The sequence below is a fragment of the Canis aureus genome, chromosome 3 (genome assembly GCF_053574225.1).
Source record: "Canis aureus isolate CA01 chromosome 3, VMU_Caureus_v.1.0, whole genome shotgun sequence".
NCBI lineage: Eukaryota > Metazoa > Chordata > Mammalia > Carnivora > Canidae > Canis > Canis aureus.
The window spans coordinates 57,830,890-57,900,786 of record NC_135613.1 but is presented as its reverse complement, the minus strand read 5'-3'; the positions used below and the strand labels follow the sequence as shown (position 1 = coordinate 57,900,786).

The 69,897-nt window shown below is 54.9% G+C and overlaps 1 protein-coding gene across 9 annotated transcripts; it reads left to right on the top strand.

Annotated features, from left to right (window-relative positions):
• The first annotated feature begins 30,419 nt into the window (after positions 1 to 30,419).
• NLRP1 (NLR family pyrin domain containing 1) lies at positions 30,420 to 68,335 on the top strand. 9 transcript variants are annotated; one of them, XR_013376658.1, is made up of 18 exons: positions 30,427 to 32,176; positions 32,482 to 32,808; positions 33,394 to 33,558; positions 35,809 to 36,018; positions 45,424 to 47,056; positions 48,066 to 48,236; positions 52,102 to 52,272; positions 52,810 to 52,980; positions 54,373 to 54,462; positions 55,758 to 55,846; positions 56,404 to 56,566; positions 57,850 to 58,073; positions 61,121 to 61,398; positions 61,496 to 61,621; positions 63,178 to 63,319; positions 64,308 to 64,352; positions 64,796 to 65,277; positions 67,895 to 68,335. XR_013376658.1 is itself a non-coding variant. In XM_077893123.1 (17 exons), the coding sequence occupies exons 2-17, from the start codon at positions 32,526 to 32,528 to the stop codon at positions 65,146 to 65,148; spliced, it is 4,311 nt and encodes a 1,436-aa protein (XP_077749249.1). In that variant the 5' UTR covers positions 30,426 to 32,176; positions 32,482 to 32,525; the 3' UTR covers positions 65,149 to 65,510. The 9 variants fall into 9 exon arrangements, 8 of the variants coding, with proteins under 8 accessions (XP_077749253.1, XP_077749254.1, XP_077749252.1 ...); XM_077893123.1 differs by lacking the exon at positions 67,895 to 68,335 and having other exon boundaries at positions 30,426 to 32,176; positions 35,812 to 36,018; positions 64,796 to 65,510; XM_077893122.1 differs by lacking the exon at positions 67,895 to 68,335 and having other exon boundaries at positions 45,427 to 47,056; positions 64,796 to 65,510.
• The last annotated feature ends 1,562 nt before the right edge of the window (positions 68,336 to 69,897 follow it).

Here is a 69,897-nt window from a genome sequence, read left to right as displayed (position 1 = left end):
AAAAAAAAAAAAAAAAAAAGACTGTCCTCAGCCAGCAAAGCCAAGCAGGCCTGGGGGGAGGGGGGGAGGGGCTGGTGGCAACCCAGAAGCGCCCCCTGCAGGTCTGTGCGCAGAGCACACACCAGACACCAAGCCCGGCAGTCCCCAGGGAAGGAGATATTGCCAGAAGCCCAAAGCAGGGACCAGACCAAGGGAATCACACAGGTCGGAAGCCAGATGGAGCAGGGCTGCAGGCCTGGCAGGTGCGGATGGAGGCAGCACCCCCATCGGCACCTCCAGCAGCCCTGCTCGGCCCAATGGGCTCACGTGGTCATGTCAGCCACAGGGCAAGGACCCGCAGTCCAGCAGTGCTTGGCGCATGATGGTCTCAGGAAGCACCAGGGGAGTTTCCAGCGCACTCTCCATGAGAGGGAATGGGAGACACATCCAGGGCACGATGCTGCTGGCCGGCGGAACCCAACCCATCCTGTCCCCTTCTGTCCTGTGCAGGGCCCATTTCCCAAGAACTGCCTCACCCGTGCCCCCGCTTGGCCGGCTCAGACACCAGCAAGGGGACCAGCAGCCAAGGTCATGCCTGATGGCAGCCCCTCAGCTCAGCTCTCGACTCACTCCCATGCGGCCCATCAGCCAAGCCAGGGAAGACCTGGACATGACAGCTCAGAACCAGCAACCTTCCCACTTGGCGGGGGCCACAGAAACCTTGGCAGGTGCCAGCACACAACCCAACAGGGAGTCCATCGGGAGGACTCGGGGAACCTGCTCACTGGGCCGGAGTGTCAGCAAACTTCCAAGTGTCTACTCCATCTCCCTTGACGGACAGCACCCAACTGGCCCATCACAGGGACCCACAACGGCCCACCCCAGAGCGCTCCACTGGACAGAATTCTTCATGGTCTCTCCCGTAGCCACTTCATCGCTTCCGCTCAGACACCCTGTCAGAGTGACCATGGTAATGAACACGCGGTGTCCACAGAAAGACAAGTTAGGTGCCCTTTAAGACGAGTCATCCCATCTGTCCCTATGGAAGAGCCGTCTCTGGGCCCGGATTGATGGCGAAGGCAGATTGTCGGTGAACTGCTCTGCTCCACACAGCCCTGATCCTGGCCTTGGAGGCAAGCATGCACCCACCTGAGTACTGGCGACAGCCAGCATGGGAGCTCACCAGGCCCCCGGAACAGCTGTGACTCCCCAGGAAGCTCACACCGCAGCTTCACGCAGGGCCCTAGGGTCAGGGAGGATGTGGGGCAGCAAGGGGAGCTGTGGCAGCTTAGCTCCAGGTTTCAGAATCCCCTTTTTTTTTTTTTAAGGAAGGAAGGATTTCTTTTTTAAGATTTTACTTATTCATGAGAGACACACAGAGAGGCAGAGACACAGGCAAAGGGAGAACCAGGCTCCCTGAGGGGAGTCCGATGCGGGACTCGATCCCAGGACCCTAGGATCACTCCCTGAGTTGAAAGCAGATGCTCAGCTGCTGAGCCACCCAGGTGCCCCCAGAATTCCCTATTCTGCAAAGGTTCCAAATTTAAGGTGGATCCAGGAGGAATAGGCAGGAGAGTCAGGAAGCTGAATAAAACACCAGTCGTTATTCCCCAAAAGTCCATGAAGGAACTCCACACACAATGTTGCAACAGCCAGCTCATCCTGTGGGCGCAGGTGGTGGCCGGAGCGGGGAGATGGGGGGAGCATCTGGCCTGCCTCCTCCAGCTCCTGCAAGAAAAGGGTGCCGGCTGGCCTCTTCTCCCGACTGGACGCCATGAGCAGCACACACAGTCAACAGCATGCTGGCAATTGTTGCTTGGCAGGCGCCGCTTGGACCTGAGTACTGGTCAATGTTCTTGTTGATGGCAGCAAGTAAGACACAGTGAAATCCTTGCTAAGTTGGAAGATAATTTTGAATCCTGGGAGCGTTATTGCCTTTGTTTGTGACATAACCAGTTTTCTGACAGCAACCTTGAGCCATGAAGAAGCAGTGAGTTTAATTTTCTGAATGTCTTTCTCCTACACGAGCCTAGACAATCAGCCATAATATGAATCAAAGCCTGATTTTAGCATCTGCCAATGTCTGTGGCATAAATACTCCCACCAGGGTGCTCATTTAAAGCAACCAACGTGATATTCCTGAACATGCGGTTGGGAAGAGATGCGATTGGTGGCACGTTGTTCGTTGTATGGTATTTCCACCATATGCATTCAATAGACATTAAAAAAAAAAAGCGTATGTGATAATAAGACATAACAAAATCATCAGGAAGTGATGAGTTCTCAGGACATATCACCTTTGTTATTCATGCAATTTACTTAATATGAGTTTATATAATTGAACTTTCAGTGGTGGCTGTGTTTAACAAATGGATCGCAAGATTCCTGAAAATGTCCTAATGAGCCCCACATGTGGGGACGAGCCAGCTATGGGACTTCCCTGGTTTCCGGTTGTCTTCATGGCTTGAGGCTCTCCCCAGTCGGAGGTCCCGGCTCCCCAGTGGCCGTGAATCCCAGTCACAGCCAATCTGTCCTTTGTTAGCATTTACTTGCTCATTCATTCGTTTGCATACTGAGCATTCTGTGCTGAGCCTCAGGTAGGACACTGAGGGCACAGGGATAAAAACAGATGCTTTTCCTAAACACGGTGTGGTGCCCTGGAATGGATTCTGGGACAGGAGGGGAAAAGTGGGGGGGGGGGGCAACATTAGAAAACCTGGTGAAATCTGAAAATAGTCTCTAGTAGAGTTCATGGCATTGGGCCGCAGAGGACACCTTTCCTCATTTTAACCAAAAGCACCTAGTTCTGTGACATAATAACACCAGAGGAAGTGGGTAAAGGGGGCACAGAAACTCTCTGTTTACCTCTGCAACTTTTATGTAAAAAAAGATTATTCTAAAATGAGGTGGGTTTTCTTTTTTAATGACTGATATATTTATTTGAGAGAGACAGAGAAAGCGAGCAAGTAGGGTAAGGGGCAGAGGGAGAGGGAGAGAATCTCAAGCAGACTCCTTGCTAAGCACAGAGCCCAGGTAGGGCTCCATCTCTTGACCCTGAGATCATGACCTGAGCCGAAACCAAGAGCTGGATGCTTAATCAACGGAGCCACCCAGGAGCCCCGAAAATGAGTTTTATTTTTAAAATGTGAAAAAGAAAAAAAGAGCGAACCCAGATGCTTCCCATCCCCACCAAGGCCAGGGCCAGTCAGATGAGGGACAGGCCAGAGCAAGGCAAGGCATCTCTTCTAGGAAGGAGGCTCAGGAGTGAGCAATTGCTCAGAATTCTGAGGAAAAACTAAGCCCAGAACTTGAACATACTGAGGTCCCGGGCTCAGGACCTGGTGCTTGGCTTGTCCTTGCATGCAAGGGGTGCTGCTTTGGGAGAATCCAAATGTCCCGAGGGAGTGAGATGTGCACTTTGCTGCTTTTGCTCCACGTTGGTGACTCGTCTGGGAACACTTGGCCTGGTCCCCACGGGAAACTCTAAGGAGCCACCACCCATTGCCTCTTGGGGCAGCGCAGCCACTGGACATTTGTCTGGCCATAGGGATTGGCTGCTCCTGCTCATTGATAGAGCAGCAGGAAATGAGGCTAAAAACCACCAGAAGGGACAGGAAAGAGTGGAGAGGCGGCCTAAGCTGAAGTAAGGGAGGGCTGGTCTTGGCGCCATGCTTGGCCGAGGCTGGCAGATCCCCACCTGCAGCCCAGCGGGTGATGTGTGACTGAGAACACAGATGTGGACCGGGCACATGAGAACACACATGTGGACCGGGCAGCTGTTGCCTCAAGAGTCGCTGTGGGGAGCACCTGGAGCCACAGGCTACTCACAGGAAGAGAATCCCCGTCCCTGCAAAGAAATGGATCAGTCCAGTGATCCAAACCAGCAGGTACAGCGTCTCACACACAGATGACACAACATCATGTCGTGCTGGGCCACGGGTCGTGCTTCCCAGTCCTACCAGCACAGGCACACGGAAGTCAGACAGACCGTGCTGGATGGAGTCACCCTAAGGTTGTTTTTTAATGATCCAAAAGCTCCAAGAGATTTGCTGAGCTTTTTAAAAATATGGCTAGCTGAGGGGTGCAGCAAGGGGAGTTTAACCACATATTTTTAAATTTATTTATTCCTGAGATACACAGAGAGAGGCAGAGACACAGGCAGAGGGAGAAGCAGGCTCCCTGCGGGGAGCCCGATGCGGGACTCGATCCCAGGACCCCAGGGTCATGACCTGAGCCAAAGGCAGATGCCTAACTGACTGAGCTACCTAGGTGTCCCTGAACCCAAGACTTTAAAGCGTATTTGACTTTTTCTAAACAGAGACAAGAGCCTTTCATTGGTGGCTGCAGCTTGAATCTGGAAGACAATGCTGTAAGTAGAAGAAGAAGGTGGAAAAACAGCTCAGGCTGTTTGCAGATCCTCGGGCTGGGCCCTTGCTGGGCTCTCAGAAGCATCCTTTTCCAGCACAACTGTGCTCTCTCTCTCCCTGGACAAATAAGGACTCAGATGCCTGGTCCCCTTAAGTTCTGTTGCCCAGAAGTGTTGGTGAACGTCACAAATTTTGAAGGTGATGGATGTGCAAGGGCACGGAGCAGATGGCGCCCTCCCTGAGGGAGGAACTCCAAATCCTCTTCCTCCACATGCTCTCCGGTAAGTCCAAGGTCATGCCTCCCTGACCTCAGAGTGGATCAACCAGCTCAAGGCCTGCTGTCGCCTGGGCCTGTTAGTGTGTGGGGACCACCGGGGACCCCTGGGCAGCGGGGTACTGGCCACAGCTCACCCTGCAAGTGCAAGGAAAGAGATGAGAACTTGGCGTCAAACAGCCCTGGGTTCATTTCTCAGCTGTCCCCATTGCTGGCCGAGGGCCTTGGGCAGCCCACATGGCTCTTCCTTGGGGCCTCAGAGTCCTCACCTCTTAAATGGGACAATAGTAACAACTGCCTTGTTAGGATGTTAATGCCCATAAAATGCCTAGCACAGGGTCCAGGCTCAGAAAACACTCCAATAAAGCGAGCTGTTGGAATGTGCCCAGCACTTAGTTTCTGAATCCTCTCATCCCATTCTCTGGTCGGACCTCACAAGGCCTTTATGAGGAAGCTGAGCAGATATGTGCACCCCCAGCCTCAGACGGGGACGCCCAGCAGTCCTTCACCGCCCAGCAGTCCTTCACCCGAGACCACCCAGCATCAGCTGCGGGGCCAGTACCGAAATCTGTACATGGCTGCTTTAAGTTCTGAGATCATGGCTCCCTCCCTCTTCCTGAGGGGGCCTCTGCCCCACCCCCCACCTATCAGCTGCTGAAAGGGATCAGGAGAGATGAAATCCCCAGGCCCTCCTCACTTAATTCACTTTAGGTGATATTAAAGAAAGCTTCTTTGAGGGATAACATGGCCCAGCTCTTTGCCACCATTCTCCCTGGGAAGAGTTTCCATGGAGAGAGTGCCTGTGTCTCCAGAAGGCCAGCCCCTGGCTCCCTCACCAGGGAGCTGCTATGCACCACTAGAGCAGGAGAAATAAATCCGCTTCCAATCTGCTTCCCCACAGTCCAGAGCCCAGGAAGGACCCACGGCTCCAGCCCCCCATGGAGGCTGGTTGGGCACGTATGAGGCAGGATGGGGGTTGGGGGGGAAGGCAGCAGAAAGGCAGCTGCTGTCATGCCCGAGGGGGGTCTCCTGTGCTCTGGAGAAGCTGGTCCCGTTCAGGGGAGCTCCTCAACCTGTACCAGCAGATGAAGGGTCCCTGCTGACTGGTGTTCAATGGAAACCACTACCATCCATCCTGTTCCCTGATGAGGGATGAAGGCCTGGACCGCTGTCCTCATCAGCACCACGGAGAGCTGCCTGCGGGGCCAGGGGGAGGGGTGGGTGCTCTAGGAGACGAGCTGAGCTCTGGGCCTGGCAGACAAGGGAGGGGGGAGAGAAAGGGAGAGAAGGAGGGGCAGGAGGAGGAGAGAAGGGAGAGAGAGAGGTGGGGGCTAGGAGAGAAGGAGGGGAGGGAAGGAGGAGAAGGGAGGAGGAGAGGGGAGGAGGCAGAGGAAGGGAGAGAGGAAGGGGAGGAGGAGGGGAGAAAGGAAGGAGATGGGGGAGGGGACAGGGAGAAAGAGGGAAAGGTGGGGGCCAAGATGGAGAGGGAGGGGAGGGGAGGGGGAGAGAGGGACAATGAGAGAGAGGGATGGAGGAGAGAGATGGGGAGAGTGAGGGGGGTCACGCAGGGAGAAGAGGGAGGGAAACAGTGAAGGGCAGAGAAGCAGAGACAGAGACCTGGCGACAGTAAAAGCAGAGTGAGAGAGAGACCAGACCGGGTCACCGAGACCACACAGGGAGGAGAGGGACCAGGTAGAGACCCTGCTCCCCAGGTAGCCCCGGGCAGAGCTTCTTCTGGGCCCTGGGACCTCGATGCCTCACCCCTTCCCTTTCTGAGGCAGGAGCCTATGCACATCCCATCAGGGGTCCTAGCTGTTCCGTGGAGTGAGACCCTGTCAGGGATGGCAGTCTGCGCCTCCTCGTGCATCTGACTCCGAGAGGAACGCTTCGACTAGTAGCTGTGCATGAGCCTTGAGGGATACACTGTTCTTTCTGGAACCTGTGGTCACTTGCTACCCCAGGTCCAGGAGCTTGGGAGCTCCATCCAGAACCCAGGCTGGGAGCCCCGTGGGGACGACAGGGGGTCTTCCATAGACTCTATATCCTTCTGTACCCTATGGGCCCTGGAAAGGTTATCGGAAGTCACGTGACGAGGAGGTCACAGCATCTTCATCAAGCCATCAACCCCAGCAGGTGCCATAGGACACTGTCCACATTCACATTCCAGCTCATTCTCCCAGTGCCCGGCCCCCCTGGCAGCTGACGGCTCTCAGCTTGAGCTCTTCTCCTATACAGCCCTTGTCCAAGGCCAACCCCCACCCCAGGGGATGACCGCATCCAATGCGTGAAGCCCCTCACCTAAAATCAGGATGGTGTTAATGGGCGTCCCTGCTCCAGGGCTCCCTGTGGGGTCGGGTGTGGCCAAGGAACACGGCTCATGTCCTACGTCCACCCAGCTGGGCTCCTGATGTCCAGGCCCTCATGGATTTGTGCACTCAGAACTTGTGCGTGCCATCCCCACCCCAAGCAGCAAGACGGGGCAAGTGCACTGCCCTCACATCCGCAGGGACCAGGCCTTTCCCTCCCTTGACAAGATCTCTCTGCCCCTGGATGGCCTCTCACATATTCGAAATCAGCTGTCACCATCAGGAGCAGGAGGAAAGGCAGCCTCTCTCACTGCAAACCTGTATCGAAGCCACACGACATGCACTGTAAATATCATATGAGTTTATGTATCAATCATATCTCAGGAACTATTAAATTAAAAGAGAGCGAGAAGGGAGGGGAGCCTGAGTGGCTCAGTCTGTTGAGCATCCAACTCTTGATTTCGGCTCAGGTCATGATCAACCCCTGCATCAGGCTCTGAGATCAGCGGTGGGGGGTCTGCTTGGGATTTGTCTCTCTCCCTCTCCCTCTGCTCCCTCCCCTGCAAAAAAGAGAGAGAAGGGAGACAAAATTGGCCCCGAGCTGGGATAATAGCCACACATAGCAGGGCAGGGGGCACCTCACGTCCGCCTGCGCACCTGCACGCAGCATCCCTCCAGGTGAGTTACCTCTCCTAAGGCCCCGGATTCTTTCCTTTGCAAAATGGTAAATGTGGGCAGACCACCTGCCAAGCTGTGTACAGTCACCGGTGACTTCTTTCCATCAGAGACTCGTCTTTTGTCCTAAACTCCCATTTTTGGCCACAAGGAATCTGGCCACCATGTTACCGCGACAGCGGCAGCAGCCAAGATTCTCACCAGCAGCAAAGACAAGGTTTATTTTTATTTTTATTTTTATTTTCTCCTTTCCTGACTCTGTCAGGTTGCAAATCCAATGGATGTTGCCCCAGTGCGGGGATAAGAACACACAGTAAAATAGGCTATTGTCATGGGCAGCCCTGGTGGCTCAGCGGTTTAGCCCACTCTTCAGCCCAGGGTGTGATCCTGGAGACCTGGGATCAAGTCCCACATTGGGCTCCCTGCATGGACCTTGCTTCTCCCTCTGCCTATGTCTCTGCCTCTCTCTGTGTGTCTCGTGAATAAATAAATAAAATCTTAAAAAAAAAAAAAAACAGGCTGTTGTCTTTGAGAGGGGAAAAAAATCTACTATTAACGGGCAAAACACATGTTCCTATGACTACAGTTTTCAGAAGATTACAAGCGAGCCAAATGTCTCCCATTATTCATATGGAAAAGACAATGTTTTGCCATCAGCGAGGGAGGTGCCCACATCAAGCAAGACTCACCGCCTCTCTACTGGGTTGGGTGTGTGGAGGGGAGGGGCAGTGTACGTCCCCCCCCACTGGCGCATGGAGCCCCCAGGTCCCCTGGGGAGGGTGCACTGCACCGGGGGAGGCTGGCATCCGGACACCACACACAATTTCTCCTCCCCTCGAGCGCTGGTTTTCTCGGTGCCGTGAGTCTAACCCGGGGACCTTGCAGCCCGTCAGTACCATGACCACACCATCATCGGTGATAAGCGTCCCACTTCGGCCAAGACCACAGGCTTGGACAGACACCCCATCTCTGAGTGGATGTGCATGCTGCCCAACCCGGGGGCTGCTGCAGAAGCACTCAGGCTCCCACTGAGGGCTGGGGACTGGGGGACACACAGCGTCTGAACCCTCCTTCCAGAGACACAAGAGTGATGGACTGCTCAGCCCAGGGGTCCAGGGACAGGAGCACAGGGTCAGCGCTACACTCGAGGGGTTCCTGGCACACAGGCCTCACTAGAGAAGCATGGCCACATCGTCAGCAAAGTTCCCTAGAAATGCTGGGAGGTGGTCAAGTGAAGGCTGGCAGCCCCCACCTCCAGGCTGAGGCCACGCAGGGATTACAGATCCTCAAATCAGGGGGACTCGGCGTCAACTCTCCGATGCTGGATAGCAAATGAGGCCCAGCTGCACGAAGCCCATAAGAATGACCTGGATCCAGGTAACAGCCGCCGGTTGAGGCACATTCTCTTGGCTGCTCCAGTCCGGCTTTCAAGCCGCGCGCCACAAGCACCCTCCTTGCTCTCTGGTACCTTCTCTTTCTTCTTGTAATAGGCTTGGTTCTCACAGCGTTGGCCCTTGGCTGGTAAGAAAAACACAGTCTCCTGGACGTTAGACCCCAGGTTTTGCAGCAGCATGATTCCTGGAAATGCAGCCTGAAGCCATCGTGAGCACCGGCATGACCTCTGTGTGCTCAGGGGCGTCCACGGTCTGTTGTCCAGTTGGTAGTCTGACCTCCGTCTGGCAGTTCAGCCTCACGACAAACTGAATGGTGGTGTCCCTCCCGTACACCTAGGGGGTGCTCAGGTCACAAGGGGGGGTCCCCTAGGGGGTGCTCAGGTCATGAAGGGGGCCCCTAAGGGGGTGCTCAGGTCACGAGGGGGCCCCTAGAGGTGCTCAGGTCACGAAAGGGGCCTCATGATGAGATGTGTCCACACAAGAGGGAGGAGCAATCTCACGCTCTTTCTGGGACCTGCAGTCATGGGAAGCTGGCAGTCGGGAACCCAGGAGAGGGTCATTCCCCAGAACCCACTGCACTGGCACCCAGATCTCAGACATCCAGCTTCCGGAACAGTAAGAGATAAAGTCGTGACACTTGGAAGCCACGGAATCTATGGCGCGTAGTCGTGACAGCCCAGAGGGACGGAGCCCAGCATCACAGAGTTCTTCTGGGTGGTTTCAACATCCCAATACTAGGAGCAAATTCCGCTTTGACATGCTTCTCAGCAGCTCATTTATTTGTCTAGTTATTTACATCCTCTCCAATCGGTGAGCTTGAAATAAAAAGATGATTCTGGATGCTCTGGGTGGGCCTGGCTTAATCAGATGAGGGCCTGTAAGACCAGGATGGAGGCTTCCCGGAGCATTCCACCTGAGCAGGGTCGCGGTGGCTGGGGCAGAGCTCCTGCCTGTCCACCACACCCCACCCCTGGCCTGCCCTCCTCCCCTGCCCTCCTCCTCCAGCTCCTCAAGAGCACACCTCCATGCACCCCTGTGTCTCCACACTCACACCCCTTGCATTGCCCCACTCCTGTTTGTGTGTGGGAGCCTGGCAGGCACAGGGAAAGATGGGGCTAGGTGGCTGCAGAGGTCTTGACTGGGGGCAGGAACAGGGGACACCTCCTCCCGGCTACTGGGATGCCATAAGGAGGGCACTGGCCCTTCCCAGGAGCCGGCGTGCATGGTCTAAGGTGTGGACTCCCTGAAACGGCAGGACCAGGCCCCTCTGTGGAAAACTGTGGGGTCCCCTGGCCCCCCAGGGGTCCCTTGACCCCAGGCGCCCCTCGTCTGCCCACTGGGGGACTAGATCCCAGCCCAGCCTCTAACAGGGGTCATCCTCCTCCTGCAAGTCCACCTGCTGACCTCCCGGCTGCAGCAACCTACTGTTCTGCATCCTGCAGCAGAGTGTGTAGAGTGGGCCCTGGGGCCATCAGACGGCCGCACTGGGCAAGCAAGGTCACTCGACACAGCAGAGCCCCGGTTTCCTGCGGCTGCCCCGTGGCAGTGGCCAGCCGTGGAGACAGAGGGTAAACCCGGGAGGGCAGATGCTGGGAGGTCAGGAAGGTGCTGGAAGGAGCCGGAGAAGGGGTGTTCGTTCCAGAGCACAGGGCGATGGTGCCTCGGGCCTTGCAGGCTTGGCGGGTGAGCGGGGACACCCTGCCCACCGCAGCAACTCACTTTGTAGTTTTTGGGTTTTTTTGGGGGGGGGGGAGGAACTAACTCTGCACACACTGCCCCCTGTTTTCCTAAGTACTTTACACAGCCTTTCTCCCTTCATCCGCTCAGTGGCCCTAAGTGGGACCCTGCATTGTGGTAGCTCCCTGACAGGGGAAGGAGATTCAGTCAAGGCAAATCCCTGCCCCAAACCACGCAGCTAGCCAGTGGTGGGCCTGCAGTGTAGACTAGCCCAGCCCAGTGTCACAACAGCTTCCCCAGATGGCCCCGGACAGGAAAGGGGCGCAGCCAGGGTGTCGGGCAGGCTCAGCAGAGCCTGACGCAAAACCTGCTTCCCCACAGCTGGATTCAGAGCACATCACCGAGGCCCTTGCTTCTGACAAAAGCCAAGGGAGTGAAACCATAATAAACCCAGGTTGGAGTAAAACTAAATTATTTAAACTTCAAATAACGCCATGAGTGCTAATGCACCTCCTCTTCTATTTTTCAATATTTAAGCGAAGTCTTCGAAAAAAACCACATCAAATAACACACATGAGAACATGTTTCACCTGCTGTCTCAGCACCACGCTGGCAGAGCCAGCCTCTGCATAAAATGCTGATACTTTGTTCGTTGCGAATATGGATGGTTGTTTGTTTTTTGCATTCATTTTGATTTTTTTAATATTGTTTATCTTGGCTCCTGAGTTTGGGGACACCCCCTAAATTTTGCACCTGGGCAGGGGGCTCCCTTGCCCGTGCATCTCCTAGCTCCCGGCAGAGCTAGGAGACCCCTCTGCAGGGCTGGGGTGTGGAATGGGCTGGGCAGGATCAGTAAAAAGGCATTGGAGAGGTAACTTTGGGGGCTTCCGTGCCCTCGCCGGGAGTTCAGACTTACCCTATGGAACATGGGGACCCACAGAAGGATTTCAACAAAGCAAGTGACAGAGCCAGACTTGTGTCTTAGAAACAAGGTCCTAGGGGCGCCTGGGGGCTCAGTGGGTGAGCATCTGCCTTCAGCTCAGGGCGTGACCCCAGGGTCCTGGGATTGAGTCCCACATGGGGCTCCCCACAGGAAGCCTGCTTCTCCCTCCACCTGTGTCTCTGCCTCTCTCTCTGGGTTTCTCATAAACAAATAAATAAAATTGAAAGAAAGAAAGAAAGAAAGAAAGAAAGAAAGAAAGAAAGAAAGAAAGAAAGAAAGAAAGAAAGAAAGAAAGAGAGAGAGAGAGAGAGAGAGAGAAAGAAAGAAAGAAAGAAAGAAAGAAAGAAAGAAAGAAAGAAAGAAAGAAAGAAAGAAAGAAAGAAAAGAAATGACATCATGAGGAACTTGCTGGAACCCCCAGCTCAGAAGGTAAGGAAACGGGTATGATGCTGACCCGGGAGAGAGGGGGTCAGAAGCAGCCTCCTCTGCGGTCGGGGAGAGTGCAATGGGAAGATGGGTAGGTCCTTTGACAGCTCAGGGCCAATGAGTAAGGCTGGGAGAAGGGACCCTGCCAGCTGGTGCTGCCCTGTCCTCTCCCTCTTCCTCGTCTTTCTCTCTGCCCTGAGTTTCTGTCCTCCCTGCTCCTCCAGGAGGATGGCAGAAAGTCCTCCCCCAGGCCCACACGGCAGTCGGCAGTGGGGACAGATGCCTCTGCAAGTGCCCCCGGTGCCCGCCCTCTGCCTTCCCCTGCCCCCCATGGCCCGTGGCACAGTTTTCGGACAAACTCTCAGGTGAACAAACGAACAATGGCCAGAGCAGAGTAACAACAGCCTGAGCACACCCTTTGGGGGACAATCTCCACGCAGGGAAGCGGGTGCACAGAACGGACGCGTTCTGGTCCCACCCAGAACCGTGTCTCAGAGGGGAAAGTGACCCGTAGGCCACGTGGGTGCCATACCCCGAATGATCCGGGTACCAATTGCTCCGAAATGAGCATCTAATGTGAGCAATCAGAAGTGAGGAAAAATCGATGCAGTTCTCGTGGCGTAGAAGTGGAAAACAAGCTTCGTTTTACTCCAACCCCCAGGGACAGAAGAGCAAATTAGCAGGGGGGAGGGGGAGATGGGTTGCCGAGCTGCCTGTCCTCCCAGGACCCAGCCCTGGGTGCCCACCCCCTGAGTGAATGCAGGGGGCACACGCACACTTCCGTGAACATGCACGAATCTGTCCACTCGTACGCACACGCAAAGATGCCACGTGTGTCCACCCTGCAAGCACATGCGCTGGTGAGCACCTGCTCACTCCCATGGGCAGCCCCCCACCCACCCCCCTGCAGACCCCCTGACACAGCACACTTGCAGGATTTGGCAGCAGGGCTGTGTTCACAGCGTGTGGCCAACTAACAAAGAAACTGACAGGAAGCGTGCAGAGGGTCCCCGTGCCCCAGTCTGGTCAGCCGGGGTGGGGAGGGTCCCCTCCCTGCAGGATGTTCAGACATTTGTGAAGAGTCCCACGCTGAGCACACCCATTATGCACACCCGCAGAAATCACACACCCGGAGACAGTCTCAGGACTGGTGTCCTGCTTCTGCCATAACAGGTTACCGCAAACTCCATGGCTTAAGAAGATGCAAATGGGGGCACCTGGGGGGGCTCCGTGCATGAAACATCTGCCTTGAGCTCAGGCCGTGATCCCGGGGTCCTGGGGTCGAGTTCCGCGTCAGGCTCCTGCTTCTCCCTCTGCCTATGCTCATTCTCTCTCTCTGGCTAATATATGAATTAAATCTTTAAAAAAAAAAAAAAAAAAAGACCCAAATGCATTACATCACAGTTCTGTGGGCTGGACACCACAAGGGGTTGAAATGGGCTACAACCCAAGCATCAGTGGGGCTGTGTTCCCCACCCCCACTCCCCCCACAGAGGGATCTGTTCCCTGGCTCATCCTGGCTGCTGGATGGCCCTGCTCCGGGGCATCTCCCAGGCCCTCCCAGGCAAACCCGAACCAGCTCCCACCTCTGCAGCCGCTGATTTGCAAGCCCATGGGGCAGCCTCCCACACTCCCAGGTTCTGGGGATTAGGACCCAGCAAGTCCCAGAAGCGAGCACTGTGTCTAACACACACACATGTATTCACAGCAGAGCAACAGAGCTGCACGTGGGATGAGAGGAAGGACGGTTTTCTGACAGAGACAAGGGTTTGAGACCCAGGTGCACCACTGTGTCCCAGCCCTGGCTCTGCCTCCATGGCTGCACGACCTGGGGCACATGCTAGCCTGGGTTTCATCACCTGCCGACGGCCCACATGCTGCCACATGCTGCCACCTAACTGCATTAAGCACGTGTGTCTTTGTCTTTCGGCACTTGACATCTGCGGCCTGGCTGACCCTCGAGGGACTGCCCCTTCCGCGACCAGCCAGGGATGGTCAAGCACCTGCCTCTGCGACCGAGGCTTATGTGTGTGCAAGCTGACCACCCCCGCCCTGACACCCACCCAGAGCCCGTGCACCCCACCACCTGCTCCACTGGGCTCCCACCCCCCAGGGCTAGGCCTTACCTGCCCTCGCCACCCCAGGGCCAGGTGCCCACCCACAAACACCCCAGAGCCACCCAAAATGACCTGAAATAGCCCATCTCAGACCTGACTGCACTGCCTCATCTGTTCCTTCTTCCCATGAAAAGCACAGTGAAGGATGTGGTCCACAGCTCGCCCTCGCTTCCTCTGCCTCCTGGCCAATCCGGGCACTTCCTTGCGAGGCCCCTTCTCTTCAGAACTGTGAGCAACAAACTACCTTTTCTTTGTATTTTTTATTTAAAGATTATTACTTTATTTGCTTGAAAGAGAGAGAGAGAGAGAGCACGAGCAGCAGGGAGAGCAGCAAGCAGAGGGAGAAGCAGGCTCCACGTTGAGCAGGGAGCCTGATGCGGGACCCCAGGATCACGCCCTGAGCCGAAGGCAGATACTTAACCGCTGAGCTCCCCAGGCATCCCACCGGCCACCTCCTTATTGAGTCTATGTCTTGCAAGTGCGATTAGCAGCAGCCAGCCCGCGCTGCCAACGCCTCGCCTTGAAAGCTATTCACCCAACGTGACACACACGAGAGGCACCTTTCTCTACCAAGGGGCATCTCCACCATGCGCAGGGTACTAGCAGGAGCCCCCACGCTGGCCTTCCAGTGTGCACATGGGCTCAAGGCCAACGCCACGACACCTGCACCCCGATGTTTCTAGCAGCAATGTCCACAATAGCCAAACTGTGGAAGGAGCCTCGGTGTCCTTCGAAAGATGAATGGATAAAGAAGATGTGGTCTATGTATACAATGGAATATTCCTCAGCCATTAGAAACGACAAATACCCACCATTTGCTTCGACGTGGACGGAACTGGAGGGTATTATGCTGAGTGAAGTAAGTCAATCGGAGAAGGACAAACATTGTATGGTCTCATTCATTTGGGGAATATAAATAATAGTGAAAGGGAATAGAAGGGAAGGGAGAAGAAATGTGTGGGAAATATCAGAAAGGGAGACAGAACATAAAGACTCCTAACTCTGGGAAACGAACTAGGGGTGGTGGAAGGGGAGGAAGGCGGGGGGTGGGGGAGAATGGGTGACGGGCGCTGAGGGGGACCCTTGACGGGATGAGCACTGGGTGTTATTATGTATGTTGGCAAATTGAACACCAATAAAAAATAAATTTATTATTTAAAAAAAAGAATTTTCAAATTAAACAACAACAACAAAAAAGAGCCTCGGGTTTCCGCGGCAGGAGCAGCCATCTCGGCCAGTTTCCGCATCAGCCTGCTAGCGCTACATAATGAGCAAAGAGCACCAGCCACGTAGTCTCACTGACGCCCACCTGTCTGGGCCGGAGACAGAGCAGCAAGGGAAGAGCGGTGATCTGCCATGCGACGCAGTGAGTCTTCAGTGGATGTCAGCATCCGTGGCGACCACGCCAGCTCCCACCACAGCCACGGTTACAAGTGCCTGCATGCAGACCAGGCGACAACCACGACTCCATCAGCCTCTAGCTGCAAGCCCCTCCCACCCCCAGCATCCTCTGAAGCTGGCGGGACCTGGCGGGACCAGGAGGGACATGGGGGGGGGGCACCTGCAGCAGACCCGGGAGGCAGTCCAGGCGCCGTCCTGCTGGGCCCTGTGTGAGCTCAGCATTGCTCAGGGCTCCAAGTGTGAGGCTGAGCAGCCAAGCGGGCAGGAGCTCAGACCCCGCCGCCCCCCCCCCGTTTGAATCCGGGCTGTAGCCCCATCAGCCACACAATGCAGGGCAGGGCAGGAGCCGCTTAGCCATGTGTACCTCCATTTCCCCCTCTGTAAACCAGCAGTACTAGCAGCAGGCACTTCAGAACAGCTTTGGGGATGATGTGTTTGACAAACGTGTGACTTAGAACACGTAATAGGCCTCTATAAATAATAGTCGTCGGCTATTGTTTTATTGCCTTAATATGAGGGGAAATGAAGCATTTGGAGAGCTGTGCTCGGTGCAGCCCTTGCCCCGGCCTAGTGGCCAGAACACCGTATAAACTCACTATAGGAGGTGGGAGGGACCCCAAGCACACATCCTCGGTCTGCTCTGTGAATCCCCAGGACACGACTTTTAGGAAGGATCCCCACATCCTTCGGAATCCACTTCTAGCAAGAGGAGGTCGCTGGACGTTTACATTTCCAAGGCCTTTCCGCTGGCGTGCACAGCTCTCCTAGAGCGGCGGTGATGATGGATGAGGGACGTGTGCGGAAGCCAGAGGGAAGTGGCAACTGCTCGCCTCAGGTGGCAGCGGAGACAATGCACCATTGTCTGCGGTGGTGGCCGCGGGAGGAAACGCTGCTTGCTTGCAAGTCAGTGGTAATTAACTCAACCCAGGATGAAAAATGTCACATGTATGAAAATGTTATACTCTCCGTGTAATAATAAATCGTTAGCAGATGCTGTGGGGATGGGGACCGTCATGGATGACTGCAGGGAGCAGCAGGTGTGTGTGGGAAACGTCGGGTTCGGGGAAAGCCACGCTTCTGGCTTAGCTCCCACCCGCCTGCCCACCCTGCTGGCCGCATCCTTTGGGGTGCCCTCCCTCGTGTTGCCACAAGAAGCGGGGAACTGCTGTGTGAGCATGGACCCGACCTGCTTCATCCACACTCACGGATGCCCTGTTCCCGGGATGGGTCACTCCTGCAGGGACAGCACAACCCCGGACTTGTCGCTCAGCCAAGTCCACGTGCACACAGAGGTGGGCGCCACCCCCCCACCCCGGGCTCAGTGTTCCCTCTCTGCCAAGAGCCACAGAGCACACCCATGTGCAGGCGGGAGGTGTCTTCACCCAGAGGCCCACGCTGAGGTGAGCTGATGCTGCAAACACCCACACATCAGCACCCTGTGACCCCATGACCCCATCCCCCTGCACCCCAACCCCTGCTCCTTGGCTGTGGCCCTGCCTCAGCCGAATCCTGGGCCCCTTCAGGCCAGAGAAAGCCAAGCTCGCACCCACACCTCCTTGGTGTGTGACTCTGCGCACATTCTTCACCTCTCTGAGCCTGTGTTCTCACCTGCACGTACAGCGAGATGATGCCTGCAACATGCCTGGTGCCAAGCCCGGTGCTGTGATGGGTTGTGCAGATGGGACATGCCCCTATGTGCAGCCGTCAATGCAAACCCCTTCCCCCCCCGCCTGATGGGCTCCACCAGCCATTCTCTCCGGAGGACTCAGCCCCTGCTCTATGGAGGTCAAAGCGTCCCCCAGGGCCTACCCTCTAGACACACCCTGTCCTTGCGCGCGCCCACGGTGGAAATGACCCCTCCCCACCTCCACTCTCCTCACTGTGGCCACCGGTTGCATCTATGGCTCAACATTTGCTCGCTGCTTCCTGTAGCCACCACCCGCCGAGGCACCTGCCCCGATGGACCAGCCATGGGACCAGCTCCGGGCCATGGTGATAGCAGCATGGACAAGGCCAGAAGACCCCCCACCCCTACCCCACTCTGGAAAGTGTGTGTGCACCATGGCTTGGCTTCTCCTTTTGCTGCTGGGACCCCAGGACAGCCGGGCAGGCAACCAGCGCAGCCCGCGGGAGGAGATGCCCCCACCCCAGCATCCCAGCTGCCCTGGCAAATACAGACGACATCACACGTCTAGAAGCACTGGAACTCCTGCTGGACACAGACTGCACGCTGACCCACAAAACCTATGTGAACGATGCAGAGGGCATTGTGATGATCCGTTACAACATCAACACTGTCTCCCTAAAGCACATGGGAGTTTGGGGGCAGTAGACGGTGGAGGGTTCTGGTTTGTCTGATTCCACCAGGCCTGTCCCTCGGTCTGGGAGGCAGGGGAGCCTAAGCCAGTCAGCAGAAGGGTCTTCAGGCCACAGGTGACCCAACCACAGCAGCCGGGGTAACCCAGAGCACGTTTGGCTGGGTCACCATCCTCACCGAGCACCTGCTCTTGCTTCCCCTGGAGTTTCTAACCCGCTGGTGAGAAGCCAGAAACATCAACTTCTTTTTTTTTTTTTTTTTTTTTGCCTCTGTACATGAGGCAGCCTGGAGATGAAGGCGAAGGCAGAGAAGATAGATGGGGGGCATGCAGGGAAATAGATGTTGGCTGTGCTGCTGCAGGACACGGACCCCCACACACACACTGCCCACTACCTGGACGCCTCTTTACTGGCTGAGCCCTGTCACGCCAACCTTGCAGCCACAGTCGTCCTCGCTGATGTGATAGAGAAGAAACATCCTGGGGTGGGGTGGGGGGGCAATGCATCCCAGCCAGTCTCCTCCACCGTGAGAGCACTCCCTGCCCCCCATCCCACCTGACAGCCCGTCTGGGACCCTGGTCAGAACTGAGCACCCCCATTCTGAGCCAGGGGATCTCCTCCCTGGGGATGCTTTAGTTTGAGTGGTAGAGACACAGTCCTGTTGGGGTTTAAAGCTGTGAGAACTGAGAGGCCAAGGTGTCCTGCACATTTCTGTCATGGAAACAGCCGATGATGCAGATAATGTCCAAGCGGCAAGGTGCGGACGGAGGCGAGGACAGATGCAGCAAGTCCTCTGCTCCCTGTTCTTGGGACCCAGGCTCTGCTCCGCCATCCTCCCCCCACACCCAGCGCCCAGACACAGCCTCGTATCCTGCCCTGCAGGCCCAAGGTCTTCCCACGGACCCATGTCTCGCTGCAGACTGCTGCCTCGTGCAGAGGGGCTCCCTAACCTCGCTCCATGGGTACCGACAGGGCGCCGGTCATCTAGCCCAGCTCCCACTTCTACCAAGCTCTAGATCCAGCAGGGATCCAGGCCAGGAGCCAGTAATGCCCGCAACGTACAGGTAAGGCCTGGGGGTCTGCCTTCAGGTCAAGGCGTGATCCAGGATTGAGTCCCACACCAGGCTCCCCGCAGGGAGCCTGCTTCTCCTTCTGCCTGTGTCTCTGCCTCTCTCTCTGTGTCTCTCATGAATAAATAAAATCTTAAAATAATGATAATAAAAAATAAATAAATAAAACCAGTCTGGAGGAGAAGCACCCACCTGAGAACACACTCTAGAGCTGCTGACCCCGGAGCTTGGGCTTGAAGAATTCATGAGAACGTGGACATGAAGGCTGTGCTAAGTTAGCAGAAGGTGGACGCACAGTCACTGGGGCGTCCCTCTTAACCATACAGATGCACCTCGAGAACCCACGAAGCTGCTGGAGGGCCTCATGAGCCCAGAGTTCAGCGTGAGCGAGATCCTGCGAATGGGTGTCCCTCCCAGAGTAGCCTGCGGGCTCCCCTTCCACTGGGTGGGACCTGTCCACCATCCTCATTGCCCGCCCCAGCCTCTGCGAGCCATGGATCCACCGACTCCCGCGTGGGTGACACGCTTCAAACTCACCCACGACCACTGGCACCTTGTCCACCTCAGGTCTGCCCATCGACCTCCCAAGACCTCTAGAGACCCAGCAATCTTGCCGCATGTGTGCTGTCCCCCATCGGGTGAGCACCCTCCGGTGGCCAGGCCAGGGACACACATGCCCCACCCAGCCAGAAGCACAAAGCCGCCGCCAGCGGGCAACGCAGGGAGGGAAACGCTTCTGAAGGAAGGGCCGCCGGGGCTGGCTCTCAGCGGCAGAGTAGGAGTTTGCAGGGTGCGTGGGCTGAAAAGAACACGGAAGGGCTGGGAACAGCGCTTGCAAAGTAAGACAGGCCGGGACTCGGGGCGGCTGGGTGTGGCCACAGCTTGGAGGGGGGTTGGGGCGGGCGGAGACCCCATCGGTGGTGGCCTGGGGCCCTGCTGTCAGCAGCGTCTGGAGGAGCCGCAGGGTTCTGTCGTTCAGCTGAGTGGGCGGGAGGCTCCCAGGAGCAAGGCGTCCTGATAAATAATTCAAAGCCGGGACTTCAGGATTCCACGCGTCTTCTCACACGAGGCGCGCCCAGTCGTGGACGCGTCTCTCCACCACAAAAGGCTCTGATTCTATTTTGTCTAGAAAAGAAAAAATATATCTAAGAAGCAAGCAATCAGAAGACTCAGGACTTGCTACCCAGCGGGCGCGCAGGGAGCAAGAGAGCAGGAGGGCGCCACGGGCCGGTGGCGGGAACACCCAGATGCCCACGGCCTGCGCCCCACGCCCCTTGCAGACATCTTCGCCTCTGGGCTGTTGGTCTCTCTTATTATTTGTGCAAACCGATGAGGGGAGGTTCCTACTTACCTTAATTTTGTAGAAACGTTATCAGGGCGCCCAGCGGGAGGGGAGGGGGCTCAGCGGTGGACCATCTGCCTTCCTCTGGGGGAGTGACCTCCGGGGTCCTGGGGTCAAGTCCCCTGTCAAGCTCTCTAGGGCCACAGCTCCACAACAGCAAAGAATCTGGAGGAGAAGAAGGGGGCCTTTCTCCACCTGCTTCATCCACTTCTGTGTGGTTTGGGTTTGTTACAATGAGCATGTAATTGAAAAATAAAAATTTTATAAAAGCACCCAACCGTGCGGAATCCTTGCCCAGGACAGAAGCCAAGAGGGGTGGAGGGAGCCACAGATGCTCTTCTCGGGCTGGGCTGCAACGGGAAGCTAAGTCTGCACAGATCCCCACCCCCACGCCCCAATAGGCACCTTCCTCAGTGGTGAGAGAGAGGAGGTGAGGGGCCACGTGTGGCAGAAGACATCTGAGTCCACCCCCGCTGGGTGACTTTACCAAGAATCTCAACCTCTCTGAGCCTCTGTTCCCCACCGCTGGGCACTTACGTAGGGGCAAGGGTCAGGGGCTGGGAGGAGGCCGCTCCATCCAGTGCTCCCTGCAGCTGGGGTCCTGGGGACCCGGCTCACCTAGTTACGAGCATCTCTCAGCCAACCTTGTCTGGGCAGGTCCTGCTGTCCTACAGCATCTGTATCCAGCTCTCAGGGCCCAACTCAACCCAGAAAAGGGGAGCAGGGTTCACAAGGATATTCTGGACTCAGTGAGGGTGTCGTGGAACCTCCAGGACAGTCTTGTGCAAACCCAGGGCATGAGAAGGGCAGAGCAAGGCTCTGGGCTCGGCCTCCAGACGTTCGGGGGTGCCAGGGGCTCAGCGGGTGAGTGTCTGTCTTCAGCTTAGGGTGTGACCCCAGCATCCTGGGATCGAGTCCTGCATCGGGCTCCCTGCAGGTAGCCTGCTTCTCCCTCTGCCTGTGTCTCTGCCTCTTTCTCTGTGTCTGTCATGAATAAATAAATAAAATCTTTTTTAAAAAAAGAAAGAAAGAAGCCCAGACGTTGCATCCATGAGCAGCAGACACAAGGGCTAGGGTAACTTTGGGCCTCTTTCAAGCCTCAATCTTTTTTTTTTTTTTTTTTAATTTATTTATTTACGATAGTCACACTCAGAGAGAGAGAGAGAGAGAGAGGCAGAGACACAGGCAGAGAGAGAAGCAGGCTCCATGCACCGGGAGCCCGACGTGGGATTCGATCCCGGGTCTCCAGGATCGCGCCCTGAGCCAAAGGCAGGCGCCAAACCGCTGCGCCACCCAGGGATCCCTCAAGCCTCAATCTTAATAGGACCTTCTATCAGTTCCTCAAATACGACTCATTATTACCTGCATGGATCCCATTACCCAGACAACTTCTCAAATCCCCACAGTACCTGAGCGCAGGCCGACCTCAGACCACAAGGCCTCTCCACCCAGAGGGTCCCTGAGATGTCTGCGAGATGCCCCCATGTCCCAGGCCAACTGCTTCATCTGCAGTGTGTGTTCTCCATACTCTTTAGCTTAATGACACCCCGGCGGTGGCGGCGGCGGCGGCAGCAGCAGCACGGATTGGCACTTGCGTTTCCAGGAAAGCAGCCAAACTCATTAAGTGAATAAAAGAGTTTTGCTGCCCAGATACACCTCCTTCGCACATGTCCCCAAAACCCCCACACGCCCCCAGCTCTGCGGACTCCATGGGGTCACTGTGCCTTGGCCACCTGGGCTGTGCAGGACACAGTGCTGGGACATGGCAGGGACACATCGCTCAGAGCCCACCCAGACCTCCCCACACCGTCTGCGCCCCAGGCCGGCTCATCTCTCAAGTATCTTCAGTTTCCTGGTCCCCTGGTCTCTCTCCCTCCTCTGCGTCCTTGTCCCGTGAGAGGCCTGTTGTCTTGTGCAATGAAGCTGGGACACCCTTTACTTCCGGCTACAGGGGAAGCCTCCCCACGGGCCCCCTCCCTGCCTCAGTGCACACACCTGCAACACCACCCAGGGGTTCCGAGGGGCCCCCAGGGGCCCTTCTTCCCTTGCCACCCTGCAAGGAGCATGGGAGCACCTGTAGGGTCACCCTCGGGTCCACTCAGCCCAGCTTCTGGCTCCTCAGGGTCCCCTGGGGGGTCACTGTCTCTGCCCCACAGCAGGGATGGCCACGTGACGGGCTCACATCCCTTCATAGCCCCACTCTGATCCATCTTTGGATCCCGCCAGGCCCCTCAGGAAGGGTTTTATGGGGATGCCCAGGGGGCTCAGCAGGTGAGCGTCTGCCTTCGGCTCAGGACATGACCCCAGGGTCCTGGGATTAAGTCCCTGCAAGGCTGCAGGACCCGGAGAGGTGATGCTTCATGACCAGGGCCACGCAGCCCGGGCTGGAGCCACTGCAGAGGCTGCCAGGCAGGAGGAGAGATGGGCAGGACCCAGAGCAGCAGTGCAAGGTGTCAACACCACTGCCGCCACCAGAAAGCGCCCTTGTCTGCTCAGAACAGAGGCAGGAAATGCCCCAACCTCTCCCGTCCTCCCTCCCATGCTCCCACCTCTGTCAGACTCAGAGAGAAACCAGTGACCAGGGGTCAGGGCAGAGCAAACCAGAGCGACACTGGCTAGTGCAGGGACAAAGGGACATGTCGTCTCCCAAGAGTTCATGTCCCCACTGGCTCCTCTTAGGGTTTCGTAGCCCCTGGTGTGACCTGCCTTCATCCTTCTAGCGTCTGTCCCCCTGGGGGACCATCTCCGGTCTCCGTGTCTGTCCATCCTATGGGCTCAGTTAACTCTATGATCCTCTAAGTAGTCCTTGGGCCCTGCACACATGCCAGGCACTCTGTGGGGTGGGCGGGGAGGGGACTGGGAGAAGAAATAAGAAATATAGGGATGTCTGGGTGGCTCAGTAGTTGAGCGTCTTCCTTTGGCTCAGGGTGTGACCCCGGGGTCCCAGGATCCAGTCCTGCATCCGGTTCCCCGCAGGAAGTCTGCTTCTCCCTCTGCCTGTGTCTCTGCCTCTTTCTCTGGGTCTCTCATGAATAAATAAATAAAATCTTTTAAAAGATTTCTCCCCTCCTTCCTACCTATCCTCCCCCTCCTCCCCCTGTCTCCACCTCCCTCTCCTCCCCTTGCCCCCTCCTCCCTCCTCCTCCCTCCTCCTCCCTCCTCCTCTCTCCCCCCTGCCCCTCCTCCCTCCCTCCCCTCCTCCCCCTCCTTCCCCTCCTCCCCCTCTTCCCCCTCCTCCTTGGGGAGTGTTCACAGATCTGTCCCTGAGGCTGAGAAGCGCATCTGCATGTCCCACGCCCTCTGCAACTGGAAATGATGCCCTTTGACGGCCACTTCCTCCATGCCTGGAACTGTGTGGGCCACCTCAGAGGCCAGCAAAGCTGCTGCCCGCCCCGCAGTCCACGCCCCTGGCCCCCACTTGCCAGCCAGGGCACCATCTCCACCCCACACCCTCCACTGCAGTGATTGGAACCGAGCATCCAAAACGTCACGGATGCACAAGTGCTGGGGCGTGTAGGCCATCGGATGCTGGCAGACAGAGCCAGTTCTTGGGATCCAACCAGGGGCCCCCATGGCCAGCAGGGAACGGCCAGGGCTTAAATAAGCAAACATGTGTCAGCAACAGGTGGTATGACCAAAGCATGGGGGGAAAAGCCAGGAGGAGGAAGCAGAAGTCCAACTGCCAAAGGCAGCAGGTGCTGGTGGGGAGCCCAGGCGGCTCTGACTCAGCAGCATCTCATCCTGCTGTCCATTCACCCCTTCGGTCAACAAACATAGATTGAGCTTCTAGTCAGGCGACTCCCTAGCCCCCTGCAGCACGTGCTGGGGTGCAGCTGTGCGCCAGGGAGATGCAGACTCTGCCCTCGACCAACGCGTGGCCCTGGGAAGCAGGCAGCAGGCAGGAAGGGCTCCACAGGTCCTTCAGGGAGAAACTGGGCCTGACCATTGGGGGCCACGGCTCCTGGAGAAGGCGGACACACCTCTGCCGCCCCCACAGTCCGCCGGGTGACAGACACTGTCCAGTGACATCAGTGACAGTGACCAGCGTGGGAGCCCCGGGGGCGCTGGAGAAGTGACACCCGCTTCCTCGGCTCTCTGGGACCCACCCAGGGATCACCTCCCAGCCCGCACCCTGGGTCGGCTCCAAGAGCACAGAAAGGCCCCCTCATGGACCCGACAGCCTCTGGTGTCTTCCCCCAGGGGCAGGGGTGGCTCAGGGAAGCCCAGCGGCTTATTTCTGTTCATGTGTCCCCACCCGGTGGCCAGAGAAAATGTCGTCAAGAGAAGGGAGCCCAAGCAAGGGAGTTTAATGACCAGTTGACACACGAATTTGCCGTGTTTTGAGGAGGTTTAGCGGGGCAGCCACAAGGGGCCTCATTAATTCCGCACACTGAGCCCCAGACAGCTGAGGATTTGGCCGGTTCTCTCAGGCTCCTTACCTCCCAGAATTAGTCCTGCGCTCGGCAGCTCCGACCAGGTAGAGGTCCAGCAGCAGAGCTAATCCCGGATCCTTCTGCTCCTGTTAGAGCTCCTTTGGGCTGATGGACCTCAGCAGGGCTAAATATGCTCACAGTCACTGTCCAATCTCTGTATTTTGCAGCTCAGAGCTCCGCTTTGGCCCAGGGTGGAGGGGGCTGGGGACAATTCATTTTAGTGCAAGGGACACAAGTGCGTCTCTGGAAGAGTCTCCCACCACGTGAGGCCCAGAGCAAGCCGCAGGTGCATCCAAGCTCAGGAGCAACCAGAGGACAGGCCGGTTGGAGGTGGACACTGCCCGCCACCCTCAGGCACACCTCACAGCACCCTGGCGGCGACGCGACGCACCACAACAGACACACGGGGCTTTGGAGTCTCTGGTCTCAGCCACAAACCAAGGACAAGGATCTCCTGGCTTAGAAAATTGTCGGAAAGATGAAATGAGCTCTGCCGGAAGCAGATGCCCTTCGACCAGCGCCACCACCTGCCTGTCCCTCCCACAGGACCGTCGCCGCTGCCGCCAGAAATGCCACCAGCATCTCACGTCGTCACGGCCAGTCTTGCTCTGGAAGGACGTGGCCACATGGGCACCCACCCACAGGAAGACATAAAATAAGATTACAGTTGTATTACACTGTCACAGGTGTCAAGCATGGTCACAATGAGGGTGGAGGAAAGACATGAATGTCAGGTGGTGCATGAAGGGCATCCTGGGCTAGCTTTTTTTTTTTTTTTTTAAGATTTTATTTATTTATTCATGAGAGACACAGAGAGAGGCAGAGACACAGGCCGAGGGAGAAGCAGGCTCCCTGCGGGGAGCCTGATGTGGGACTCGATCCCATGACTCCAGGATCACGCCCTGAGCCCGAAGGCAGAGGCTCCACCCGCTGAGCTCCTCAGGTGTCCCTGTAGCCTGGTTTTAAAACTTCCCAGAGGCCAAACAAAGAGACACAAATTTCCAGGGTGAGCTTCTTGAAAGAGAAACATAAGCAGCGGGTTTCTGAACCAGAATCTGAAACGCATGTTCTCTTGGTTCCACAAGTTTCTCTCCTGGGGCTCTACCCCGTGGAGGTGCTCACGGGCATGCTTGGGGACACCCATATGGACAACGGTGTTCGCAGTGGCGTGGTTGCTAAAAGCAAGATGCAAAGCAAAACTGGCTCCGTCTCGACCACAGCAGAATGATTACATCACTTCCAGTGCGTCCCGACCGTGGGGAACCCCACAATTCCAGGAAGGATAGGAGATGGCAGACCCACAGGTGCCAAAACGGAAGGTTCTACCAAATACTTCAAGACATGCAAACAGTTATGACCCCTGCAGGTGGTGTGCGAGGAAGTGTGTCCTCATTCCCGGACAACCGACCAACCATTAACACCCCTTCCCCTGGGGGCATTTGGGATGAAGGTGGGAGGGAAAGGGACTTTCACTCTATCTATTTCTACACTTCCATTTGTGATCCTAATAAAGGAAACAGTGAAATAGTTTAAAAGTTACGTGTCATTGGATGATAGGATTGATTGTTTCAACGTTAAATGTTCCGAATTTTATCATTGTCCCCCAGTCATGTAAGAAAATGTCCTCGCTCTCAGCAGACATTCACCTAAGTCCTCAGAGGTAAAAGGGCATAACATCCACAGTTCATTCTCGAACAGTCAACAGAAAATTGAAATAAGAAATAGGGCAGCCCGGGTGGCTCAGAGGTTCAGCGCCGCCTTCAGCTCAGGGCATGATCCTGGAGACCCAGGATCAAGTCCCACGTCAGGCTCCCTGCATGGGGCCTGCTTCTCCCTCTGCCTGAGTCTCTGCCTCTCTCTCTCTCTCTCTCTAATTAATTAATTAATTAATTAATTAATTAATTAATTTTAAAAAAAGAAAAGAAGAGTAATGCCTGGGTGGCTCCAGAGTTGAGTGTCTGCCTTCGGCTCAGGGCATGATCCCGGGGTCCTGGGAGATTGTGTGAGATTTTATTTATTTATTCATGACAGACATGAGAGAGAGAGAGAGGCAGAGACACAGGCAGAGGGAGAAGTGATGAATCCACTTGTTCCCCGAAGGGTATTTTTGGCTCTTGGAAGGCTGTGGTGGGCATCTCTCTGCCAAGTTCACAGGGATTAAAGCAGACAGCGGAAGGATGCGCGTGTCCCCAACGCCCCCTCCGGTCACACGGGGGAGGACGGGAAGGGGGAGGCAGGTGGCTGGACAGACAAGGTTTTGTAGACTTTATATTTTATTTTTTCCTTCGGGGCTGGAACCTCCAACCTGAGCCCTCAGGTACCCCTGGACAAGATCACGTTCTTCATGAGAGATTTCAGCTCTGGGTCTTTGGTGCACAGTGTCCCCCAGCCTGGAACACTCGAACTCGGGGGGAGGGGAGGGGGAACCTTTCGGGCACATGGCTGGGATCCCTTGCTGGGTCCACTGGATGGACCACACTGACCACCCAGGGAGGAGGTGGATGCCAGGCGGAGCTGGGGCTGGGGGGACCTGGGGGAAGCCTGCTGTCTTCCTGGGTGGGAGCAGAAGCCACACTGCACCCCACAGAGATGAGGGGACTGGGGGGACCTGGGGGCGGGGGGAAGCTGCATCAGAAGGACACAAGCCAGAGCCCCCGCCGGCCAGCTGGGAGGGGAGCGCCCAGGGGACCCTGACCCGTGAGCTCAGAGAGCAACGCAATAGCCGCGGGGACCCTCTGCCCGGGTCATTACTGTCCCATGTCCCCAATCCTTCGGGGGAGCCCAGCCTCTTGTACGGATGGACAGACAGACGACACAGACAGATGGAGTCCAAGGCCAGGAAAGCAACAGGCAGTAGTGGGATGAGGTCAGAGGGAAAACTGAGGGACAGATGTCTCCACCCCCAGGAGGCCGCACCTGACAGCTCTCAGATGGAGCGGCAAGAGAGCAATTTTTTAAAAAATATTTTACTTATTTATTCGAGAGAGAAAAAGAGAGAGAGACTACGAGCAGGGGGAGGGGCAGACAGAGATGCAGAGGAAGACGCAGGCTCCCTATGGGGAGCCAGATGTGGGACTCGACCCCAGGACCCCGGGGTCATAACCTAAGCCCAAGGCAGACGATTCACCACGGAGCCCCCCCAGGGCCCCCAGGAGGGCAATCTTAAGAAGGCCTGATTTCCAGAAGTTACCGCGGTGCAGATTCAAGTCAGACTAATTTGAACATAAAAAGCCCTGGACCCTGGTGGGACAGCCTGGGGATTATCCGCCCACGTTGGCCTTTCATAGGAACTAGCATTATTTGAATAAAATAAAAATAAATAAAATGAAATTGAAAGTGTCTAATGTGCTCCTAAGAGGCCCTGATGCCAGGAGCAAAGACAGCACCAGAAATGGAACTAAATGCCGAGATTCAATCGGAGAAGGACAAACATTATATGTTCTCATTCATTTGGGGAATATAAATAATAGTGAAAGGCAATAGAAGGGAAGGGAGAAGAAATGGGTAGGAAATATCAGAAAGGGAGACAGAACATAAAGACTCCTAACTCTGGGAAAAGAACTAGGGGTGGTGGAAGGGGAGGAGGGCGGGGGGTGGGGATGAATGGGTGACGGGCACTGAGGGGAGCACTTGACGGGATGAGCACTGGGTGTTATTCTGTATGTTGGCAAATTGAACACCAATAAAAAATAAATTTATTATTAAAAAACAAGAAAAAAATAAGTGCCGAGATTCAGAGGCGTGCCTTGGGGTCCTCCGGGAGGGAAGTGGGATGCGGGATGGGCTCGGATTTGAGGCATGGACAGTGCTGGGGTGCCATCTGGTGGCCATAGGACAGATGGACGAGGAGCAAGGTGGGCGCTGATCTGTGAGCATCAGCCCACTGGCCCCAGGAAGTGGGGGTGTCAGGAAGCCAACAAGCACACCTTTGGGGCCAGGTGGGGACACATACAGCAGCTCAGGGGTCTGGGGGAGTGAGGGGTGCAGCCCCATAGGATGGGAGAAAACAGGGGCAGCCCGGGTGGCTCAGTGGTTTAATGCCGCCTTCAGCCCAGGGTGTGATCCTGGAGTCCCGGGATCGAGTCCCACATCAGGCTCCCTGCATGGTGCATGGAGCCTGCTTCTCCCTCTGCCTGTGTCTATGCCTCTTCCTCTCTCTGTGTCTCTCATGAATAAATAAATAAAATCTTTAAAAAAAAAAAAAGATGGGAGAAAACAAGCCTCTGCCATGGGGAAGGGGGGGATGGAAATCATCCCAAGAGGATAAGAGAGCCGGTGAAAAGGCCTTGGGATAAGAGGATTGTCCGTGTGTTCAAGGAACAGAGAGGAGGCCATAGGGGACAGAGTTAAGAGAGGAAGTCCGAGAGGCATCAGGGACAAGATCATACGGGGCCCCATGAGCCACTGGAGGGACTTGGGCTTTCACTCCAAGAGAAATGGGAAGTGTCGCAAGGGTTTGAGCAGAGATGTGACGTGGCCTAGTTTGTGTTTTAAGTGGGTAATAGTGCCTGCCAGACGGACAGGAAACAGGTGAGGGACAATGTCAGAGTTTGGGGGCATATAGGAGGACGCCACACCGTGACAGCACGGGGAAGCGAGCACAGCTGGCAGAGTGGGGAGCTTGGGAGCCACCCTAGGGCTGGGCCGGGCATCCAGGGCAGCCAGTCCCCCACCCCCCACCTCCCAGCAGCCATCAGAGAATCCAGGTTCCCACAGGGAGGCTCCCTCCCCTTGGGGGGGGCGGGTGATGGGTAGAAGGAAGCGCACCTGCTCCAGGTGAGTCGTGCTCCCTCGGGGTCTGGACGGGATCAGGGCCAATTTGATGGCTTTTATTCAGTATAAAGCTGCGTCACCTCTGGGGCCACCTCTGGGCCTCTATCCCAGGAGACAGGAGCCATACCCCAGGGTGCTGGCTGCAGGGTCCTTCAAGGACGATATAGTGACAAAGATGAGCATGGTGTGCAACAAACACATTGTGTACAGCTCACGTAGTCACATGTGCAGGGCTGTGTCTGTCTGTCTGTGTCTGTCACAGAGCGTCCTGGGGAATGTGGTGGGCTCTGTAGTGACCAAAGTCATCCTGGTGAAACCAAACTCCTACAACACTGGTGCCATTAAAACTAAAGCCACATGGGTATGCCTGGGTGGCTCCATGGTTGAGTGTCTGCTTTGGGCTCAGGGCTTGACCCTGGGGTCCTGGGATCAAGTCCCACATCAGGCTCCCCACAGGTAGCCCGCTTCTCCCTCTGCCTGTGTCTCTGCCTCTCTCTGTCTCTGTGTCTCTCATGAATAAATAAATAAAATCTTTAAAAAAAAAAGTCAAAGCAGGAGAGGTTTCATGGAAGAGGTGCCACTCCGGTATTGGCCCTCAAGAAATGAGTAGGATTTCGGCAGGTGCAATCTTACAAACGGGGACGGGGGTGGAGAGGTCCACGGACCGTAAGCACCTGCAAAATCTCCAAGAGCTCCGCGTGCCGCATCCCTGTGCACACCCATCCTCGCTCGGTCTCATATCCTACAAGTTGATGTTACTACACCTGTCGTACAGATGCTGACACCTGAAGGCCAGCAAGGTAAGTGACTCAGCCAAGATGACAGAACCTCAAAGGGCAGAGCCAACCTGGTTGCGAAGCCCGTGCTTCCCCATCTGACCTCTGACCTGGAAGTTACTGCCCTAGAGGAAGGAAGGGCCTGGACCGGGGTGTCCGGACAGCTGGCCCCCTGCCCTGGCCAAGCCACTGCCGCACCGGGTGATATAAGCAGGTCCCCTTGCTTCTCTGGGCCTCTGCGTGCCCCCTACTTCCCATGTCCCATCCCAGCCACCGACAGGCCTGACGTTAAAGGATTAGTCCAGGACGCGCACACCCCAAGTCTGAGAGCCTCAGGGCACCAACACTGACACGCGGGCTCGCACCCCAACCCAGACACCCAGGAGAAGAAGGGGCAAGGCAGCAGGCAGCCACAGAGGTCTCTGGGCTTGCGTGCACTTGGGGGGCATACATCTCTGCTCCTGTCCTACTCTATCAGCTTCTCTCTCTCTCTCTCCCTCTCTCCCTCTCTCTCTCTGCATGGCCTTCGCCTGCAAGAACCGAGGTCTCCCTTATCACCCAGGATCTGAGCAGCTCCCCTTGTGATTAATCAAAAAGTAAATATTTGGGGTTTGCCCTAAAATGTGAATATCTAGGGACCCAGCTCCTAAAGCCCTCAGGATCCCAGTCTGTGTGCTAACAACATGGCAGGTGGCAGCCCCGCCACCCAGACCCCAGAGCTGCAGGGTTGGGGGTGCTGCTCACCCAAACACAAAGGCAGGATCTCCAGGCAGAGGGACCCAGGGAAAGCAGAACCCCAAGGCCAACATCTGAATCAATCGCACATATGAAATAGAAGAAGAGCCACAAAACCCCTAAATACTGGGTGTTCTGAGTTTCCGTTTTGGTGGGCATGTGGGGTGGTCTCGGGGGTGCTGAGCTGCGCCAACCCTGAGCAGTTCGTGTCAGAAGTGAATGGAGTGGCAGGACGCCGTGCTGGGGACGGGATCCAGAGAGTCTGTCATGGGTGTCCCTCTGCACACCTTCCCTTCCACTGTCCAGCACCTCAGGGTCCCCCACCCAGGGGCTCAATCCCGCCAATCTAGCAGCCAAGTGAGGCTCAGAGGAGGGAAGGGGCTGCCGGAGGACACGCTGTGCAGGGAGCCTCCTGCAATCAAGGCATCTCCAGAAACGGTTATGCAACAGGTGATGGGCGGGTGAATGTCGCTGCCCCAGCACCCCCTGACTCCTGCCAGTTGGACAAAAGAGGAAGACAGCCTGTGCCCGAGTCCCCTGAGGACTGGCTCCGGGGCGATGGGGAAGCGAGGGAACCCTTCCGCTCTCGGGCAGGAAGCCAAGGGCCCGGACAGCAGGCAGCCCCCCAACCCCCCGGGCAGGGAAAGCACACCCAGGCGCCTCCAGGAGAGGGCAGGGGTTGGGAATGCACACCTGGCTGCTCCTGGGACAGGGCAGGGGCCGGGAGGGCTTGGGTACAGCCTTTCAGTCAGGAGTTGCCCTGGTGACATGGTGGCTCACGGGGCCCCACCCATCCTAAATGCCCCCCACGCCCCCCCAGGCTGACATCCACCTGCCCCAGAGCCCACGCCCTGGGGCAAGTAGCCACCAGCTCCAGCTGGTGGTACCAGCTCCATGCCACCAGCTCCAGCTCCGGTGACAGGCTCGTGGGGGGCGCTGGGTGTCCCTTGGGCCTAAGCCCTCACTGCGGAGGTGGCCCCGCCCCTGGCCCGGCACACCCAGCCCAGTTTCCTCTGGGTGACTCAGCGTGTGATGCTCGCTGCGCCAAGGCAGATCTGTCGGTGTCCCACCACCCAGAGGGGCCCCAAGAGGCCAAGTCGTGCTCGGCCCGGAGCTCAGTCCACTCCTCAGTACTACCGGGGCTCAGGCGAGGACCCCAGGAGCACAGAAGGGTGAGTGTCGGGCACATCCCGGTCCCCCACCTGTGCTCCCCTCTGCTCTCCTGGCCGCCGCCCTGCGCACCCTGCCGTACCTCTTCTGTGTCTCCTGGGCCCTCTGGGCTCCTCCTTCTGGGGGCCTCTCCTCCCACACTCCTTGGCTCCCCGCACCTGCACAACGGGGCTCTGAGCACTGAACAGGAGTTCACCAGGCACAGAGGAATGATCTCAGGGGGAGCCTTGCACTAGTCAGGGGATGGGCAGAGGGGGAAGACATGCTGGCCTCTGCCCGCCTGACACCCCTCTGCACCTGCCACCAGCCTCACCTCCGTGGACGTCGTGGAGGGCCCCCAGCAGGGTGGAGATGGCCTGCAGAGTCCAGTGGCAGCTGGCCTGGTACCTGGAGATGATGCGGAAAGAGGAGCTAAAGGAGTTCCAGCTTCGGCTGCTGGAACAGCAGTTCTGGGGGGACCCTCCCCACGCCCTGCGGGCCCAGCTGGGGAAGGCACGTGGCTTGGAGGTGGCCTCGCGCCTGGTGGCCCAGTATGGGGAGCAGCAGGCCTGGGTGCTGGCCCTCCGCACTTGGGAGGAAATGGGCCTGAGCCGGCTCTGTGCCCAGGCCCGGGCAGAGGCAGGCTTGATGTCGGGTGAGTACAAACACCCCCCTGTCCACTGGCCATCTCCCGGCCCCCTACCTCCTAGGGACCCCCAACCCTGAACCCCCTGTTAAGCCTTCCTCTGGGCAGAGACTCGGGACCCCTCTCCTAGCCAGGTATGTTTCCAGGCTGCTGTGTGGTCCCTATGGCACCTGGAGAGAAAGGGCTGGTGTCCAGAAGGGCGGGGGTGGGATAAGCCCCCAGCTCCCCGGGGAGCACCTGCCCCACCTGGGACATAAGCTCCTGGCTCTCAGGGCACCTTCCTGGCCTGGGTTGTAAGCCCCCAGCTCCCAGGTACACCTGCCCCACCTGCATTGTAAGCGCAGACTCAGGATTCAGGGGCAGCAGGCGCCAGCCCAGCACTTCCCCATCGGACAAGCCCCTCAGGCCTCTCTGCCTCTGTTTCTGCATCCGTGAAACGGGAGTGTGAGAGCCGTCTCTGTGGACTGTGAGAGCGCTAACGAGATAATGCGCATGAGACCCTTAGCACAGAGCCCGATGCCTCATGAGTCTCCATAAACACAGTCCCGGCCCCTCCCGGTGACAAACCCTGCCACCCGCATCTGCCTCCCGCAGCCGCACACCCCCCATCCCCCGGCTCCCCGATGGCACCCAGCATGCAGTCCCCAAACTCACCTATCTCCACTGAGGTGCTGAGGTTCATCCAGGACCCAAGGACAAGGAATTCGGGACAGCCACTGCCACCACTGCTGCCGAACACATCTGGACACATGTGGAATGGTAAGCCTGGCTGTGCCAACCCCGGGCACCCCTACGGGTCCCTCCCCCAAGTAAGCGTGTGGCTGCATGGGGCTCTCAGTGGACGACAGAGGAAGGAAAAGGATGGGGGAGCCAGGCTGGGACAGTGGAAGCAGAAGGCCTACAAATGATCTTCTGAGAGGTTCCAGTGTTGAGTGACACCCCATCCCAAGTGAGAGATGGGGACCCACGACCCAGGCAAGGTGAGCAGCTAGTCTTACCCCGCCGGGTGTCACATGGGACATGGCCCTTGCTCAGGCAGAGCTAAGCTGGATACCCTGGTGGACTCCCAGGATCCCTGGGGTCAGAGTGGTCTAGAAAGTTCCAAGGTGGACTCTGCTCCCCAGATGCACCCCGTGGGGAGGGCAGGCGCATTCCTCAGCCCCACGTAGTTCCCTCTCCCAACTTCTCTTATTTCAGCTTCCACCATCCTGAGTCACCCAGGCCAAAGCACTCTTATTTTTTTTTTTTTAAGATTTATTTTGAGAGAGGGGGTGGGGTGGCAGGGAGGAGCAGAAGAAGAGAATCCCAAGCAGATACCCTCTTCCCGCCCCCGTCCCCCGGCCTGAGCACAGAGGCCGTCAAGGGCCTCGATCTAACAACCCTGAGCTGAAATCAAGAGCCTGACACTCAACCCCTGGCACCACCACCCCAGGCACTCCCACCCAGGCCTAGATCTTAACCACACCCTGCCTCTTCCTCTTCTCTTCCCAGTCCCAAGTGGCTGCCTCGGGCTGGTGCACGCTCACCCATGCAGATGAGGCTGGAACCTAGAACCAGCCGTTCCTGCCACCACCCTGGGGAAGTCCCCACTGCTAATCTCGTAGCTCTTCTGCTCTCCCCCCTTTGCCTCTACACCCCCAAGCTCCAGCTCCACTGCCCTCATTCCCCCTGACCTCATCTGCTTGGTGTGTGATGAAGCAAGTCGCTTCTTCCCCCTCCCCAGCCTATGTCTCACCTTCCCGCCCAAGCCCTTGAGCATGCAGCGCAGCCCTGCTGATGTGCTGTTGCAAAGAGGGTCCAACTGGTCCCATCTCACCGCACAAAGGCCCCATGGTGTCCCCGCCAGCACCCCATCCCCTGCGATCCCACACAGTGCCATGTCCCCCTGGCTCAATCCTGTGATGACCGCGACGCAGGGCAGTTCTGCTCGGCGGCCCCAACTAGCTGGTGCCAGGCTTAGATGCCACCTGGTAAGCACCTATCCATCCTGGGAAGGAGGCGCTGACCCCACCGGGAGGCTTATCAGAATCTCTCTGCCCAGGGCAGGCTGGGTGGCTCAGTGGTTTAGCGCCACCTTCAGCCCAGGATGTGATCCTGGGCCTGGGATTGAGTCCCGCATCGGGCTCCCTGCATGGAGCCTGCTTCTCTCTCTGCCTGTGTGTCTGCCTCTCTTTCGCTCTGTGTCTCTCATGAATAAATAAATAAAAAAAAAAAAAGAATCTCTCTGCCTAATAATAGATGTTCTCACCCGAAGGACGTTTCAGAGCAGCAAGTAAGACAATAAAATTGTCTATATCTTTAGGACTCTTTTTGGCAATAGTATTATCGAGATAGAATTCACTCATTTAAAGGGTAAAACCCAGTGGTGTATCGTATAGACAGAGTTGTGCTACCCTTGGCAGCATCAATGTTAGAACGTTGTCACCGTCCTCTAAAGAAACAACACCTGGGGCACCTGGGTCGCTCAGCGGTTGAGCATCTGCCTTCAGCTCAGGTTGTGACCCTGGATCCTGGGATCGAGTCCCATATCAGGCTCCCCGCATGGAGCCTGCTTCTCCCTCTGCCTGTGTCTCTGCCCCTCTGTCTCTCAGTCTCTCATGAATAAATACATAAAATCTTAAAAAAAAAAAAAAAACAGCACCTTACAGTATTTTAAATCCAGGATTCCTGGGCAGCCCCGGTGGCTCAGCGGTTTAGCGCCGCCTTCAGCCCAGGGTGTGATCCTGGAAACCTGGAATCGAGTCCCACGTCGGGCTCCCTGCATGGAGCCTGCTTCTCCCTCTGTCTGTGTCTCTGCCTCTGTGTGAGTGTGTGTGTGTGTGTGTGTGTGTGTGTGTCATGAAGAAATAATTTTTTTAAAAAATTTTTAAATTTTAATTTTATTTTTTTAAAAATCTAAAAAAATAAATAAATCCGGGATTCCCAACACCCATCCCAAAGGTTTGCAGTGAGAGTTCAGAGCAGATGGATGCTTGGCATACAGCACTGTCCTTCCCATCCTTCCCCCAGAAGACCCTTCCTCGTGCAAGTACCAAGAAGGCCTTCCAGACTCCCCAGAGTTTCAAGGTTCACCACACCAGGAGTCACCCAGTGCCCCCATGCCCACGGCAGTGCTAGGGGGCTGGGAGGCCCCACCTCAGCCCAGCCCAGTGCCCGGGAAGCAGGAGGCGCCCAAGGCTGGGTGGCCCGTGGCTGGAACATCTGGAAACCACAACCCAGGTGAGGCCTTGTGGAGCTCCTGGAGAGGGGTGAACGGTGCCGAGGTGTAGGCCGGGTGGGTGGGCTGAGGATGGCGGTCATGAGTCCATCCAAAATGTGCTCCTGGCTTCCCTCCATCGGGCTGAGCTGCTGCTTCTCAGTGGCCCCTGGAAATTACGGTGCAGGTGTTACCTCATACAGGATACAAATCAGGCTCTGTACCCAGTGCTCCCCTTACACACTCGCTCAGATGTCACAGACCTCACTGCTGGGGAGAAATGTCTCCACCCCCCCATTGCACAGGTGAAAGAAACAGATCTCAAACAGGTAAGACGGCACAGTTTCTGGAGGCAGGGAACTCTCTGATGCCGCAGTCCTCACCTTTAACCTCCACATCACATGCCCTCTGCTGTCTGGGTGAGGAGGACAGTCCTGAGTCCTCACAGGCTCACTGATGCCACCCAGGATCTTAGCCACCGCCAACCTGTCACATTAGAGCTGACCCCAATGTCAAGGGATGTGCACCCTTGACACCTGAGGCATGGTAGGTTGAAAGGGTACTTTCCGAATCCGGGTAGAAGTAAACTTGTGGGGCTTGGTCCTGAAATGTGTCTGGCCAAAGCTCAAAGCGATGGACTGAATTAAGTCGTTACACCACATCTGTCCAGAAAAGGAAGGAAGGGAGGGAGGGAGGAAGGGAAGGAGGAGGGAGGAAGCAAGGAAGGGAGGGAGGAGAGAGGGAGAAAGCGGGGAAAGAAGAAAGGAAGGAAGGACGGGCTTTTTACATAGAACATTTTACAGAAACGTACATGTGTAATAACCTTAAAAAGAAGCAAGTATGAAAGCCACAAAGACTAATTATCTGCAAACCATTAACTATTCATTGATTTTGGGCTCCCGAGCCACCAGGGCAGAAAGGGAAATGTAATAGGGTCACATAATACTTGTTGCTCAAAAAAAAAAAAAAAAAAATCAAGAGAAACAGAAGTTTCCCCCTGATTCTAAAGTCCCGATGTTTCCCAGCTTCCTTAGGGTGTGATCGGCTAATAGACTGGGATTCAAAGTGTCCCCAGTGATGATTCGACAGACTTGCACGTTGTGAAATGATCAGCACAGTCCAGGTCACTAGCACATCCATCAGTTCACATACCCATGTGCGTGCATATGCATGTGCGGCCCACGGTGAGAACCCATAAGGCCTGCTCTCTCCACAAACCTCCAACGTGCAGCACACTGGGAGTAACTGTATGGTCACCAAGCTGTACACTAGGCCCTCAGGACTTAGTCACCTCCTAACTGAAGGTTTGTCCCCGTTCCCCGTACCCCTAGCCCCTGGCCTCCCGCATTCCACTCTCCTCCGCTTCTATATGTTAGACTTCTGGGTTTCTTTCTTTTTCTTTTTCTTTTTCTTTTTCTTTTTCTTTTTCTTTTTCTTTTTCTTTTTCTTTTTCTTTTTCTTTTCCTTTTTTTTTCTTTTTCTTTTTTTAACATCCCACACTGAAATGATCCTATATACTTCTCTTTCTCTGTCTGCCCTATGTTACTTAGCATCATACCCACCCACCCCCCAAGCTCATCCATGTTATCACAAATGGCAGAATTTCCTTCTTTTCCATGACTGAGTTCCCTGTACATATATGTGCCCCATTTCCTCTGTCCATGTACCCGCCGGAGGACACACCAAGGCTGTTCCCATGTCTTGCCTATTGTGACGAATGCTGCAGTGAGTGTGCGGGTGCAAGACATCTTCAGGACAATCGATTCTTTGTTTCTTTGTAAATACCCAGAGGTGGAATTCCTGGGTCCTGTGGTAGTTCTTTTTTTTTTTTTTTTTTTTTGAGGAAATTCTACACTGTGGTCCTCCTTCCCACCAACAGCACGCGACGGTTCCCTTTTCTCCACCTCCTCGCTGACATTTGTTATCTCTTGTGTTTGGTTTTTGTTTTTTTAAACCACTTGTGCTTTTGACGACAGCCTCCCAGACAGGAGTGAGGTGCTATTTCATACACATTTCCCTGGCGATGAGTGATGTTGAGAACCTCTTCGTGTACCCTTTGGCCATTTGCACATCCCCTTTGGGAAAAAATGTCTATTCGTCTCCTTTGCTCATTTTTAATCAGACTATTTAGGTTGTTTTGTGGTTAGGTTTGCAATTTTGTTGTTGGGTTGTATGCGTTCTTCATATATGTCTTATATCAATCCCTTACCTGATATGTGGTTTACAAATATTTTCCTCCATTCTATAGGTTGCCTTTTCATTTTATTGATCATTTCCTTTGCAGTCCAGAAGCATTCGGATTCGATGTGCTCCCACTTTTGTATTTTTGCTTCTGTTTCTTGTACTTTTGGTGTTATATCCCAAAAAAATTATTATCAAGGACCTTTTCCTCTATATTTTCTTCTAGGAGTTTTATGGCTTCAGAACTTACATTTAGGTTCTGAATCCATTTTGTGCTAATTTCTGTGAGTGCTGTAAGGTAGGAGTTCAGTTTCACTCTTTTGCACATAGATATGCAGTTTTCCAACATCATGTATTGAAGAGATGATCTTCTCCTCGTTGAATATCTCGGCTCCCTTGTCAAATATCATTAACCATATATGTGTGGGTTTATTTCTGGGCCTTCAGTTCTGTTGCATTGATCTATGTGTCTCTTTTTTTTAAGATTTTTTATTTATTTATTCATGAGAGACACACGGGGGGGGGGCGGGGGCACACATACAATCAGAGAGAGAAGCAGGCTCCATGCAGGGAGCCTGACACGGGACTCGATCCCCGGTCTCCAGGATCAAGCTCTGAGCTGAAGGCAGTGCTAAACCCCTGAGCCACCTGGGCTACCTTTATGCCAGTACCATACCTTTTTAATGACTGCAGCTTTGTAATAGTGTTTGAAATCAGGAAGTGTGATGGCTCCCAGCTTTGTTCTTTTTTCTCAAGATTGCTTTGGCTGTGAGGTTTCTGTGATTTTGTAAGAATTTTAGGACTGCATTTTTTTCATGTGTATGAAAAATGCCATTGGAATTTTGATGGGGATACCACTGAATCTGTAGATTGCTTTGGGTCATATGGACTTTTTAACAATATTAATTCCTCCAATCCAGGAATGCAGAATATCCTTCCACTTATTTGTGTCTTTAACACAAATAAGGATTGGCTTTAATTCTTTAAATATTTTGTAGAATTCATCAGGGGAGACATCCAGTCCTGGGTGCTCTTTGTCGGAGGATGCTTATTTACTGATTCAATCCCCTTACTGGTTACAGGTCTGTTCCATTTTCGTAATTCTTCGTGATTCAGTCTTGGAGGTTGTATGTTTCTAGGGATTTATCCTTTTTTTTTCTAGTTTTCCACTTTGTTGGCATATGATGACTCACAGCAACCTCGTGACCCTTTGTCTCCTCACTTTCAACTGTAATGACTCCCCTTTCTGGTTGTGTTTGAGTCTTTTCTCCTTTTTACTTTCTTAGTCTAGCTAAATGTTTGTCTATATTGTTTATCTTTTTAAAAAAAAATTACTTCTTAAGGGCACCCCGGGTGGCTCAGCAGTTTAGCGCCACCTTCAGCCCAGGGCCTGATCCTGAGAACGGGATTGAGTCCCATGTCAGAATCCCTGCATGGGGCCTGCTTCTCCCTCTGCCTGTGTCTCTGCCTCTCTCTCTCTCTCTTTCTCTGTGTCTCTCATGAATAAATAAATAAAATCTTTTTTAAAAATTACTTCTTAGTTTGGTTTGTCTTTTGTTTCTCTAGCCTCTCTCATTTATTTCTGCTCTGATCTTTGTTATTTCCCTCCTTCTGCTAATTTTGGGCCTAGTTTACTTTCTCTAGTTCCTTGCAGTGTAAAGTTAGACTGTTTATTCGAAGTCTTTCATTCTTCTTAACGTAGGCATACATCACTATAAACTTTCCTCATAGACTTCCGTTTGCTGCAGACCTCTTGACCTCTAATTCTGCCCCTGAGGATATGTTTTGGTATGCTGTATTTGGACTTTCATTTTTCTCAAGATACTTTTTTATTTCCCTTTTAATTTGTTTTTTTAACCCATTGATCACTTGAGAAGGTTGTTTAGTTTCTGCTTATTTGTATATTTTCCCAGTTTCCTCCTTTTAGTGATTCCTAATTTCATATCACTCTGGTTGGAAAAAAATACTTGATATAATTTCAGTTTCTCAAACGTGTTGAGACTTGTTTTATGATCTGTCCTGGAGAATGACCTATGTGCATTTGAGAAAAACATGCATTCTGCTGCTATTGGCTGGAGGGTCCTTTAGGTCTAATACACATGTTCTATTTGGTCTAATGTATGGTTCAAGTCCAGTATTTCCTTAATGATGTTCTGTCTGGATCACCTCTCCTTGTTGAAAGTGGGGTATTAGAAGTCCCCTGCTATTATTGTGCTGCTATCTATTCCTGCCTACGGATCTTTTAATATTTGCTTTGATAAATTTAGGTGTTATAACAACTTGATGAATTATTATATAATGATATTCTTTTCCTCTTATTGCAATTTTTTAAAAAAAGATTTTATTTATTTATTCGAGAAAGAGAGAGGCAGAGACACAAGAAGAGAGAGAGAAGCAGGCAGAGGGAGAAGCCAGTTCCATGCAGGAAGCCTGATGTGGGACTCAATCCCGGGTCTCCAGGATCACACCCTGGGCTGAAGGTGGCACTAAACCTCTGAGCCACCCTGGCTGCCCTCTTATTGCACTTTTTGACGTAAAGTCTATTCTGTCTAATATAAGTATAGCTACTCCTGCTCTATTTTAGTTTCCATTTGCTTGGAATATCTTTTTCCATCCCTTCACTGTAGCCTAAGTGTGTCCTGAAAGCTGAAATGAGTCTCTTTTAGACAGTATGTAGTTGGGTCTTGTTTTGGTTTTTGTCAGGTTTGTTTGTTTTGTTTTGTTTTGTTTTTTTGTATTTTAATCTATTCAGACACTCTATGTCTCTTGATTGGAGAATTTAATCCATATATATTTAAAGTAATTATTGATAGGTAAGGATTCACTGTTACCATCCTGTTTATTGTTTTCTGGCTATTTTTGCCATTCTTTTATTCTATTCTTATTCTCTTGCTGTCTTCCTTTGTGATCTGATGGTTTTCCATAGAGGTATGCTTTGATTCCTTTCTCTTCATCCTTTGTGTATCTACAATAGGTTTTTGCTTTGTGGCTACCATGAGGCTTACATAAAGCATCCTATAGATTTAGCAATCTATTTTAAGATGATAACAACATAATTATGATCACATACAAAATTCTACCATTTAACTTCCATACATGCACACACACATTTTATATTCTTGATGTCATAATTTGCATCTTTTTATATTGTGTACCCATTAACAAATTATTTTAACTAGTTATTTTTAATACTTTTGTCTTTTAGCTTTATACTGGATTTCAGTGATTTACACATCACCATTACAGTATTAAGAGCATTCTGAATCTCACTCTACACTTGCCTTCACCAGTGAGTTATAGTTTCATGTATCTTCATGTTCACTAGTGGTTATGAGTTTTTGTTTGTCTAGGAAAATACCTCACTTTCATTTCTGAAGAACTGCTTTGCCAGGTCAAGTACTTTTGGTTGGCAGTCTTCTCTCAGGGCTTTGAATGATACATCAGCCCACTCTGTCCTGGCCTGCAAAGTTTTTGCTGAGACATCTGCTGACAGCATTATGGTAGTTCCTGGTATAGATGAGTCTGTTTTCTTGCTGCTTTCAAAATTCTATCTCTGGGCTTTTTGTTGTTACTTTGTTTTTTGTTTTGAGGTTTTTTTTTGTTTGTTTTTTGTTTTTTTGCAGTTTTATTATATGTATAAGTGAAATCCTCTTTGGGTTGAATATGTATGGGGACCTATGAGCCTCATGGACCTGGATGTACCTGGATGTCCATATCTTTCCCCAGCCATGGGAAATTTTTAGTCACTATTTCTTTGATAAGCTTTCTGTCCCTTTCCCTTTCTCTTCTCCTTCTGGGACTCCCATTATGCAAATATTACTTTACTCGGTAGTGTTCCATAATTCACATAGGCTTTCTTCACTCTTTTTTATGCTTTATTCTTCATCCTTCTCTGATGGGATGGTCACAAATGACCTGCCTCCAAGTTTACAGGGTCTTCTCTGCCTCCTTAGGCTTGATCACATGTATTATTGATGCTCTCCATTGCATGTTTATTTTTTCATTTCATTCATTGTATTCTTCAGCTCCAGAATTTCTACTTGTTTCTTTTTTATGATTTCTATCTCTCTGTTGAACATCTTTTGTTCACATGTCATTTTCCTAGTTTCACTGAATTGTCTCCCTGTGTTTTCACATAGCTTTCTGAGCTTCCTTGAAATAATTATTTTGAATTCTTTGTCTGACAATTCACAGATCTCCATTGGTGGAGGGTGGTGATTGCTGGAAAAGTATTGTGTTCCTCTGGGATGTCATGTTTCCTTATCATCTCATGTTTCTTGCAGCTTGGTGTTGATATCTGTGCATTTGATGAAGCTTTCACCTCATCCAGACTTTATGGACTGATTTTGGTGGGGAAAGGCCTCATCTGTGGGTGGAAGTGAAGGCACAGACTGGGTAGAGGTCACAGTTCTGGTTCCAGAAAGGCTCTAGTGATTTCCATATAGTTTCATCATGTGAGGTCAGTGTCAGTGAAGATGGAAGTGGTCCTTGACAGCCAAGGCTGCTGGGGACCTCCTGACATCTTATTCTTCCCCTGTGGATACCATGGGCAAGAGGATCCCATTTGGCACTGGTTCCAGCTTGGAGGCACCCTCATGGTGGCGTTCTGATGCACAGTCACGTACAAAGTAACAACAGAGCTGGAGTTCAAAGCATGAATGCACACAGAGCATTCACAGCTCTGGGGTCCCAGCCTTGTATAGACTTGGGGAGGCTAGCCCCCTCGGTTCCAGAACAACGTACCAATAGCACTTTCGGGAAGGGGGGCTCAGCATTATCTCTCTCCTACCCCTCATCCCTGCCCAGAGGAGTCCATTGTGGCAATGGCTGTTAGGTTACCTCCATGGCAGAAGCCTCTGGCATCCAATATATAGCAGGCCACTGAAGTCCACACCTACAAACACTATGGGGTCCTCTTGCAGAGAGTCCACAGTAAGATCACTGAGGTCTTCAGCTGCAAAGGCTGCTGGTTCCTCCCTAGAGCAGACCCCTAGGCACCACAATGGCACCTGTTGTATGGCTGATATTTGTCATCCTCACCCTTCTTCATTGTCCCTACCCTTCCCCAGATGTCTATGCGAGGCTGATCGCCCCAGTAATCCTTTTATTTTGTGGTTATCCTTTTTCTGCACTGTGTTGCTGTAGGTTCTTAACTGAGTTATTGGGCCCACCTGAAGCTATTTGCATTCACGAATAGGTAGCTATCTAATTGTTTTGTGTGTGGTGGGATACAAATACTCCTACTCCCCATCCTGCTAATGTCAGTTCCCCCCAATTCTAAATTATAAATGACTGCCTTAGCTGGGAAACATGAATAAAATAATATCCCAACAACAGTCCCATAGCAAGTGCAAAACCTACACGGTGTTCCTTTTGACATACAAAGAGTAAAAGTAGGCAAGGTTTTTTGTGTACAAGAGAAAACAGTAATATTTTAGGCTTTTGGGGACACACAGGTTCTACGGCAACTCTTTCACTCTCCATCGTAGCCTCAAAGAAGACATAAACAATATCTAATCCAGTAGGCATGGCTGTGATGCCATGAAACTATATGGACACTAAATTCTGAATTTTATTAAATTTTCACATGCAGTGAGAAGTTCTTTTTATTTTTTTCACCTGTTTAAAAATGTTAGCAACCATTCTTAGGTTGTAGGTTTTACAGCAGGTGTCCAGCTGGATTTGGCTGGTGTTTGCTAACCCCCATCCAAGTGTATTGTTAGAGGTACTGGTGGTAGAGGGAGGATTTTTAGCATATAACTGAATAAAGAGGGTTTAGGTCTGTGACACGCTAACAGATCCACGGGATGTTCTGGAAAACATGGCACCAAGAAAAAACTAAGCCCTCTCTAGGGAACTCAGGCAGATGCAGGGCCCTGAGTGGGGCAACCCATAGCCAGGACCCAGAGTGGCCACACTGATGCTCCTAGAAGATTGTCAAATTTCCAGAAATGTTCTCACAAGTGACAATAAAAACAGGTCTATAGGTTATGACTTCAGGGATGGGAGTGACCCTTACCTCTGAAGTCAATCTATGCCTTTAACACCCAATGCAAATGCATTGGGTACAAATGCCTTGCGTGTTAAAGGCCTGGATTGGCCACACGTCCTACTGTCCCCCCAGATTCTTCTCAGAACACTGACAAAGGTAGGAAAAATGCCCTCAACTCTGGAAGCCCTGCAGGTTTCCCAAAATGAGCTGAGCCTCAGGACCCAAAGGAGTCACTTGTATCATCTCTAAAAGTTGCCAAAGGAGAGAAGTGAGAAGCGCCTGGTATATTCTGAGGGGAAGAAGGACATGGGGGTTTAACAATTATTCCAGGTAGAATCTAAGAGAGGATCCTGAGGCCCCTTCCTGGGGGACATGTCAGCCCCTCACAGCTCACAAAACACCTTCCCGTCTGTCTCAGGCCAGTTCCCTAAGAGGTGGACCCTGAGTGGGGGTGTGAGTACAAGTGGTTAACTGGGAAAGATACTCCCCAAAAGCAATAGTAGGAGAGAGAAGAAGTGAAACAGAGAAGGAAAGAAGCCAAAGCAACCTGCTGTTTGGGGAATGTGACCCTGGGAGGAACTGAGATTTGATGTTGCTGGGAACTATGCAGGACCGTGTAGAACACACCTCAGAGTTCTCTCTCCTGGGGGCAGGGTACCGCCACCTGCTGTTGGTCCAGGGCTCCTCCTGGAGCACTGACCCCTCCAGCATTCCTAGCCTGCCCCAACCAAGGGCTGGGAGACAGCCACAGGTGCAGCCAGAAGGACATCCTTGGCCTGGGCCTCGGGGGTAGGAGCTGAAGGTACTGTCAGCAGCCAACGTTATCTCCTTCTGTCCTCTGTGACCTCCTGCAAGGACATGTCACGACCCCCAGTTTACAGGTAAGGAAACTCAGGCCCAATGGGGCAAATGGCTTAGCCCACAGGCTTCAGGAGAACAGAGTTGTGTGTGTTTCATTCCTTCTTTACTCTCAGCCTCCGGAGCAGCACCTGGCACAGAGTAAGCCTTTGATGAATATTTACGGTGTGAAGGAAAGTCACCAGGGGATGTGATTTGGTCAGGTCAGGGCAAGCTAGGGTTTCCTTCCTGTAGCCCATGCTCCAACCACTATATAGGCGAGAACATGCCAGCATCGGCAGCCAGCACAGCACAGTGGCTTGGAGGGGATGCCCAGAGCAGATGCTGAGTGGATTAATGAGTGAGCTCAGGGGCAGATCTGTTCCATATCTTTATGTCCCATCTTTCCCTCCCTTAGCAGGAATCACAGAAAGGTATCAGCACCAGAGGAGAAAGAAGCCGTACCCCACATGGTCGTGGGAAGACAAGGACCTGCACCAGATATTCATACAGCTGCTGCTTCTGCATCAGCCTTACCCTAGAGGCCACGAGTCCTTAACCAAGGGAAGATGGCACCATGGGGCAGAGAAGCAAGGACATTTGATTGAGGTCGAAGACCTATTTGGCCCAGGCCTAGGTGCCCAGGAAGAGCCCCAAACAGTCATACTGCACGGGGTTGCAGGCATCGGGAAGTCAACACTGGCCAGGCAGGTAAGGACGGCGTGGAAGGAAGGCCAGCTCTACAAGGACCGCTTCCGACATGTCTTCTACTTCAACTGCAGAGAGCTGGCCCGGTCCGAGACCATGAGCCTCACTGAGCTCATCACCAAGGCCCAGGCCGGCCCTGTACTTCCCGCTGAACAGATCCTGTCTCAGCCAGGGCGGCTGCTCTTCATCCTCGATGATTTGGATGAGCCAAGATGGGTCTTAGGGGAGCAGGAGTCAGAGCTGCATTCGTCCTGGAGCAAGCAGCGGCCGGTGCACGCACTGCTGGGCAGCTTGCTGGGCAAAACTGTGCTTCCCGAGGTGTCCCTGCTGGTTACAGTGCGGACCACAGCTCTGCGGAGGCTTGTTCCCTCCGTGGGGCAGCTATGTTGGGTGGAGGTCCTGGGGTTCTCCGAGTCCGGCAGGAGGGAGTACTTCTACAAGTATTTCAAGAACAAAAGCCAAGCCACCCAAGCCTTCAGCTTGGTTGAGTTAAACCCAACGCTGTTAACCATGTGCCTCGTGCCCTTGGTGTCCTGGCTGCTGTGCACCTGCCTGAAGAAGCAGATGCAGCGAGGAGAGGAGCTCTCACTGGGTTCATCCCAGACCACCACGGCCCTCTGGCTATACTACCTCTCCCAGGCTCTCCCAGCCCAACTCCTTGGGGCGCAGCTGAGGGGCTTCTGCTCCCTGGCCGCTGAGGGCTTCTGGCAGGGAACGAACCTGCTCAGCAGGAGGGACCTCAGGAAGCACGGGTTCGATGAGGCCACCATCTCCACTTTCTTAAAGACAGGCATCCTCCGAAAGCATCCCTCCCCTCTGAACTACCACCTGGCTCACCGCTGTCTCCAGGAGTTCTTTGCAGCCGTGTCCTGCGTGCTGGGGGGTGAGGATGGCAGAAGCCCTCACCCCGACAGCATCAGAGGGGCAGAGAAACTGCTAGAGGTGTATGAGGGACATGACCTGTTTGGGGCCCCAACCACGCATTTCCTCTTTGGCCTTCTGAGTGAGCAAGGGGAGCGAGAGATGGAGGCCGTCTTCCAGCGCAAGCTGCCCCAGGAGAGGAAGCGGGACCTGCTGCGCTGGGCTGAGGCGGGGCTCTGGCCTCGGCTCTCCGCACCTCAGCCATGCTCTCTGCACTTGCTCCACTGCCTGTACGAGATTCAGGACGAGGACTTGCTGACACGGGCCATGGCCCATTTCCATGGAAGGAGCGTGTGTGTCCAAACTGGCGTGGAGTTCCTGGTGTGCACTTTCTGCTTTAAATTCTGCTCCCACGTGAAAAGGCTTCAACTGAATGAGAGCCGGTGGGATGGACAAGCATGGAGGCCCTCCAGTGTGGCTCTGTGAGTCCCCCACACCACTCCGCCAGACCCATGGCGAGGTCCCCCTCACCCCCATGTGGGGCGCTGCAGCCGCTCCCACTCAGCCTGGCGCCAGGGACCAAAGAACCCAAGTCGCCAGTGGCTTCACCAAATCTGAGCCCCGTTCCCTGTCCACCTGAGAACCTCTGCAGCTTCTTGCCTGTCTCTTTGACAACTGCCATCTTCTCACCTGAGCACCTTCCTTCCCACCCCCCATGCTGGTCTGAGGTCCCCTCCACCCAGCCAGCTTGTCTCTGTTTCTCTCTTTCATGGAGAATCTACTCGCTCAGCTGCTTCAGGCAACCCTTTGGTGGCTGTTGACAATGGCACTGGCCCTGAGACGTCCCCCTACCCCCGTCCCCTGAGAATGTGTATGCCTGAAAGAGAGTCTCTATCTTCCCCCCTGAAAAACTGGCTTGCTTCTTTTTGCCAATGATGCACTATCACTCAGCCTGAGTCCCACCCTGTTTGAGATGATGGAGCAGATACTTTTTTAAAAAAAAGATTTTATTTATTTATTCATGAGAGACACACAGAGAGAGGCAGAGACACAGGCAGAGGGAGATGCAGGCAGGGAGCCCAATGCAGGACTCGATCTCAGGACCCTGGGATCACGCCCTGAGCCAAAGGCAGAAGCTTCATCAACAGAGATCCCGGGTGCCCCCAGTTTTTCGGCTGTGTTTGATTCTTTGGCAGAGCTGAACTATACTGTATATTTTATTTTTTATATTTTATTTTTTAAGTAATCTCTACCCCTGACATGGGGCTCAAACCCATGTCCCCCAGATCGAGTCACACGCTCCACCTACTGAGTCAACCAGGTGCCCAAGTTGTTATATCAATGCTGTCTTCCTGTGTGATGAGGAAGCCCAGCACAACCTCATTCTGAATGACCACATGGTCGATACTCCATGGGGAAGGCGCCGTGACTGCTTTAACCATTTCTCTATTCCCAGGCATTAGATTGTTTGTCCCTCTCCCCCTCCCCCAGGTTCAGCTGGGTCCCAGTCACAGATGCCTGCTGGCAGGCTCTCTTTTCCACTCTCCGGGCCTCTGGAAGCCTGAAGGAGCTGGACCTGAGTGGAAATCACCTGAACCACCCCGCAGTTCAGAGTCTTTGTAAAGTCCTGAAATTCCCTTGCTGCCACTTGGAGACTGTGCGGTGAGTCTGTCCTGGGGTCTGCTCTGAAGCAGGGATGGGCAGGAGGAGACCTGAGGTGGAAGCTGACCGCACTTTTGGCACTTCTATTCCACATTGTACCAGAGGGTCCATCCAGGACAAAGAGAAAGGGAAAGGGAAAAGGAAAGGGAAAGGGAAGGAAAGGAATAAGAAGAGGAAAAATGAAAGGAAGAACGAGAAAAGAAAAAAAAGAAAAGGAAAGGTAAGGTAAGGAAAAAAAAGAAAAGAAAAGGGAAAAAGGAAAAGAAAAAGAAATAAAATATTCCCCGACTAGAAAGGAAGAGATAAAACTAGTTATTTGAAGATAGCATAATCTTATGTATAGAAAATTGTAAGGAATCCACAGAAATAGCTATGAGAACTAATGAACAAATTCACCAAGATTTTAGGATAAAAGTCAATTGTGCTTCTGCACACTAGCAATGAGCAATCAAAAAAAAAAAAAACAAAAAAAAAAAAAACAAAAAAAAAAAAAAACAAAAAAAACAAAAAAAACAAAAAAAAAAGAAATGAAGAAAACAACTCTTCTTTACAATAGCATCAAAAAGAATAAAAACATTTAGAAATAAATTTAACAAAAGAAGGGCAAGGCTTACATACCAAAAACTGTAAAAAGAAATTAAATGAAAGCTTCACTAATGGGAGGAAATCCCATGTTCATGAATGGGAAAAAAAATGAATATCCTTATGTGGCGACACTCACCCAACCGCTGTACAGATTCAACTCGACCCAGATCAAAATCATACCTGCCTTTCTTGTGGAAGGGGTCGAGCTGATCCTAAAATTCATATGCAAGGATAAGCTTGCACATTGAGCATTGGGAGATCCCCCCAACGTGTAATGCTCAGGAAAAGAAAAGCCAACAGAGAAGACTGAGAAGAAGCGGCCAGGGAGGTGAGAAGAACACCAGGAGGGCGTGCTCCGTGGTGGTGCCTAAGAGGACGGAGGGCTCCAAGGACAGTGTGGCCAGCAGGGATCGCTGCTGCAGGGAAGCCAAGTAAAACAAGGGGTGAAAACTGTCCACCGTTGGATTCTGGACTTGAGATAGGGAAGTCATGATGGATGATCTTAGCAGGAGCAGCTTTTGCGATGTGAGGGGAGCCAGCGTCCAGAGTGAGCCATTCCAGTCTAAGCAGAAGCAGAGGCAGAAAATGAGACTCAATATCAAGACTTGGGTGATAAAGAGGAGGGAAGAGTTAAAGCAGAGGGAAACGTGGGACCAGCTGACAATGCATGTGTGTGACCACTGGCCTGCATTTAAGAAGGGAAAGACCTGAATGTGAAATTCGACCATGAAAGGTACAGAAGGAGAATAGTAAGTGATGGCGTCAGGGAAGTAGAGGGATCACTGGCCTTAGAGGGGAAGGAGTGCTTCCTCTACCATAGGAGGGAGGGAGGCAGGGTCGGGACAGAGGGAGGGAGGCATGCAGGTTGGACAATGGGATGCTGCAGGGTCCCCATCTGATAGCCCCGTTTTTCTCTGCGACATAGGCATGGAGTTGGGTGCTGAGCATGTGGAGGTTCAGGGAAGGTAGCGTTCTGAAGTGGACCTTGTGAAGTGGGGGGTTCCGCCCACCAGGCATCGATGAGGCCCGTGATAGTGCGATTCCTAGTGGCCGCCACCTGCCCTGTCCCTCAGGCAGGGACTGGGTGTTAGGTTCAGGGTTGGGGGCTGGGGGGAGGCAGAAAAATGGTGGAGCTTGGGGTTAGCCAGAAGGATGCGGTGGAAGGTCGTGTTTAGGATGTTGATGATGACGGCCATGGAATCCAAACTAGATCCCCAGGGGAGCAAAGAAAAGGCAGCAGTAAGAGATGGAGCAGAAGTGGAGCCAACAGATTAAGAAGGCAAATCCAGCTTCGTATGACCTCCTTGTGACCTCCTGTGTCCCCTCCCAAAACCACTGCGACAAGAGCTGCCCAGGTCTGGCAGGAAAGACTTTTGAAAGAGATTCAGGAATCCTGGCCTCTACCTCTGACCTCTTGCCCTGGTGGAAAGATAGCTGTCCTCATCAGACAGCCTCATGAGGGTGTAGGCCTTCATCACCTCCATGTCCTATGGGCCTTCAGGAAAGAACCTATGAGCATGGCACAGCAGGAACAAGCATTTCTGTTTCCCCGGTGACCAGAGCTGAAGACAAGTCCTGGGTGGGGTGAGGCAGGGCTGGGGATTTGAAGAAAGGGATCCACACAGTGCAGCTCGAATGGCGGGTCTTTGGAGACAGGTGAAGCCACAGGAGAGACACGTTTGTTGATGCCGAGATGGGTCGCCAAAGCAGAGATGCAACTGGCGGAAATGGGTGTGCCCACGAGTGGGAGTTGGGACACGCCAGGCGAGGAAATGTCAGTCTAGGAGGGTGTGGCTGGTGGGAGGTGGCCGTCTGCAAAGGCGACCTTCAGGTATGAGATGCAATGGGCGTAACATGTGGGGACCTGTGCCAGCTGGACCCCTGGCTTTCTCGGACCACGGTCTGTATGGTTTGGGGTTGGGAGCAGACGGGGAAGGCAGAGATTGCCCAGGAAGATGTAACTAAGGGCCAAGGGCACACACAAAGCTGCCAGGTAGTGAGACATGTCCCTGATGCAGGGGACCTCAGACTCCAGGCCAGGCAAGGAAGTCCAGGGAAAAACTAGGAGGGGAAATCAGATCCTGTGGACATCAAGAGAGATGGGGATTTTAGCCTGGGGAGGGGGCACCACCTTGAGCCTCCTCCCTCCTCGTCAGAGCCTTCCCATCACATCCCATGCCCCCTCCCTGCAGGCACCTGTCATGTGTACAGCCCTAGCTCCATACCCCACCCTGACACTCTCCTCTGGGGAATCCCAGAGGCTCCTCAAGCTCAGCCCTTTCCAAAATCAACTCTCTTCCCTAAGCAGAGAAAACCTGCCCCACCTGCTCAGGACCAGCTAATCAGTTTGCAGGATCCAATACAAAATGAAAACGCAGTGTCCCCAGCTCCAACATCAGGGGGGGGAAAGTGCCATTAAAGGTACTTGGATATAAAGCCTGTTTTCCTCTTCCACAAGCCCCACTCTCATGGTGTTTCCCATGTACTGTGTGATGCCAGAGTCCTTCCCACACACAGAGGTACAAGCAGGTGCGTGCACACCATCCCGCAGGCCAGCGTGCCCGCACAGCCCACCAGATGCCAGGTTTCTCCTCCCACCAGCTGCCAGACTCGTGCCCCAAAGGCGGTAGAAAGATAAAGGCAGACATCACCCCTGCCTGGTGATGGGAGACCCTTCCCCTCTGCCCAGCCGAGGACCACCACCCTGACTTGAAGCAGATGAGAGGACCCACCCCCACCCCTGCAAGGGCATTGCCAGGATGCACTAGGTATCCGGAGCAGTCCCCACTAGATCACCCAGCATGCCGCGAGGCCCCCAGCCCGGGGCATGAATGGCTGTCACCATGACTTCTTCCAAGGTGTCCAACCTGGATCCTCAGCATGTCCGATCCAGGCGCCACGGGGACAAGGGTCCATGAGCAGAGAGAAGAAGGCTAGGTGGGACCGCATGGCTTCAGGGGCAGAGAAGTGGGTGGCTGAGGGCTGAGCGCCTACTGTGTGCCAGACACCATCCTGGGCACTCAGGACAATGGCCAGGAACAGAAATGGGCACAGGTCCTTGCTCAGGGAGCTTACACTCTGGAAGCGGGGTGGAGGGGGGGGGGGCCAGGAAGCCGGCTACTGGCCTGGGAGGGCCGTGCAGGTTAGTAGAGACGGTGCGCACGCGAGACCTCACCGAGGTGAGACGCAAGGCAGGTGGGAGACGAGCCTCCGGCCGTCAGCCGAGACAAGAGGCCGGTCCCAGGCGTGTGTGGCATGGGCGGGTGTGTGTCTCCCACAGGTTGGCCGGCTGCGGCCTGACGGCGGACGGCTGCAGCGACCTGGCCTCTGCGCTGAGTGCCAGCCCGGCCCTGGCGGAGCTGGAGCTGAGTTTCAACTTGCTCCTGGACGCTGGAGCCCAGCATCTGAGCAGGGGGCTGAGGCAGCCGGCCTGCAGGCTCCGCCGGCTGCTGTGATTGTCCTCACTGACAGTTTGTGGGGGGAGGGGAGTGGAAGGGAGGCGGGCGGGGTTGCCGCCCCAGGACGCAGGGCTGACAGAAGCCAGGGGCCCGGGTACAGACCAGGACAGACCCTCCGTTCCCACGGAAGCCGCCTCTCTCCCCTGCACTTCCTTGTGTTGGAGGTTCACGTCTGTCCTCCTGCCTTGGAGGCACCCTCAAGGCTGCACCCCCAGAGCTCCCAGATCAGCTGGCTCTGGGCACCCCTCAAGCACCGTGCGGTCGGCGGGGAGACCCAGGTGGACAAGGGGGCCGGAGGGACCCCAGGGGACAAAGGGAGGCTGCCTCTCCCTCCTGCATGGCTCCACGGCTGCAGGCGGAATTTTAAAATCTCTCAGGTTCCTGCAAGGCAGGAGAGCCCTTAGGCCCCTCGGCTGTCACCCCAGAACCTCCAAAGGGCTCCAGGGGCTAGAAAGGGAAACCAGCCCGCAGTCACCCCGATGGGAGGCTGCTGGGGCTGCTGACGGGGGCCTGGGGCGCCTTTCCTGCAGGCTGGCTGGCTGCAGCCTCACCTCCCGCTGCTGCGGGGCCCTGGCCTCCGCGCTCAGCACCAGCCCCCTCCTCACGGAACTAGACCTGCAGCAGAACGAGCTGGGCGACGTCGGCGTGCGGCTGCTGTGCGGAGGCCTTGGGCACCCCACCTGCCAGCTCACGCTGCTGTGGTAAGGCTCATGGGACCTGGCGGCAGAGGCGGGGGGACAGAGCCCCGCAGGGTGGCCATGACGATGGAGCCGGGAGGTGGACCGGGGCAGGCAAAGGGCCCCAAGAATGTAGGTCACCTGGGCTCCTCGCCAGCCCCACCATCCACTCAGGCCACGGGCCTGGGTGCAAGTGTTCAGCGGAGACTCAGGTGTCTCCACATGTGTAATGGGCCCTGGCGTCCACCCTGCCAGCTGCACGGAGCACAACGCAGGTCAGAACTCAGACATATGGGGACACAGTCGGACAGGATGACGTGATGACCCAAAGTGTGGCGGGCACGCGCAGGGGGACCTGCAGGCCACTTCTCTGTCAGCCAGGGGAGCCCCCAGCGGGCCCAGCCGGGAGGGCAGGGGACAGAGCAAGAAGACACGGGCCCTGCCCTCCTGACTCACACTCCGCTGGGAACGAGGGGGATGCTCGTCATGCAGACACACAAATATACATTTCTTTTTTTTTTAAGATTGTATTTATTTATTCATGAGAGATACAGAGAGAGAGGCAGAGATAACAGGCAGAGGGAGAAGCAGGCTCCCTGTGGGGAGCCCAATGTGGGACTCAATCCCAGGACCAGGATCACTCCCTGAGCCCAAGGCAGACACTCAACCGCTGAGCCACCAGGCGTCCCAACAAATACACATTTCTGAGCTCCCCCGGGGGCTGGGGGCCAGGAAGGGAAAGCCAAGGTCCTCTGAGTATGTAGGATGGGGGCGGGGCAGGCAGGGGTGGTGTAGCCTCGGGGGCCCGGCCCAGGCAGGACAGACACAGAGCAGAGGGGTTATGCAGGGTAGAGGCAGTGGGCCGCCCTCCCTCCCGCCCTGACGCCTGCACAATTGTCCTGGAGCAGCCGTCCCAAGGCTGCTCTCTCCTGCCTCTTTGCTCCATGGCCTGAAAACACATCCATGGCTCTTTCTGTCTACACCCCTCCCTGTGGCCCTGGCTGGGCTCAGGGGACCAGGGGCTCCAGGACCCACATGCCCTGACCCCAGTCAGCTCCAGCCGGCCCTCGGAGGCATCTATGCAGCCTGGGATCTCAGACCTAGGGAGAGTAGGCCAGACACAGGGGGCTGGACGCTGGGGCGCTAGACAGTGTGCAAGGGGCCGTCCCCAAGCTGACACTGACCCTTCATGACCCGGGGGCTGTTGCCTCCACCCCTGGCCCCCTCCCCACGTAGGGGTCTCCTGCACGTGGGAGGGCTTCCCGGGCTTGGTCTCTGCCAGGGGGAGGGACTCGTGTCCCTGCTCTGCAGCTACTTGTCACATCTTGGCCCTCGAGAGCATTGCAGGATCCTGTGCACCATCACCACCACCACCACCGCCACCCCAGGAGAACCAGGCTTCCTCTGTGTTTGTAGGCTGGACCAGACCCAGTTAAGTGAGGAGATGACACAGATGCTGAGGGCCCTGCAGGAGGAGAAGCCTCAGCTGTTCATCTGCAGCAAATGGTAAGAAGGACCAGGAGTGGGGGACACAGAGCCTCGTCAGGCTGACCCAAGCCCAAGGAGGCATGTTTGAGGCCCCCCCAGAGCCAATAAACAGGGAAAGAGCCGGGGTAGAGGCAGACAGACCCAGGAAGATGCCAGGAAGGCTCAACCCTTCTGGCAGATGACCAGGGGGACGAACACAGCAGAGGCACCGGGAAAGTGGTGGGACTGGGAATGAGGAACAGTGACCACAAGGGAGAGGCAAAGACAAGGAGCAAGAGGCTTCGGACCAGACCAGCCCTGGGCGGGCGGATGTGCAAGCAGACGGGCAGGTGGACAGGCAGGCCCAGTCAGAGTCCATCCTCCCCGCAGGGAACCCACCATGTTGCCCCCTACCCAGGTGTGGGGCCCGTGGGGCCTGACTGTGCATCAGTGGGTTCTTGGCTGCTGCACTCACCCACAGTGGACAGAAAAGGGCGTGAGGCCAGGCAGACGCTCCCGCAGACCCACCATGTGTGAGGCACATCACAGAGAGCCGCAGGGAGCTGCAGGGAGCTGGCCCCAAGTGCACCAAAAGCTTGCCCCAAGTCACCCGCCAGCCCGGGAAGCTGTACCTAGGGCCAGAGTGAGCATGTTCCAGAGCTGGCTGGACCCTGTCCAAAGGAGCACAGCTGAGCCCTGAGAAATGGGGGGTTGGGTGGGGGCATGCTGCGCTGAGAAGGGGCAGATTCCAGGCAGAGGTAGAGGCTCGGAGCTTAGCTCCTCCGAGGAACAGCCGAGGCCAGGTGTTGGGACCAGCCCCAGCATCACCTGGAACCTCGTTAGAAATGCAGATTCTCAGGTCCCCTCCGGACCTGCTGAATCAGAATCTCTGGGCCAGGAAGCGGGTGGGGGTGTCCAGGAATGTGTGTCTGACAAGCAAGCTCCAGGTAAATTTTACCCGAGAGGGTGAGTGAGCAGGAGGTGGGCACAGTGAAGCCTTTACCCCAGAAACGATGGATGACATTGAGCGGGGACTCGAGTGGCTGCTATGCCAGGACAGGGGGGAAAGGATACAAAGAAGGTGGTTTTTGGAGGGAATGACAAGTGACCAGTCGGCTCCTGTTGGGGGTCTGGGGGGGAGTCAGGATGACACCCCAGCTCTGGCTTGGATGGCTGAGCCGGTGGGTCATTCCCAGGGCAGGGACCTACTGCAGAACCTGGACTCGGGCCACGGATTCAAACCGGGACAAGGGAAGTTTAAGCAAGGGTGACACAGAGACAGCCCCAGCTTCCTATGAAATCTCAGGGAGAGTGAATGAATTCCTGTGTCTTAGGAAGCCAAGTGCGACCGTCCCCACCGAGGGCCTGAGTCGGGGAGAGACAAGTGGCACGTCCTCACTCAAGCAGCAGAGACAAGGATCAGGTACTGTGAAGGGTCCAGGCCAGGAGTATCATGAAGGGGAAGGGTCCCAGGGAAGCTCCATCCCCCTGGCTCTGGGGTGGAACAGGGCGGGCTCCCCCCAGAGAACCTTCCACTCTGAGAATTTAACAAGATTTCTATCTCCCTCTGTCCCAGCCTGGGGTCTGGGCTGCTTCTCTGCAAACATGCATAGCATGGCTCAGACTCGGAACCAGGGCCCAGCCCCCCAAGGCCCACACCAGGCTTCAGAGGCCTGAGAGTCACCCCTCCATCCCTGCCCATCCATCTTTTGAGTCATGTTCTGCCCACAAGCTGCCTACCTGCAGCATGTTGGGGAAAGCAGGACTTCTGGATGAGTGGGCAGGGGCAGGGACTGGAGAGAGGCAGGGTCAGGAGCACGGCGGGGGGAGGGCAGGGGCAGGGGCAGGACGGAAGTCCAACGCTGTGGCCCAGGCCAGGCAGCCCAGCCTCAGGAGGTCCCTGCCATGGTGTATCCACAGGGGACCAGAAACTCCCAGATAGGGAATCTGGAGCTGACTCCTGTCCTGCCCCATTTCCAGAGAGAAGCTGCCCTCAGGTAGGCCAGGTGCAGCTGGGTCGCCCACCCTCTCCTGCTGCCCCGTGGGACCTGAACACAGAGCCTCTGAGGATCGGGGATGGCTTCTGGGGCCCCCTGGGGCCTGTGGCTCCCGAGTGGCTGGCCGAGGATGGAAGCCTCTACAGGTGAGGAATGGGGGTGCCCTGCTGTCCCCAGCGGCTCTCCCAGGTCCCCATCCTCACATCTGTTCCCCACCCCCGCTCCCCACACCCGGACAGCGCCACACCCAGCACTCTGGGCTCCATCCCTGTCCAAGCCGGCAGGTGCAGCCACGGCCTAGATGCTGAGCCAGCGCTCGTATTACAGACAAGGAGGTCTTACCATGAGAACTTCCAGCCACGAGCTAACACGGTGTCCAAGCAAGTTCCGGGTACTCCTCACCCAGCTTCCACAGCCATTTTGCTAGATTTATTCTGTTTTCCCATCTTCTGTTGTTAGAGCATTTTCTTTATTTTTTTAAAAGACTTTATTTATTCATTCATGAAACACACAGAGAGAGGCAGAGACACAGGCCGAGGGAGAAGCAGGCTCCCTGCGGGGAGCATGATGCAGACCTCAATCCCAGGACCCCGGGGTCACGCCTTTTGTTCGATGAGCACAGTAACCATCAGCAGGTGTGATGTTTATCACAGTCTCTCGGATCAGCTCACACCCAGCGTGTGTTCAGATGCACTCGCCGGTCCGAGAAACGTCCGTACAGGTGATGTGTCCCAGTCGTACAATCTGTCGTCGCTCAGATCCCACTCCCATCCCGCCATCTGCACACCCCGTGCAGCCCGGGCACCTGTGGTCAAGCCCACCATTGCCTCCACAGCATATGGCCCTTCACCCAACACCAGCACACACCTCACCTCAGCTGAGACACCGGTCCTACCCTGCTCCTGTGGACGCTGACTGCTCACAACCCCAGGACTCTCCGTGTGGGGACCTTTGGGAAAGTCGCTCAAGACCCCTGCAGAACTGTTTTTGTCCCCAAGGCTGTGTCATTCATCTTATTGGTAGATTGTCACCAGTTACTGGCAAATGGGCCGTTACAAAAAAGAGCACCTGCCGGGTTCATGGCCGTCACTGTGGTGGTCGCATCACCACCACCACCACCACCACTACCACCACCACCACCACCCCTGGTGTGTGGGAAGTCCGCGCAGGTCCCTCAGCACTCACACTGCTGACATGGGTGTGATGCTCATCCGGGTTTACAGAGCAGAACGCTGTGATTGGGGCAGCTCAGGGACGTGCCCGGGGAGCCACAGGCTGAGGGCCGAGGAGGCAGGGCTCAAACCCAGGTCCTTCTGACCCTGACAGCTGGGCTGTGGCCACTCGACCCAACCCACCACCCTACACAGGTTCTGGCATCCTGAAGGTGCTCGGTGAGTTTGCATAGGGTAATATCCTGTCCACCCCACAGGGTTCACCTGCCTGTGGCCGGCTCCTACCACTGGCCTGACACAGGCCTCCGTTTTGAGGTGAGAGGACCAGCAACCATTGACATTGAATTCTGCGTCTGGGACCAGCACCTGCCCAGGGCCGGCCTATGGCACAGCTGGATGGTGGCGGGGCCTCTGTTTGACATCAAGGCTGAGCCAGGGGCCGTGGCTACTGTGTGCCTCCCTCACTTCGTGGACCTGCAAGGTGAGTAGGAGGGAGGGCCGGGGCCAGGGAGGGTGGTGATAATGGGCCTGGATGGGGCTTGCATGGCCCCCTCCTGGGGGAGGAGCACGTGGCTTCCTCAGAAAGGTTGAGACGGTTGCAGTAGGCAAGCACCGTGCTCTGGGCGCTTCTTTTGTGAAGCATTTTTGTCTCCCAGCCTCATAATTCTTTGTGCCTGAGTTCCTTGAGTGTTCCCCCAAGTAGAAAGCGTTGTCCTCAATGACAGTAATAATTGGCATCTATTAAGGGCTCTTCCCCCAGATTGGGTCACTCATGGTCCCATGCAAGAAATAGGCCCTACGCTCAGGGGAGGTTTTTGAAGAGACCACCAAGACAGAGCTACCTACAAAGTGAGGTCAAATGAACCAACAGGGACATTGGAGTTCCCAAGGACCAGCACCAGGCAGGGGGGCAGGACCGTCCCTATGGGCAGGATGAGGGCTTCCCTGTAGGAAACGTCATAAAGGGTAGCATACCTTTCCTGCCCCATCTCACCTCTGAAGACTTCCAACCCATAAAGCCCCAGGAACTCCGAGCTCACAGTCAGACATGTCCCACGTGGCCAGGCGACGCCACAGATGAAAAGCAATGGAAACCACCGGGAACCCGAATCAGCTCCATGAAGACTTCAGATGTCGATATCTCTAGACACAGAACCATCAAATAAGCATGTTTTCTACACTCAAAGAAGGAGTCCTTAAATGAGCAGGAAGCGAGATGCCATGGAAAAAGGATAAATCGATTAAAAACAAACAAAAGCTTGGAAAACATTTAAAAATGTGGGAAAGTAAAAGAAGATTCAGTGACATGGAAGAGGCTGTGAGAAGGCCAGACTCTCATCTGACCAGAATCCAGAAGAAGAGGGAGGACAGGACGAAGAAGGTGCAGTGTTCCAAGACAGAATTGCCGAGAAATTTCTACAGAGTCACTGAAAGGTGTGACTTTGCTCTCAGGATGAAAAAAAATCCCAAGAATCCAAAGCAGGAGAGAGAGGAAAAAATAAATAAATAAATCTGGACTCATGATAGTGACATTGCAGGAAACAGAACCCTACGAGAAGGAAGGCCGTGGCAGCCGCCAGAAGGACAAACAGCCAACAAGGCAGGACCATTAGGCTGACCTCTGATTTCTGAACGGCAGCCCTGAGAGGCAGAGGCAGTGGGCAGGGTTGCCAACCTTCCCACATAACAACTGCAACACAGAAAAATCATTTTTTTTAAAGATTTTATTTATTTATTCATGAGAGACACAGAGAGAAGCAGAGACACAGGCAGAGGGAGAAGCAGGCTTCCTGTGGGGCGCCCGACGCAGGACCCGATCCCAGGACCCTGGGGTCACGCCCTGAGCCAAAGGCAGATGCTCAACTGCTGAGCCACGCAGGCATCCTGTGTCTGCTGATTTAATGAGCAAGTCAGAAGAACCTGATACCGTTCCCCATGTCAGATCTTGACTCATTTCATCATGATCGATGATTTGATGAACAGTGTGTGTTGCAGCTTATACGAGGGAAACACTCTCAGGATACATATGGAGTAGTTAGATCATGAAGGAGGACATGTTTTTCATGTTCCATTCATATATTGGTTGATAGATTCATTTACAGCACTGTCGCAATAGTTAAATAGGTAAATGTGTCAATATACTTTAGACTTTAAGTATGCACATTAAAGCATTAGGATCATCGATCAAACAACATATATGTAAGAAGAATCATTTATAAACTAGGAGCAAGAAAAAGATGGAAAGAAAAATGGAATCAGGTGCCTGGATCGCTCCATCGGTGGAGCATCTGTCTTTGGCTCAGGTCATGATCTCAGAGTCCTGGGGTGGAGCCCCACGTGAGGCTCCCTGCTCAATGGGGCGTCTGCTTCTCCCTCTCCTTCTACCCCTGCTTCTGAGTGTGCTCTCTCTGTCAAATGAGTAAATAAAATCTTTAAAGAATAATAATAAAGAGTGGAGTCCCTGAGCCCTGATCGTGTTTCTGAAACGCCCCTACCCTCGACAGCTGGCTCTGAACGTCTCCCATGAGGCTAGGCACAGGAAGCTCCTCCGCCCAGGATCTTCTCTGCAGCTCCCTTTCTCTCCTTCAGCACAAGGGCACCATCCATCTGTGGGAAAGGAACGTAAAGGATAGTTGTCGAGCAGCTGATAGGTTCAATAAAAGATTAAGCAATATGTCTAGAAGAAGAAGAAGAGGAGGAGGAGGAGGAGAGGAAGGAGGAGGAGGAGGAGGAGAGGAAGAAGGAGGAGGAGAGGAAGGAGGAGGAGAAGAAGAAGGAGATGGAGGAAGAGGGGAAAAGAAAAAGAGGAGGAGACGAAGAAAAGGAGGAGAAGGATAGGAAGGAGAAGAAGAAAAAGGGAGGGGAAGGAGATGGAGGAGGAGCAGCAACAGCAGGAGGAAAAGGAGGAGCAGGAAACAGTGAGCAAAGGATGCTGGTGAGCCAGCCCCCAGGATGGCACCCAGAAGGACACAGAAGGGTGTTTGCTGCACATGCAGCCCCGCAGGGTCCTCCTGCCACCGCGGCCACCTGCTCTGGGGACCCCCCCACTCCCGCAGCTGGACAGTCCCTGTGCCTTCATCTGCCGCCACCAGGTCAAGGCCCAGGTGGACGAGTCTGGGGAGCGGGGCTGTGTTGGGGCTGCAGGGTTGGGCAGCTTCCAGAGTTGTCCTGAGAGGGAGGCCCCACTTGCCACCACCAAGGCCCCCACAATGGTGGAGGAGGAGGCACCCCCAGAAAGGAGGGTGCACTGCACAACGGGTCACCCCGGCTCCCCGCTGCTTGTTCTCCCACCAGCCTGCCAGCTGGTGAAGGGCAGTGGGGAGGAGGGGCCTCGGCCTGCTGCGGGCTCCGCTCAGGTTGGGGGTGGCTACGGATCACCCAGCCTTCAAAGGCCCCAGGCCCCGGGCAGGACCCCCATCTCCACCACCAGGCAGGCCACTGGGCTTCTTTCCTGGACACCCGCAGCCCCAGCCTGACCCCAACCCCACGAGGACACTAAATCACTGTCTCGGATCCGCCCCTTGACAGGTAGCAGCGTGGACACCTCCCTGTTCTACGCGGCCCACTTAAAAGATGAGGGGATGCTGGTGGAGACGCCAGCCAGGGTGGAGGCAGACCACGTAGTCCTGGAGAACCCCAGCTTCTCCCCCATAGGAGTCCTGCTGAGGACCATCCACGCCGCCCTGCGCTTCCTCCCCGTCACCTCTGTTGTGCTGCTGTACCATCACCTGAGGCCCGGGGAAGTCGCCTTCCACCTATACCTCATCCCCAGTGACTACTCCATCCGCAAGGTGGCCCGGGCCAGGGTGGGCTGTGGGCAAACGTGAGGTCAGCCGGGGACAGGGTGGGCCTCAGGAGCAGGAGCCGAGGCAGATGGGTAATCTGTGGCTTCGTGCCCCACAGGCCATAGATAATGAAGAGAAAAAGTTCCAGTTTGTGCAGATACACAAGCCGCCCCCACTGGCCTCGCTCTACATGGGCTCCCGCTACACTGTGTCTGGCTCAGAGAAGCTAGAGATAATCCCCAAGGTGAGCAGGGTCAGAGGTCCCACCCGGGAACACCCATATGGCATGTCCAGGAGCTCTTGGTGGTGCAGGGTGTGCTGGGGCCAGGCAGACAGCCAGCAGGAGTCGGGGTGAGCGTGGAGCAGGTGAGTTGGGCGAAGGGGCAGGTGTGGGATGGGGGCGATGCTGGCATGTGACCTGGGGCACCAAAGGGTGTCCAAGCGTCAGGTCCAAACTGCCTGCATCTGGACAGCCCGGGTGTGGTCCTGGTCACTGCGAGAAGACATGTGCCACTGGGAACCATGGGGCCCCTCAAGAGGAGGGTTACACAGAACAAGTGCTGGGATTTGGACGTTGACTCGATATTTCGGGGGGAGGGAGGCCAAAGGAAATAGCAGTGCTCTCCAGAGGTGGGGGTCGCTCTAGCCGGAAGTCAGCAAACCCATGTTGGGGCGGCACCACCCCATGTGCAGCAAGGACAGAGCCAGAATGAGGAGGGCAGGAGACGGGTGATGTCAGGGTCTGGATGGTCATCCGCAGTACCCAGATTTTCCCACTGCCCAGATTTTGCCACTTGGGCCACAATGTCTGCTGAATGGCAGCTGGTGTATAGCCGGACCAGGACCAGTCTTTCCTCCTCCCGTGGCTGGACGAGTCTTTGAAGCCTCCGTGTAACAGTGACAGGGGGGAACAGATGTCCAGTCTGAGGGGGGGGAGTGATATGTACATTGAGTTAAGAGACAGGAGTCTGAGGATGGATTTTCCCGCCGGGTTGGGTGTAAACAGGGTGAGAGATGGACCCGGTCACCTGAGTGGCCGGTCATCGGCCCCGTTGGCCCCTGTGCAGTTTGGTGCAGTGACAAGCTCTTAGCGGGTCTCACACATGGCCATTCAAGATTGGATTTACTCTCAGAGGGACTGTCCTGGCTGCTGGGCAGGAGTGGACAGTGGGTGGACAAGAGTGGAAACAGCGGAAGGCTAGGCAGGAGCTCACAGCAGCCCGACTTGGGAGGCAGCAGTTGCAGCAGGACAGCTGTCTACAGATTTGGGATTCGCTTCAGAGATGGAGCCAGTAGGACCCAGCGTGTGGTGGAGAGAGGATGGGGTTGAGGATGATGCCTACATCTGGAAATCGTGGGGCCTGAGCGCCATTTACTGAGCTTGGGAAACGTAGGGCACAGCCAGTGTGCACTGGACTGGTTCGAGTGGGCCTGAGAGCGGGTCACGGTTGGGACCCCAGACTTACTGCTGGCGGGGTGAGGGTCAGAGGTCCAAGTGGGGGCGATGGAGAGAGGGGGTCCAATTTAGGATGTGCACATAGTACATCTTGGAGTGAGTCCTGACTCATCCAGGGGTGCCCGGCATCCAGACTTGCAGGGAAATTAGGAAAACGGCAGCGGCTGGAGGTGGCAATTAATCTCAGGGCAGGCAATGGTGGGAGTGTCCCCGTGGGGCTGAGTGGGGGCCAGGAAGGCATCGGAAGGTTGGGGGAGAGACCACAGGACGAGCTTTCTCTCTCTCTTTCTCTCTCTCTCTCTTTCTCTCTCTCTCTCTCTCTCTCTCTCTCTCTCTCTCTCCAGGAGCTGGAGCTCTGCTACCGCAGCCCCAGGGAACCCCAGCTCTTCTCTGAGTTCTACGTCAGCCACTTGGGGTCGGGGATCAGGCTGCAAGTGAGAGACAAAAAGGATGACACAGTGGTGTGGGAAGCCCTGGTGAAACCAGGTAAAGCCAAGTCCGGGGGGACTCAGAGGGAGGACGGGGAGATTCAGAGACGCGTGCACGTGGGTCTGTGTCATCATAAATGATGGGAGGAGATGGGCCAGGCCTTTTCTAGTCGTGCAACAGCCAGTGAAGGAGCAGGATTTGAACCTGAGTTAATCAGACCGCCAGCTGCACACACCACAGGGGCTCCATGCTGTCCTTGAATTGGGTGTTGACAGGCATGGACCTTCCGCAGAGTTTCTCATGAATTACAACAAACTAAGGGCCCCCTGGGGGCTCCGTCAGTCAGTGCCGCATCTGCCTCGGGCTCAGGTCATGACCTCGGGGTCCTGGAATCGAGCCCACATCAAGCTCCCTGCTCAGTGTCCCCATCTGCTCCTCCGTCCCCCTTTGCCACTCCCCATACCCGTGCTCGCTCTGCCTCAGATAAATTAATAAAATATTTTTTAAAAGGAAGAAGGTGGGGATCCCTCAGTGGCTCAGCGTTTTGGCGCCTGCCTTTGGCCCAGGGCGTGATCCTGGAGTCCCAGGATCGAGTCTCACGTTGGGCTCCCTGCATGGAGCCTGCTTCTCCCTCTGCCTGTGTCTCTGCTTCTCTTTCTCTCTCTCTGTCTCTCATGAATAAATAAATAAAATCTTTTTAAAAAAATAAAAATAAAAAGAGGAAGGAAAAGGTCAAGGCAACTGTCTCCGATAGTTGAAGTTCTCTCGTTGGGGAGGTGGTTAGTCGCAGCCTGGACTACATAAACCACACGTTCTGGGGTCTGAATGCCTCCATCTCTATGATTACAGCCTCAGTTTCCCCACATGCACGAGGAAGGGACTCCCCCAGGCAATGTCTAGGGGCCCCTGCAGTCCTTGTTCCAGCGCATGGACAGACCCCATCCACAGCTTGTCTTGAGGACGAAAGCATCTCAGAAGTAGGTGAGGTTCCGACAAGCAACAGCCCGCACTGTCACTGACGCTCCTCTGTCTCTGCCATCCCCAGGGGATCTCCGGCCTGTGGCTTCTCTGGCTCCTCCAGCCCCCGCAGGTCAGTGATGGGCAGGCCTCAGGCGCCGGGGCAGTCCTGGGTGCCCCGTGCATCCTGGAGGGGGCTGGGGAGAGAGAGGAAGGGACCTCCTTCCTCTATGCCCTGGGGCACACTGCATCCCCTCTGAGCCTTCATCCCCCACCGGGATCAGGCCTCAGGGGGATGCAGTGTGCCCCAGGGCATAGACCCTCCTCTTTCCCTTACTCTTGCCCAGGGGGGGATCCTCCTGCACAGATGTAGAGGCCGAGAGACAGCCTCGGAGGCCACCGTCTTGGGCCCCACCCAGCCCCAGCCCCAGCCTGGTGCTTGGCCTGATGCTGGCAGGAGGGATGCAGAGGAGGGAGTGAAGAGAGCTGGCGGGGGGTGGGGGGGTGGCAGTCAGAGGCAGGGGCCACTGTGGGGGCCCTTCTGGGTCCACGGCCAGCCTCGCCCTTTCCCCACAGATGCCCCGGCCTGGCTGCACTTCGTGGACCGGCATCGGGAGCAACTGGTGGCTCGGGTGACGTCGGTGGATCCTGTGCTGGACATGCTGCATGGGCAGGTGTTGAGCGAGGAGCAGTACGAGAGGGTGCGGGCCGAGGCCACGACCCCCAGCCAGATGCGGAAGCTGTTCAGTTTCAGCAGGTCGTGGGACCGGGCCTGCAAGGACCAGGTGTACCAGGCTCTGAAGGAGGCCCACCCTCACCTCATCATGGAACTCTGGGAGAAGTGGGGCGGCAACAGTGGCAAGCAGGCACCTCCTGGCCAGCCCAGCAGCTGCATCTCCAGCACCTGCCATGAGGCCTGGCTCTGCTGACCACTCGTAGGGGCCTCGGCATCTCCATCTGGACACAAGCACATGTCCGAGCACCCTCCGGCTCCGAAGTCTTGGGGCTCCAGCGATGCCCCCGCCCAGGGGGCACCACACAAGGCTCAGCTTTCCCAGGTGGGCTGTCGAGGCGCCACACTACATCTCAGGGAATAACCATCTGCAGCTGGCAGGACTTCTGCGGACCTTGCAGGAGCCTGAGCTGGGAGCCCGGGGTGGCAGGCGCCGCAGCCCAGCCTGGAGCTGTCCCGGGCCGCTCGGATGCAAGGAGGGGCAAGGGAGCCCTGCGGCTGGTGAGGGTGGGCTCCCGGGGGGAATCGGGGCCAGAAAGAGATTCATTTTTCACTTGAGCCTGTGGGGCTGGGTTTTTGCGTGAACCCAAACTGTGCTCCGTAGTTTCTGAAGGCAAGATGGGCTGCTGGAGCTGGGAGGGGGCAGAGAAGGATGCCACAGGGGAAACGGGGTCTGGACCCTACTTAGACGGCTCCTCCAGTACAAATGGACTCCCTCACCTTTTGCCCGCACTGAGCACCCCTGCCTTGCACTCCCGTGGCACCTGGTGCCCCTCATCCCCCTCAGAGCACTCAGCACGTGGCTTCATACATCCTGCTCCATTGCTGGCCTCCCCGCACCAGACAGGAAACTCTCCAAGAGCGGGAGCCACGTGTGAACTCATCAGTTGACTTCAGAGCCTCGCACAGTGCCTGGCACGCAGGCGAGCATGAAGTGAAGCTTTGTTAGTAGGCACTTGGTAAAGGAACCCTCCCCGGGCACATCCCTCAGCTCCCATCCTGGCCAGTGCACATCCATAGGAACACAGGGCCGCCCTCGGGATGGTCCCCAAGTCGACAGGCCACCCCCACAGTCCCAGGGTGCCAGCAATCTTAGAACAGAACCTGCTGGTGTTAACAGATTTACACCAACATCCTTCTCATCGCAGGGGAGCCAGCTCTGCCCAAGATCAGGAAGCATGAGCTGATTGTAACCCCCACGATGGTCATCCTGCTCCCTTGGAGTCACTTCTCCCCCCCACTCACTCCGGCCCACTCCCCTTGACATCACCCTCTACCTCGCAGCCCCAGGGATACTCTTCTTCGGCATTCCTGACTCTGAGGTTAAGACAAGATCACCAATGCACAGGCTCCAGCCGGTGCCCTGCATGTGCTAAGACAGGAACATTACGCCTTCCCTTCCTGGGGCCCCATAAACGCTCCCCCTTGCCCACTAACACAGCTCACCCAGCTCCTTGCTGCAGTGACGTGGCTCTCTGACCCCTGCTCGGCTGGGGCCTAAATTCGCACTGTCAGAACACCCCCAAACCTATTATTTGGGACCGCGGGCATTTGCATGTCATGAAACTACATCGTTCCACGTGGGGACCACAGGCAGCGAGCTGGGTAGATGGGGTGTCTCAGACTGAGAAGTACATGGGGGGCGTTGGGACTGTAAACTGAATTAGGGGACAGCTCACAGGGGCCACACAGGGCACTGCTGGGGTCTCACAGGAAGACAAGGAAAAGCTACTGGGGAGGCAGGAGGAAGCTAGATCTTGGGAAAAAAAGATGGGGGAGGGAGCACAAAAGGAAGGTCCTCGGGTATTACTAGGTCAGTGGAAGGTGGAGAAAAGCCAGCTGCAACGACTCTTGACTCTCGACTCTCGGATCAGAGCCTCAAAGTGAATAGCCAGTGCCCTCTGTGCCCTAGAGTTTCCCAGTAGCCTTTGCTCCCAGGGGCCCATCTCTCCATTGAGAACAAGCTGTAGTCTGACCAGGGCAGGGAGCCTCTGTCTTTGCTCAAAGGCTGTCAGCCCTCCCTACCTGGGAGCTTCACTCTCAGGACTGCGAAAAGACACCAAGAACCATTAATGTGCCAAGAAAAGAAGCTTTACTGTCCCTGGTCCACCGGGACGACCTCCGTCCAGCCCACTCGATGCCAAGTGTATACAAACCTAGTAACACCCACAAAGCCTCTGGCATCCATTCACAGTCCCCCAGCACAGTGAATTCATACCATCCCACCCCATCCCCAGAGGCAAAACCCATGACTGTATTCCCACTACTTCCTCTGGCGGCCACCAAGACCTATACCCCCAAGGTCTAGCAGAACGCAAGTGCCAGACATTAGATGGACATTTGCTGAATTCACACAAGGAATGAATTCTCAAGGAAGGATGCCTTTTTTTTCCTTTTTAAGATTTTACTTATTCATGGGACAGGTAGAGACACAGGCATGCGTGTGGGACTTCGGGGACTTAGGAGCCCCTCAGTGGCTTTTCTTAAGGAATCACTACCTCAGGACTTCTGGAAGGCAGGCAATACTCGTCCCGATGATGAGAGCAATACAGACTCCCTTGCTCTGGTCCAGGCCCTAATCCTGGAACCAGGGAAGGAAGGGGTCCCAGGGAGAACCCGTGGTCCCCTGTACTGTGGTGAGCCCCAGCCAGGAGGGCGGCTTGGAGAAGGAGCCAGGGAGCAGGGAAATGCCCGGATGGGAGCATGACAGGAGGGCACTTGATGGGAAGAGATGGCATTAGGCAGGCGTCCTTGGCTCTGTCCCTGGTTTCCTAGCAACAGCCGTGGAGCAGGTGGTTGCTAGGCAACTTGGGGCCACCCAGACAGCTGGTGGAGATCCTCCGTCTGCGTGGGCATGGATCAGAACAGCACAGGGCAGCATCAGTGCCAAGAGTGGCCCCTTGGCCCATTACTTGTATTCTCTTGTGTGTTGATTGCTTTAGTTGCACAGAGAACAATGTAACATGAAGTCTGGAAAAACAAGGGGGAGACCATCGCTGTCCCAACGATGCAGGAATGACCACCTTTACCTCTCCAGTTCTGGCCCATCTCTGCAGGAATACATTCCACCCCGTGGCCGTCCCTGCACACGTGGTTTTGAATCCTGCCTTTCTGGCTCGGAATCAGATCAGCTCGAGGACTTGTCAAGAGTCTTCAGGGGACTTCTGTGTGGAGACCATGCACGGTCCCATGGGAGGGGCTGGGGCAGATCCATCATTTAATTCATCAGGTCCTCCTCTTGTTCCCAAGCTGACCTGGCTTCCCACAATTTTCTGCCGTGGTGAGCACTACTGCAGTGCGCACCCTGTTATAGAGAACCTTCCTTTACTCTTGGATCCTTGTCTCTAAATCAGTAATAAAGGGGCGAGATGATCCTATCAGGACATGAATGTCCGCATGACTTTCTCCATCTTGCTGGGCTGCTTCCCTCAGGGGCAGTACCAGCATTCTCAGCACCAAACAGACTGATCTCACCTCACCTGCTACCCATCTATTAAGTCCTTTGCTTGTAAATGGGGAGACACCCTGAAGAGAAAGAGTTGTGCCCAAAGTCGCATGGCCAGCAGCAAGGCTAGTGCTAGGTCGGGGGCCTCACCCCAGCCCAGAGCATGACGGAGGTCTGGAACATCCTGTGCTCCTAAGTTGCCACCAGCTACTTCTGAAGCCATCCACTGGCCATAGAGTGGTGCTTGTGTCTCCCAAACACTCGGAGAATGTGTTTGCGTTGACAATCTACCATGACAGGAAAGATAGGATGCGGGGGGGTGGGGCGGGCACCTGGGGAGCTCCGTTGGTAAAGCACCTGCCTCGGGCTCAGGTCCTGATCTCAAGGTCCTGGGGTCGAGCCCCACATCAGGCTCCCGGCTCCACAAGGGAGCCTGCTTCTCCCTCTCCCTCTCCCCCTGCTCATGCTCTGTCTTTCTCAAATAAATAAATAGAATATTTTTAAAAAGAGAAAGAGAAAGGAAAGTACTTAAAAAGTCCCAGTCTGAAGGAGAGGATGGGGATCCCTGGGTGGCGCAGCAGTTTAGCGCCTGCCTTTGGATCAGGGCGTGATCCTGGAGACCTGGGATCGAATCCCACGTCGGGCTCCCGGTGCATGGAGCCTGCTTCTCCCTCTGCCTGTGTCTCTGCCTCTCTCTCTCTCTCTCTGTGACTATCACAAATAAATTTTAAAAAAATTAAAAAAAGAAAAAAGAAGGAGAGGATGATATTCAGGGGTCCTGGTCTTTGCCCCCAGGAAATCCCTTGCCCGGGCTCTGGAGCTGTCATTGGCCAGTCTGAGAAATATTCAAAATAACCCATTGCACAGTGGACGTGTCTTTGGGGTGGGGCTTTGGATCCAGGGCCTCACATCTCACGTGGTTGTTGGGTGCTCATGGTCACCCACAGGCAATGAAAGGGACGGATGAGGGTTAAGTGCTGTGGCCAGGAAGCCCACCAACTCCATCCTCACTCCCCAGCCAGGCCCAAGCAGAGGCATGGGGGGCTCTGTCCCCTTCACGTCGGCCCTTCCCGCTGGCTATGTGGTCCACGCAGTAAGGCCCCGCTGAGCAGTGGGGAGCACAAGGCTCAGGAAGAGACCTGGCAGAGAATCTTGGTCACTGAGTACCCCTCCCCGGGCCATGGACAGGGCATGTGCAGGGCCAGCGTCATGGGCAAGTGACCAGAGCACTTGCATGTGCCCCCCACCTCCCCTTGAGGCTTTGTGCCTGGTGATCACCATCTTGAAATCCTTAGTCATTTTATCCCTGACTTTGTGTTTGTGAGTGAAGCCCAAGGGTCAGCAGAGCACGTGAGCAATCGGGAGTAGGGAACAGGGAGGCCTCGAGCCTCAGCTCGCATAGGGTCCTGCAGCCCTAGACGGGTTCTTGGCCGCCAAACACAGCCTGGGCTTCTCGGCCCCTGCTCAGCAACCCCACTACCCCCCGCCATCCGTAGGAGC

What these genes read in the sequence shown, in the direction of transcription:
- NLRP1 (XM_077893121.1), top strand. Translation starts at nt 32,526, where the DNA reads ATGGCCTGCAGAGTCCAGTGGCAGCTGGCCTGGTACCTGGAGATGATG. An exon ending in ATCTGGAAACCACAACCCAG is followed by an intron (nt 36,019 to 45,423) that starts GTGAGGCCTTGT and finishes TCCCTCCCTTAG; the next exon opens with CAGGAATCACAGAAAGGTAT. An exon ending in GAGGATGGAAGCCTCTACAG is followed by an intron (nt 56,567 to 57,849) that starts GTGAGGAATGGG and finishes TCCACCCCACAG; the next exon opens with GGTTCACCTGCCTGTGGCCG.